Here is a 71,769-nt window from a genome sequence, read left to right as displayed (position 1 = left end):
AGAAGTCGTGTCATAGGAACTTCAGGTGAGGTCGGAGGTTGTTTTAATCACTAATATCCCCTGCTGATGGGGTCCGTGCAGCTCCTGACCCCTGAGAGACGGTGGTGGCCATGGCCCTCTCATTCAGGTAGGGCTCTACCACTGCAGCTCCTGCTTCAAGGTGAGGCTGTGAAGCGCTTTCCAGCCCAGGTGATGCCGTTTGGTTGTTTGTCCTCCCTTGTTCTGGCCTTGAATTCCGTTCTTGCTCATGGAAGATGATGCCGACGCTCCCGTTCGCTCGAGCGATGCAGGATGAGACCTGCAGTGCGAGGCTGACAGCTCGAGCGCGGCAGCTGCTCCTGCTCCTGTGGGTGTGGGGCTGTCATGTTGCCTGCTTTAGAAATCATTCTCATGATAGTCATGCTGTTCGGAGAGGTTTTTTTTTTTTAATCTTCAACCTGCTTTAAAAAAAGAAAAAAACAACCCGCATCTCCTCAGTAAGGCCTTAGTGAAAGGCAAATGTGGCTTCTCCTGGAATACAGAAGCTGGGTTTTGTGGCACTGCATGTGTATCATTAGCTGCCTTACCCGACATTCCCACAGCCAGCAGCGTGTTGCTAAAGTGTGGGTTTCTCACTYGTGCCACGCGTGTAAATCTGCTTTGCTGGTTACCTTCCAGCTTGCAGGACTGGTGTTTGCACAGCCTGCTGATTGGAAATAAGAATCYGTGCGGTCTTGAGGGCCACGGAAGAAACCTGCTAGATGCTCCCGTTAGCGCAGGGCTKGTGAGCTGGAAACCAGCCTGGGTGCCTGGAGGGCAGCGGGAGGTGTCGGCTGAGTCCTGGCATGGAGATTCCTGCTGCCTTCTGAGGTGGAGCGTGCCTGGGTGGGAAAGCGAAGGCGACGCTGGGATGAGCCGTGCGGCGGCGACACTTGGCAGTGTGCGATGTCAGGGCTTGGGGCGCCCAGGCTGAGCTGGGCACTCTGAAGGCCTGGGCTGGGATTTTTGGACATGTCCCTGCTTGCATCCAGCCACGGGATGCAGTTACGGCTCGTGAGGAAGGCGGGAACCTGTCGAGAGCCGCTGAGCTGGGCAGCACCAGCGCTTGGGCTGCCTGAGCAGGAGCACCGGTTGTCGCAGTGCCAGAAGCAGAAGGGGACGAGGCTGCCATCTGCTCCAGGCCCCTTGTCTGGGCTGGCGGCAGGAAGCCGTAACCCCTTCTGGCCCAAAGCTCCGTTTCGGGGCTGCCGCGAGCCCCTCCCCGAGCGCCTGCTGCCCCAGAAGCTGCGTGGGAAGCGGCTCCTCGGCCGGCCCCGGCGGATGCACTGGGGCGAGGAGGCCGCTGCCAGCGCCCTCGCTGCTTCGCTCCCGCACCTGAAGGACAGAGCTGCTCCAGCGTCTTTTCCACACGGTGTTAGATGAGAGGAYGTGTTCCTAAAGTTTCAAGCAGCCTGTTTAATAAGCTGGCTTTGGGCCACCGCAGCAGAACCCGGTGGGCTGTGTGCATATGCTCTGCCTGGGGGAGAGCGGGGAAGGGGCTTCAATCCCCACGCTGTGCCTCTGGGATGAGAAACGGCCTCCTTGGGCAGCTAATATTGCATCCTCCACTATGATTACRTTTATTCTCCAGGCTTTAATGCCACGGATTTCTCAGGGAAGCGTTGGTAAGGGCAGGAGGGGAAGAGGGAGCCGTTCCCYGCGGCGCTGTGGCACGCGGCTGCAGGTGGCACTCTGGCCCCTGGGGTGGCACTCTGTAGGTGGCACTCTGGCCCCCGGGGGCTCGGGCTGCAGCGGTGCCCAGCGGTGCCCAGCGCTGGTGCAGCCCGAGCCCCCGGGGTCCGGCCTGAGGGAGCCCCATCAGCCTGGGCCGCCTCCGGACCTGCCTCGGGGTCCCGCAGCGAGCGCCCTGGGCTGGACTCTGCGTAGGGGTGGGAAGGGCAGAGATGGAAGGGCAGGAATGGGATAAAGCTCCGTGGCAGAAGAGCATAAGCTGTAGGAAAGCTGTTTTCTGTGTAAGGGATCTTATGGGCRACGCTTCACGTTCAAAGATCTGGCGTTTTGGGTGCTGCTGTTTTAAGGAAACTGTTCACACATTCCTTACGGAGTTTGTTCATACTTGAAATGTGCTTTCCATGCACGGTCGGTATCAGGGATCCTTTTCTTTCCCCCTTTCCTTACACGCACATTTCAATATGCAGATAGAGAAACCCTGATTCAATTGAAATCTACAGTCTACTCCACAGAGATTGGTGACAGGTTCTGCAAAAAAACTGCTGCCTCTATGCCTGTGTTTTTAAAATGTCTTTTTTGCTTGGATCYTTAGACTTTGATTTCTGAAGCATGCAGAAGTCCATTGCTTTCCATTGCTACTCATACAATCTTGGACTATTTAGAGATATATTAAAAAAAAAAAACAACCCTCTTCTGGCAGCACTGGAGCTTGCAGTGTTTTATTCTTTCATATGAAGTTTTCTCCTGTTCAGAGATGAGTTAATTTTAATACTGTGAAATAGAGCATGACAAACACACTGCCATATGTACCAGAGTGAGCATTATGTGCTGCTTAATAAGATGACACTTTTGTCCCAGAACCTCATTTCAGAATGAAGGAGGGAAGGTGCAGTATACAGATCCTAACAGGTTGCACCTAATTCCACTGGCTGCAACTGGAGTTAAATTCTGTCTTTAAGCTGTGTCCAGAGGCCACGGCTTAAAATGCTGTTGATGTTGCAATGGTTGAGCTGCCTTCAGCATGCAGCATCTGGCTGATTTGCAGCCATCGCTCCGCTCGGGTGGAGCTGCTTTGCACTCCCAGGGAAGGGCTCAGGAAGAAAACGTTTCCCCAGAGTTTCTCAGAGGCTTCTTTGCACCCCAGGTCCCTACAAGTAAAGTTGTCTATTTAGAAAGTGGTTGGTGCTTATTTTTGCTTTTTTTTTTTCCTTCCAAATTTGCTGCTGCTTTACAAAACTGCCTTGATCAAGGCCTTTCCCCATTGTGACCTTGTGCTAAGGGAGATTGATTTTGCTTATCTTATAGCTGGCCTTAGAATCACTTAAAGCATCTGAAAACWCTTGAGTGAAATGCATCAAGGGTATGAGTTTCTATTCCCTAGGAAAAAAAGATGAGAGATCCTAGAACATGTGTGGCTGCAGAAATACACCATGTATAGGACTCTGCCACTAGCAAATCTGTTAGCAACSACCCCAGCTAAATATTCCTCATTTCAGTTTGAGCATAGGGTATAATTACTGTGTTTTGCTTCTTGTCTGTTGCTGAGTTTGTAGTTTCAGAGAAGGTGTAAGTATCTTTTGCTACCTTTCAGTGCTTGATTTGTAATTGTTCTTTTTACTTTCTTCTTGTACTTCTTAATCTTTTTCAATGGGCCCAAAGCATCTTGGCAAAATGACTTTTTCTGAGCTCAAGTAGGACAAGGCTGCTCACATGTCTTGGGAGCAAACGTTGGTTTGACGCTGATCTGATTCTGTTTTTCTGCCTGCAGCTTATCACTCAAGCTCTCCAATGAAGACCTTTATTTCCTCAGTCAAATCATTTCCATATGACTAGATAATAGCTACAGGCAGTGATTTTTCTGTCAGTGCTTTGCACTGTGGGCTTTTTGTTCACAAATCATATGGCCATCTGAGAAGTAGTCCTAAAGAACAAGTACCATATTTGTTCAGAGTGACAGGGTGAAGTGACGGGCTATTTTTATTTCCACAGAACTTAAAATTCATCTTTATTTTTGCTCCAGCAGAGCTTAAAGCCAAAGGAAGGTTCATTCACTGTCAGCAGCCACCTTCCCTGTCAAACTGGCAGTCATGTCCCAGTTCCTCCTCTTACACACTGTGGAACGTGTTGCTTCCCCTTGGCTATTGGGCACGTCCAGGTTTCATCCACCTCCCTGGAAGGTTTTGCCAGACACTAATGTCATGAGATCTGGCAGCTCTGCCCCAGGAGCAACTTCAGAGAGGCCGCTCTCTGGAGCAGACTCTGTTCTATTCAACTCTGTTCTGTCTGCAGGTTTTCCTATCGCTCAGTAAAAAAATAAAAATAAAAAAAAAATCACATTTTTAAGTGGTTTTGTGATTAGGGAATATTTTCTGCTAGAAACCTGACTGAGACACCAAACTTGTTATTCATTGGTCACCAGGCTGCTGTCTTCTGATCATGACTTGCTTTTATACTGGAAAAAAAAGGCCTAGCACAGTAATCTTTGTGCTGCTTCCTGCAAGCAGAGCACCACTGATTGCAGTTAAACCCGACTCACACAACAAGAGTAGGAACGAGGGATACAGAATTAATGTTAGATAAAACCATAAGTGTGAAATGCTCATTAAAAACTATCATGCCACAGAGTAAGAGAAACATAGGAGAGAAATAATACCTATGCCAAACAGCAGGAGGAATAGGAAGATAAGAGGAGAAAGTTGGGACCTGACAGTCCTTCAAAGAGGAGGAGGAAAAATTGGTTTAAAAACTGAGCTAGATAACAAGACGCTATCTAATGATTCTACAAGCAAAAGTGAGTCTTCCATGAAATATTATAATTTTATATCCTAACTCAGAGAAGCAAGGTAATAACAAAAGGAATTTATAGATTTCAAAGGGAATATTAATTAGAAACATTTTGAAAGTGCAAGCAAAGGTTTGTTTAAAGTGATGTATTTCTAATGGGAATCAGTCATGTGTTTTCTTGAAACAACTTGGAACTTGGTAAGATACCAAATCTGCTTGTATTCAAAGTAGACTTTGAATATTAAAAAGAAAAAGTAAATCAAAGTCCTTCCATCTAGGGTGGTCTGTACTGTGAGCTGCCGTGGGGCTCGTTGGTTAGTGCTGCTGTCAGGGCTAGAAAGCACACCGAGCATTTGCTAGGAGAGGTTGATGCCGGTTSTGTTGTCTTTCCAGGATGTTTTCAGCACCAAGATACTGGTTCTTTTATGGCTTGTTGAGATAGGAACTGTCACAGGCTGTTCACCAAGGAGAGAAGGGCCTTGTGTTGTTTTTGCACAGCTAGGAGCTGACTTGCAGTCCTTGCGACATGCAGACAAGGCTGCGGGGAAGAACACAAGAAAGTTGCTCTCAAAGAAGAGGGGAATGATGTCTGAGGCACCTGTGTGTGATCTGTGGTTGGGAAAGAGGGAGATTAGACACTAACTTTTTTTTTCTGGTTATATTTTTTTGTCTGTTGTTTTGTTTTCATGTTTCAGTGCTTTGTCAGCCTCTGTATTGTTCTGTTGAGGTCACCTGGAGCTGGTTTTGATTTACATCAGTCAAGAATCTAGTCCACAACAACCACTTTAACAGTGTCACAGCACGCTCACCTCCATGCACTTCCTTTTGGGATATATAGGGCATATGCATGGTTTGTTGTATGGTCTTTACAGACTGAAGTATAAACTATACAGTGTCCTGGTGTGAGTGAGAATCATACTCACCAGGTGACCTCTGGAAGAGCTAAAAGTACTAAGAAAATCAAATTTGACCTGAAAACCAAAGTAGAGTTGTTAATAAAGCAGGGAGCCTTGCAGAATTGCTTAGTGAAGTGACAGAGCATTTTAAGATATTAATTTTTTCCTTTCCTGGATGAAAAAGAAACCTCTCTGTACCAGTTCACCAGTAGGATTCTGCTCCTGTGTGCATGTGTTGAAGAGCAGGAGGTATGAACTGGTCCACCTGAGCTCAGTGCACCCATTCCCCTTTGCAATGCGGATGGAGGCATTGTCAGTGTCAATGCAGGTGTCTGCTCTTCTGCAAAGAGTCCGCAGCAAATGAGACCTGTAGCCCTAACGCCTTCAATAAATCATAGGAGGCTGAAAGTGGGACAATCTTTTCACAGTTCAGTTGGGAAAAGCAGGCAGGTATGGGGCATAAAGGAGATGCCACAGTCAAAGGACGTAAGGAATCGCTGAACTAGTGAATGTTGTTTGATCCCAACAGCTCTGTTCCCTTTTAGATGGCTGCATGAAACACGCAGACCCTTGGCACTGTCTGCACTGCTCAGCCCTTGTCATTGCTGTGAAATAGCCATGAGATGGAAGAGGTTTCTCAGCAGTAACGTTAAAGGAGGCCCCTGCGTGTCCCCCACTGTGACCTGCACCGTTACAGACACACCTGGCCCTACGGTCTGGGGCTGCAGAGCAGGACTGGGCTGGTTTAGAAAGAACCTGGGAGAGGGACTTGGAAATTAAGAGTTAAGCTGTGACCAGCTGAACCTGCAGGAAGCAGGCAGCATCCCGAGCACAGCGGACAAGTGGGATGTGAGAAGCCAGAACTTGCAGGCACCAGCAATTGTGGGTGGCGTTGAAGAGCCAGAAACGAGAGCAGAAGTGTATATATTGTAATACGTCTTTTAATTACAGCCACAAGCGCCAAGTGGGGAGGGAGGAGCACATCTTAAGTGCAACATATGTGTTATCTCATACCTCGAAGTATACAAGCATAAGATTAATGTCTGTTTAACATGAAGCTAAAAGTTGAGTGTACAGATGGTAGGTAGTTGGGTAACAGCATGTGCAGCTTGTAGCATACATCTGTCTTAAATGAGTAACGTCACCTAGTGTTGTTTTTCACACAACGTGATCCTTCAAATCCACCTATATCCCACTTCCAGAGATGCTGAGTTGCCCCATCAGTGGCTCTGTTCAGGAAATCATGGCCAGTGAGTCTGACTGCAGTAAAGCTAGGTAAGAGTCTGGTGCTGGCAATAAGAGATGAGATCACAAAACGATAGAAGGAAGAAGAGCTGATAAAAATCAGCCAGCATAGCTAAACCTTATCAGAGCTTTTCACCCCCGCTTTTGTAAGGTGATGCAGTGAGCAGAGACACACACAGGAAGCGGTGGACACAGACATAGGACATTAGACATAGTGAGGCAAAACAGACTGATATGTAAGATAAGCAGGTACAAAATGTACCTGGGAGATAGCGGGGTTAAAGATGTGACTGACATACTGAAAAAACTCATCACATGAACATTTCAGAGCCTTATACCRGCAGGTAATTAGTGAAATCTCATACATGCTGTGTACAAAATAAATATGATTAATGCCATTTGCAGATGGGGAAACAGAGGCCCAGTGAAGTGACAACTTACAAAAAGTGAGAAGAGCAAAATTGGAAATTTTTTTTTCAGATTCATTTCACTGAATTGGTGCATCCCAGCTCTAGCAAAATAGTTGTGTTATGTTGAGAGGGGATGAGGCTTTACAAAGAACCTCAGAAATCCTCAAATAGCTTCTTACTTGGGCAGTTTTGTTTCAGGATTTTCTTCTGAGCCTATTTATGATGATTTTTTTTGTCCTTATGAATCTGATCACACCTATATTGAAAGAGAAGTTAGCTTTTAACCTGCTGTTTCTGCAATCCAAAATAGTAGGGACAAGCTTTTAGGGAAATGTCTTTTGAYCCTGATGATTATCTTGCATCTCTGCTTTTCTAAGCTTAGAGCACTTATCTGCTTCATGGCACAATCAAAATCAATGCTGTTTCTTTCTGCTCTCTGTTTGCTCCCTGAAACGAAATGGCCTAGAGGCTGGAGAAGTCAGGAGTGGGAGTTTGCAGTGCCTGGGCTGTAGCTGGCTTGCTTAGAGACCCCCCAGCTGGGCTTTGCAAAGTTACCTGCTGCTGAGAGGGGATATTGGGCTCTGGAACAGCAGCTTCCAAACAGCAGCAGAGGTGGGAAGGGACCACGAAGGATCTACTCTATTTATGTCTTTTATGCCTCTCTGTAAAGGGACATAAAGCAGGCACTTAGGCACATCTCTGTGTCATGCCTTCAGGCCCACATTTTTTTAATGGATCAATTCTGTATTTTCCGTTGTATTTACTATTAATGCACTTGTAGATCCCTATTTTTAGTTGAAATAATCACCAGATTGTCATTCATGTGCTCTATTCTATGAATGACCCTTTTTAACCCACCACTGCTTATGTTTGTAGACCTTTCCTTGTAAGAAGCTTGATGGTTTTATAAGATAATGGTTTATCACTTAGTAAAGACTATAACTCTCTGTTGAGATGACTGATATGAATGCATTTTTCCTGGTAACCGCTAATATTCTTTTAAAATTTCCTATGGCAAACCTGACTAAAATGTCACTGTGCTGGTCGCGTTGGGTGCCACAGGGGTGGTAACAACTGGAATAAAGTGGGTAAGTGGCTCCTTAGATCTGAGTGTTTAGTTTCATGTGGTCTGTTTAGCCCGTACAAAACGTGACAAAGGAGCAAGTCCTGCYGAGAGCTACTGTTCCCTTCTACTCCCACCCAAAGCTTCACTCTGTTTGCTCAAGTGCTAGAGATTTGTGTTGAGGGCAGCTGCGCGGAGAGCAACAGTGCAGAGATCACCAACCATCCCTGTTTGGGAGAGCCCCAAAACAAAGGAGAAGAAAAAAAGCCTTAGCTAGTGTGCAAGACTTAGACTTAGCTGTTGTACCGTGCAGTGACGCACTGTAGAGGGGACTGAAAATGCAGGGAGGGCATCTCTTGTCTCTCTGCTCATCAAGGCCTTTCTATCCCCGCTGCAGCCACTGGGTCACATCTTTCTTGCTCAAAATAGCAGCATCTCTTGGAGAGCTCCTCTTCCTCCAGCTAACAGCACCGGTCTGCAAGGTGGAGATAGTGTTTGCATCTGCTACAGGGCCTTTTGCTGCTTGCAGATATCCTCGGTATCAGCCACAGCTGTTTGGACAGTTCTCTGAGTCATTAATCCTGGGGAGGGTGGAGATAGTTTCCTCCCAGTTGCCTCTGTGCTTTCTTGTCCCATGAATGGATCCACGGGCTAATTTTTCATTTGGCTGAAGGCTGAGACTCGTTTCAGCTCCCTATCACTGCAGGACGTGGTAGCATTTGCCTGGGAGAGCACAGCCCATCTGGCTGACTCGCACTCCTGACCGCCCATGTCCTGCATCCAAGACCCTTTCATGCTCTTTCTAGTTAGTCATGGATTCATGACTGTGTTCCCTTTTGCACAGGAGTCTGAATTTCCATCTCCTGGCCCCTCTGGACTGCCTGCTCCAGTGCCTGATCCCTCTGCCTCGTTCTGTCTCCCTGAGCCTCCTGCTCCGACAGTTAGTGATTCTATGGAAGAAACCTCTGGTTCCTCCTCATCCTATTCCCTGCTTGTTTACCCGCCTAGGAGAAGATGGGACTCATGTCTAAAACACCGTGAAGGGCCAGTTCCACCCCTTGAGCCTCCATCTTATTCGCCGACCAACACAAAATGATTGTTGAAGCCCATCTTTCAAGTGGATAGTCCTGAGATCAGGTTCTTTGAGCACAGTGTCCTCTGAGCTATTTTGCCACTTGAGCCCTGGATCCACACACCCTGTCATTTTCTTTTGCCTCTCTCAGCTTGATTATTGATGAGAGCAATTTGTAGCCTGTGCTGCTTTATTCAGTAGGAAAAAACTCAGTGTACAGCAGAGGAAGTATTCCCGTCCCCTTTTCCGAGGTGSAGCAATGTGCTTCCAAATCTCTGCACACATGTCGTGTCATTGATTCCTGTTTCTGCGGGCAGCTCTGTCGCTTGCATACAAACAACCTTGCTTCTTCCAGGCCTTGCCACCGCCTCAGGCTGCCGCTGGGCTTYGTGTTCCTGCTGTGGAGCTTGGTCCTCATCTGTATCTGTCACTCTTATTTAATGAAAAAAATTAACACCGCTTCTCTTGCAGGCTTCCCTCACGGTTCAATTCTAATTTGTGTGTTGCAGACTCATTTTCTAGCCATGCTCTATATCTGTGTGTATGCATCAATATATTCTATGGGAAGAAATCCTGATTTCCTAGACAAGAGAATAGTTCTTAGTGTTGTGATGACTGTGCCTCTACCTCGGGAACCACACAGCTTCTTTCCTGCACGCTATCTCATTTGGACGGATCAGATGGACCTAGCAGACTATTCCGTAAACAGTTTTGCACATAGGTTTAAGTACCAGCAGAGAGTAAAGTATTTGCCTACAGTTAACAAAACAATGATAAATCTAGTACAATAAATCTAGTATATAGATTGGAAACAGAGCTACAGCGTGATATTTGGGGAAGCCAGCAGAATTTCTGTTTTCCCTTCTCTCGCCAGCTGTGTGATGACAGCTCTACCAGGAAGGATATAAAGGTGATTGGTGCCAGGCAGTTGGTGCAGGTGCCAATGACTCTGCAGGTAACTCAGGCAGCCAGAGCCACTAGCCAGAACCCTCAGCACTCCCTTCAGGCACCAAGGAGACTAGTAGTGTYGAATCACATGCCCTTCCTAGTCACTAGTGAGTGATTAAAACTCCTCAGACATGGGGAAATCCATGGGTTCCAAAATAGTATCAGCCTAATGACTGGCTGCAACAAAATACCCTCCGTTCTTCCTCTTAATCAGTCAGTGCTTTTAACAGTGGCTAAAGTGCTCACAGAGGAGTACTGCACAATCTCATTTAATTTAAAAATAAAACATTTGTACTGCCAAAGCACCAAAATCCAATAAATTCACAAATTACCTCCCAGGCATAGTGCTATAAAAACCCTAAGTGGAAATCTGAACTCCATCACCCTTTTCCTTCTTAAAAATGAAATAGATGGGCACATGGAAAGGACCAATAACAGTTTGGGGAGGTAGGAGGTCTGTGTAATAAACCGGGCACTTGCTGCCTCAGAGATGGATCTGTAACACAGGGAAGGGTAACAGCATTTTTGTGCTGTGGAGCAGCTTGCAGGTTGTGGAGCACCTCCACAGAGCTCCCTGTCCAAAGGTAGGAGCCAAAACCTGCCTCGATCATTAGAGCAGCCGTCATGGACTGAAAGGGCTGTTTAATTCACTCTGGGAACAGCAGAGCCTCTGAAGGAACCTGTTTGGTCATGGTCTGCTCTAAAAGCTGCCACCTCCAGGCTGCCAACACAACCGTGTCATTAAGGAGCATGGATGGGGAGAAGGGCTCAGCCAACACAGGGCTCGTGCTCTCCAGTGGGATTGGTCCAGGACCATGCTGGCCTCTTGAGCCTGATCCAAACTTCACTTTGAGCTTTTCTCTAAAAATGTAGGGAAATGTTTTGGGGAGTGATTTAATTAGAGAATTGTCATCAGCCACACTGTGGTGGAGACCCAAAGGCCAATTCTTGGGGAAGTCAGCAGGTCAGGTCTGGCTGAAAGTGTCCACCCCTTTGGAGATATAACAATGTCTTTGAAGACGTAACAACGCAAGCAGGCACGTCCTGCAGAGAAACAAGGGCAATATTCTGAATGCCCTTAGTCAAAATGGGGAGCATGTGCCCCTCTTACTTCACGTGTTTAGAAGAGGAAGACATGAATGAGAAGATGAAAATTTCAGCATTAGCAGCAAGGTTAAAAGTTCAGGCCTTCTCCTTAGGGACCTTGTTTAGTTAGACCTGTCCACGGTCCTGGCAGGAGGTCTGGACTTCTGTGTCATTGAAGAAGCTAGGTGAGAATTGATAATTTAAAATTCTTGACCTGTTTGAACAGGTCATACTCTGTATGCCCAGTCAACAGCTATCTAGTTTGCATGGGAAATTTTTACTGTACAAGTTGGCTGCACAATTATATGGTCATTTAAAGGATGGCCATTTAAAGGATTTAAAGGATTTAAAGGAATGCCTTTACATTTACCGATTCTTGCAGACTTACAACTCAGGCACAAAACCACAAGTAAGTCCAAGAGCAGACAAACTAGTGGCTCCTGGAGTCCCGTCACCTTCTTATCTCCAACAGCACAAGTGCTGTGCTGCGAGCATTTTAATGTGGTCTTCCCAGGGAAGGATCCCGCACCTTGTGGTGAGCAGGGGGGTTTTACAAAGGGAAGGAGAGGAGTTTCAGGTTGCTTCCCACCATCTGGACTCCAGAAATGCTAAGCTGAGGCTGGGCAAGGACACAGGGCTGCAAAGCACCTCTGATGAGTAACAGCTGGGCTGCAGTGTCGCTTCTTCAYGTGGCGTGAAAGCGATACCTGCCTCCTCGCAGTGCCAGCCTGCCGTGCGAGCAGCAGCRCGCCGGGGAGGCAGCAACCTGGCCAAGGGGGGCTGCAAGTCTGAGCAAGCAGCGGTGAATATAAGGTCATTGGTGCATCTGCAAAGCAAGGAAACATTTGTAGCTTTAGTCACTGTATATAGAGCTGATTGAAAGCTTTAGGGGATGAACCACATTGGTCTTTAGCTATAACACGATTGTTTGGGGTCCTCTAGACAGGCAAATGTAATAGGTATGTGTGTTTGTACATATGCATCTCACAGTTGCACCACTTTTCTGGTGTCTTACCACCAGCTTCTCGTGGTTGGCAGAGAAGCTGCATTTTCATTTCAAAGAGCTGCAGCAGATTTGTGTGCATTTGTTGAAATGAAATTGTTCCATCTTCAAATTTGTTAGAAGAAAAAGGGCCCATAAGCACTATACGTTTCAAAGGCAAGAGCTGGAGTGCTTGCTGCTGGGTCCAGAGGGTGTCTCTTCTGAAGGGAAGTCATACAAGCACCTGTGATGTCCACCTGGCTCACTGCTACTCTAGACACGGAAGAGCCTTTGTCCTTCACTTTGCCATTCCTCTCAGTTTTGCAGTTCTGCTGCAAATTCTGCATTTCTTGCTCCAAACCACACCTGCCTAATTACATGAAAAGACTTGTTTGTCTTGATTAATAGAAACTTATTTCATGATAATTTATCTGTAGAAACTATCCACAAATGCATGGAGATATCTTCTACCAGAGGAGCTGTTAGATCTTAATAGAAGAATAGGAGTTACCAGGCCTATGAGGAGTTAAACTTTGGTCTCTTTTTGAGACATAGCCACAACCAACATCCTAGGTCAACAGGATCTGCTGCACAAGGCCTTTTTAGTTGGTGCAAATGGGCTGAAATGGGTTAGCAGCAAAACCAAGATCTAATAAAAAGGGAATATGAGAAAGAGAAATAAAATAAAATTCTGCTTAGCCTTCATCTGCAGCACATGGGGCAGAAAAGACAAAAACAAAATAGGATTGCAGTCCCAAGGCTGCCGTTTAAAGGGGAATAGGGGTCTTGGAATTGCTTTTCTTGTCGCAGGCTCTAACCTGCTCAACAAGTGTTTTCTGCTTTAAACTCTCCTGGCTGGCAACCAAAAATGTCAATTTGGGGACAAGCTGCATTGTGCAGATTTGCCAGCTCTGTGTTGTCTTCATAATGGTGGGAGCAGGCTGTGGTTATCCTCTGTCAGCTGGGCATTGCTCCTTTGGAGGCCTGGGTCCTCAAATAGTCTGTCTGTCTGTCTSTCTCTCTCTCTCTCTTTCTCCTTTCTTTCATTTCTTTCTTTCTTTCTGGACATCTTCTCCGGTGGCTCTCAGGCTCCTGGGATTAACTACYGACATGTGGAGAGGACTGTGCAACAGGGCCCCCAACTTGGCGGAGACCTTTGTGTTTCTGGAACACAAACAACCCTAACCCACCACTTGCAATCATCTCAGTGTGTATCTATTTACATAGCTGTTTAGTCCACAAATGTTTCTCATGAGGGCAGTTTCCAAAGTGTGTCGAGTACATCAGACAATTGCTATGCATTTCTCCAGCTTTRGGATTCCTTTCTGAAGCAAATTCAAACTCCCAAATATAAGCTAACCAGGAGTCCTGGCAGTATTTGGAGCTCTAAAAATAAGTATTAGGTTTTTGRAAATTACTCCCTTTTCCAGCCAGCAACCGAAGGAAAGCTAGAGATTGTAGAGAGAGCGAACAAGATGTATGGTTAAGTGGTGGTCATGACTTGTGCTTTGCCAAGCAGAGTCAGGTCAAATGATTTAGCTGAAAAGCAAAACCCAGCTCCGATTGGCAAAAGACTTTCCACAGCGATCCCCACCTCCTCATCTCCGCTGTCACTCCGAGTATGTCCTCAGAGCACCTCACAACGCAGGATGGGGTCGTGATGGGTGGCCAGTCCATTCTGCAGGAAGAGGTGAGTGAGCAGCCAGGCTGCAGCCCTCGGCAGGGCTGACCAGAGGGAAGGGGGTGCTGRGGATGGGGGGTCCCTGCCTCAGTTTCCCTTGCAACAAAAAACTAGCAGCTTCAGAACCAGCTGGTGCAGATGGATGATGTGGAGGGAAGAGGTGAATGGGCTGAGATGTGTCTGGGGTGGAGGATGCCCAGCAGCAGGGTGAGGCGGAGGAGACTGCAGGGATTGAGAGTGCAGGGGCAGGAGGGATGGAGTGAGTGCCCGGGCAGGAGCAATGCACGGAAATGAAGGTGCATGGGAAAGAGGGTGACTGTGCTGAGGGCGCACAAAGAGGAGCGTGTGCGGGGAGGAGAGTGCACGGAGCGGCGGGTGCCCCGAGGAGGGTGCTCGGAGCGGAGGTGTCCGGAGGAGGGTGCCCGGAGGAGGGTGCTCGGAGCGGAGGTGTCGGGAGGAGGGTGCCCGGAGGAGGGTGCTCGGAGCGGAGGTGTCCGGAGGAGGGTGTCCGGAGGAGGGTGCCAGGGGGACGTGTCCGGAGGAGGCTCCGCGCCCGGCCCCGCGGGACAGGGACGCAGCCCCGGCGGGAGCGGGTGCGCGGAGCGGAGCTGTCCGCGGCGGCCGGTGCTGAAGTCGCGGTCGCCGCCGCCGCCCCGCGGAGCTGCCATGGGAGCCCCGCGGAGCTGGTGGCCGTGGAGAGCGGAGCGGCCGGGCTGAGGGGCTGCGCTCCCACCGGGAAAGGTAAGGGGGACCCGGCTGGGGACACGCGCTGCCCCGAGGGGACACACACTGCTCCGAGGGGACACACGCTGCTCCGGCCACACTGTCCCCAGCATCTCCAGGCACGGGGGGATGCTGCCCCAAGCAGCCCTAGCCCTGGGAGGGATGTCCTGTCCCCCAGCCTCTCTGCACCCGGGAGTAAAGCGCAATTCCAGGTAGTCCCAGCCMCGGCTGTGGGGACACACAGCCCCACATGGGTGTGGGAGGGCACGGTCCCCATGAGCATCCCTGGCTCTGAGTGTGGGACATGAGCCAGGGAGCTTAGCCCCGCTAGCTCGCTCTGCCCCACAGGGGCAGCACGTGCCTTGGGGTGTGTTTGGGGAGTCAGCAGTCCCTGCCCTTTGTGTGTGTGCCTGTTCCCCATGCAGGCAACCATAGGTCCTAATGCAAATACTTAAGTGATTCATCTCACTGAGAGCTTTGGGGTGGGTGCACTTGTGAGGGGACAAGCRCCTTTGTAGCCCCTTTGAAAGGGGCTTGCAGGAGTCCTAGGCAGCTACACAGAGATAGAAAGAAGACTTGGTTTGTGCCTAACATATGGGGAGGGGCAGTCCCAACACTCTGAACTCTGCAAAGTGATTTAAAGGTGGGAGACTGAGGGCTACCTCTCCTCACATTCTACAATCTGTCCTCCGTGCTGAGCAGTCACTCAGCTCCACTCTTCTGCTCTTCTGTGACTTTGTGACTTTGCATGGTTTGCTTAATTTGTTAGGCAGGTGAACAGGCTCCTCGGCTTGTCAGTGTCTGAGCTTGTCCTGTGCTAGCAGTCACAGAAATCAATGCCTGATATTTTCTGTTGAAAGAGACTGGAGGTCATTCAAGTTTCCAGGCTTATCAGATTTCCTCCCCATCTCCAAGACAGGCTCTGGGCTCGTAGCACATTGGCTGGAGAAAAGGGACTGCCAGAGTCTTTAGAGGAAAAGGGCAAAACCAACAGCTGTATGCAGTAAAATGCAAGCTGGTTCAGGTAGACAATAGCCGGGCATCTGATCAGGCTGGTCCATCTGTGTCAGCCTCCTCCCACATGCACAGCTGCCAGACATGGAAAGCAGATGTGRCCCGCTCTGTTCCAAAAGTAGGTTTAGGTTTGATTCTTCCTGTGGACGCGAGGAAAGGCTCTGAGGTGCAGAACAGGAGAGCTTCCTGGTAATGTTCCTCTGGCAGCCGCTGCTTGGGAAACTTCATCTTATTTTGAAGCCTGATTAAATTGAGAGGAAAGGAGCTTTCACAGTCTGTCTCTTCTCAGAAYAGAGCCTGAGCAATGGAGCTTAAATCAAATTCAGCAGCAGCTGCGTATGCCCAAAGACTACGTGGCAAAGCAGTTTGATTCCAAAGGGCTGCCTTCCATCGGTGAGATGTTCYCCTCTGAACCCCCTCCCAGAGGAGGTAAAGAGCACTTAGTCTTGATTGAATATGGTCAAGTGCTCTGAATATTTCTGAGATGCAACAAAACTCTAGCAGCAATTTCTGTGAGAAACACCTGTAGAGGTGTTTAATGCCTGCACTGATGGCTCTGCAGCTTGTAGGTCTCTCTGCTGCCTTTCACAGTGCCGATGAAGGGAGGTGCAGACTCCCCTCTAAGCAGCATATTTACCCAAGGGAGCATCTCACAGAGAGAGAGGATCCTTTGCACTTGGGTCCAGCAGACAAGGGGGACAGGAATAGGTTTGTGTTCTTGTGAGGGCTTCTGTAAAGAAGTTGGTGATAGACTGTCATCTTTAACAGAGATCACACATCCCRGGGTCAAGGTCCACACACAACCTGGGGCCCTATGTGGAAAGGTCCAGCACTCTCCACCCAGGGGAGCTCAGATAAGTGCTCCACTGTGTAAGTAATCTGCAGAGGAAGGGCTTTATGAGCCCCCAAACAGCACAGGAAAGTCTTTGATATTTTTGCAATAGTTTTTGAACTGCTTCGAGTTTCACTTTCTCAKGCAGACTGTGTCCAGCTAAGCTGAGTTTACAAGATGTACTTTACGGTTTGCTTTCAGACACAAAAAAGGTAGTTCTCCATATTTCTGTAATCTGATTTATAGCCCGTGTGTCAGTGACATCACCGTATCTGTCAGTGTGAGAGATGCATTTTTATCATTTTCTCCATTACAGTGAGAGATAGGTGTTTTACAAATCAGCCAACCATAAAAGTAAGGCCGCCACCAAGAGATATATCAGAAATTCAAGTTCATCTCCTCCAGATTGCCGTTATTCTTTGCCAGCTCGATTTCACAGGACACTTGTAGCTGCCCTGATATACTGCAGGATGGAGACCTGCCAGGGATCTAAGGGAAATACAGTCCTGCAGGGCTTGCCAGTTCTCTCCTGCTTTGCTGTGTATGCATGCACACTGAGGAGTAGGAGCAGCTAATTCCAGACTGTTTACATTGGACCTTGTCTTGTCTGCTTGTCCCCAGCGCAGCTGTGTGACCAGATTCCCTCTCAGTTCTCTTTCTTTCTCATTAGGATCTGTATTATTAATCCTTCTATGTTTTGCATATTCCTCCAGAAACCTTGCAGAGAGTCACCTCAAAAAGGAAGAAATTAAGCTCAACCTCATTTTCCTTCCTTGTGATGGAGAAATACAATGAGAAAACTGTTCTGATAATSTTGGTATAAAAGGTCTTGGTTCTTAAGACTGAAAGTTCAGAAATAAACTGGCATTGCAAGAATGAGAAGGATGAAAGAATGAACGAAGAAAGGATGGAATGGTTATTGAGGAGAGATTTTTTGGGAGGCAGATTGCTAAGAGCATTGGTTTTTAGTGTATTTTTTTTAACACTTTGAGCAGTTTTCCATCAATTCACATCCACCTGTCTCCTTTAGTCAAAGCCCTATATCCTCTAGTTGTCCTTGCAGTTGGTTGTAGCTGGTTGAATTTTATGGTTAAATATCAGGACTACATATATATAAATACAAGTAATAATGTAYGTGATGTTGCATTACACTGGAGAATTATACTGATCAGCACCTTTTTTCATATGTGCTTCCATACTAAAACCTGAGGGCTAGCAGCATCTTCTGCACTGGCTGTAAATAGCTGGGGTTTCAGTTCTCTGTGAAGCACACACTGCTGCTAAACGGGTGCCTCATTTTGCATAACAAGACTGGAAAAATCCCTAAGATAATAGGCCATGCTGATCATTTTACTGATGTGAAAGTTTGTGGTCATGAAGCTCTTTTGTGCTGGAAAACCCCTACAAAAGTGGTTGCATCRTGGGGCTGTGCCTGTTTATCTTGGCAGTGTCTGTGCGGTCCTACAGACAGACTCCAGATCCTGGCAGGAGGATGAGCCAATTCAGGATAGTGGAGTATTTCTTTCACATCAAGAAAAGCCAATAAATCATTGGTGAAAGGAGGAAAATGTACATGTCCCTTAGAGCCTTTTTGAATTTAGCAGGATGTTGAAAATGGAGCTTAATTTAAGATCACATTTTCATCCAGCTGCATAACAAGTAACCTGGGCAAAATACATCTCAAGGATGTGGGAGTTTGCCAGTAGCCCAAAGGCTTTGGCTGTGTCTGCTGTACAGACAGCACCAAAATCTGACTTGCTGTTGGTCCCTCTGCCTTCAGCGTGTAACATCTCCATCTGCAGCACATGGTGCCTGGACAGCTTTGAGGACCAGCTCTTCATCTTCACTAGGGGATAAGGAACCAGAAAGGGAGGCCAGAAGTTCAGCACAGTGAAATGAGAATGTGAATGAGCATTACAGAACTCATTAACAAAATTAACCAGCATCTACCTACCTGGCCTACCAAGAACTCGGTCAAACTCACGGTGTCAGGCACCAGTCCAATGGGAACAATCTAATCATAAAAACACTTGATTGCTTAACACCAGATACTAGACATAGTCCCAATTGCATGTGCTCAGTGAACCTACATGAGCTGTAAATCTTCCATCTCCTGTGTGCCAAACTAACCCAAGAAAGCCATGAAGCCAACTGGAGAAACCCCTGTCCAACCATGTTTGGCTGCTTGGGCCAGCARCACAGAGAATGAAGAACTATTGGCAGGATCTCTTGGCAACTTAATACAAATTAGTGCCTTAAAATCCATCTACACTCAAAGATAATTTACTTGTCACTTGAAGTAATTAGTTCCATCTGTCTGAGTGCAACTTTGGATGTTAGGTGGGCATTTTTGCCTGGGTACAGATGACAGTTTGTCATTGCTCTGCTTGTGAAATCCAGTGTCAGTGACGCTCATGGAAAGAAATGCTCCTTCTCCCAGGGCTGTCAGCACATTAGGTAACTCCTGAGCACTGTCAGGGGCAGATGGAAACAGAGCAGTTAAAAATCAGCTAGTGAAGCAGTTGTGCCCTGTAGTAGAGGTGCAGCCCAAGCAAGGAGCTGTGGAATTCATGCTTGAAACCTCCGTAGGGCTAACGTATGYCTGGATCTCCTGCACTCCTTTTTTCCCCTGCAATACTACATATTGCCCCTTTCTTCCTCATTTACTGCCACTGTGATCCTGGCAGACTTTGAGGCAGTGACACTTTTTATTCCCAGCCCTTCTCCTCTGACCAAGGTGTCCCCGTACAAGCACTGGGCAGCAATCCCAAATGAAGGGATGAGTTTCTGAGCTGTGTCATCATCCCCCTCTGTTGAAGGGTGTATGGGGGTAGCTGTGCAGGGAGCATTATCTTTATTCACGGGCCATGCAGGTAGGGACCTCAGGGAAAGCAGCAGGAGTGATGCATGCACTCAAAGTCCTGGGAAGCAAGCTAGCAGCTCCTGAGAGATATAATTACACCATTATTTTCTCTCACTCCCTCTCCTTTTTTCTTCAACTGAACAAAATATTTTTCCATTTATTTGTTATCAGTGCAGGGAGTGAATATACTGGAAGGCACCTGCCGTTCTGCTCTACTACCCTCTATTAACTTCCTAAGCACTTGGGAACCTTGGGCTCGACTGCATGAAATAGCAGGGAAACTAATTAGGCTGATAAAACTCAGTGATTTAGTCAGGCACCCTAAGAAAAGGAAAGACTTTTTACTTTTTTTGTGTTATACTCATGGTTGCTCTCAAGTTCTTCACTGCCTGCCCTTCCAGCACATGGATCAGAATTAGTTACAGTCAAAGAAAAAAGGTGCCTGCCAGAAGCAGTGACGTTTCCTTTCTTTCCCCAGCTGTGGGGTCTCCTGGGTCATAGCTTGATTTAAGCCCTCTTGTCTGCACGGCTCTTCTCACCCATGCAGGTCATGTCTCACAGGAGAGGCAATTTACTCTGAGTCCTGAACAACCTCAGCCACAACACAGGGACAGTTTGGGGAAAAACTCTCTGCTAATGTGACTGTCACCACACTCCCTGTGTCCATACAGTCCAAGTCATACTAGCTCATCAAGCCCAGGTTTTCAGCATTTCTGTACTATCTGTGACAGATTAAATGTTTTGAGGATGTCTTGGTGTTCTTCAGCACTTGCCAGTGCAGGAGCGGGGCTGAGGTGTGTGAGGGAGGTGGGGACTGCTGAAAACGAAGCCTTTAGCCCCAAGCAGCTGCTCCCCACGGCCGAATATGCAGGGCCTGCTGCAGTCAGCATATGGCAAGACTTGCAAAGAAAATTTAGATCCAAAGGCTACTGCTAATCAGTATAATCTGTAATTAAAGAAGCAGTAATCGAGTGAGATTACCAGCCTGATCTTATTACCAGCCCCCTGCACTGCCAGTCATTCAGTGCTACACTCAGCATTAATTAAACACCATCGTGCGGTGGCAGGGCCGGGGGTTGCTCACTGCTGGCCCGCTCGCGCTGCCAGCCCTGGATCCCAGCGCAGGCCTTCCTGGGAAGTCCAGGGCTCCTCATTCAGCCCAAATTCATCCTTGCTTTTATTTATATCTTGCTTTGCAGATGGGAAATGCGTCCAAYGCCTCAGTGTTCACCTCCACCTTATCAGAGAGAGAAGACCTGATTTTTGGCACGCTCTATTTAGTCTTTGGTAAGAAAAGAGAGCCTACCTGTCAGAAGCCTTTCACGATCACTGATGCTTCCACACAAATGTGCAGTCTTTTCCAGGTTAACTACATTGGCCTTTCCCATGTTAGCCCTTCTCGCATTAGCAGAAAGTGTAATCTTGTCAAAGCTTGGTGACTACGCTCCCCCTCTCACAGGGACTACAAGTGCCATCCATAAATTTAAAATTTGGAATGGGGAAGAACAACGTTTGCTGACCTTGCTGCAACTCCRACCGCAGCCACCTGATGTGGGGCAGTCTGGGACTCTCTGTTAGCGTTGCCAGTCTCACGACTACTGAAGATGATTTGAAWGTCCTCCTGGCCCTTGCGTTTAGCAGAAGATGCTGGTGACTGTCCTGCKATTTGAAGCTTCTGGCATCTGAAAGAAAACAGACAAAGCAGAGGACTTAGGGCACGGTCTGAGAAGGCCTAACCCCTGTCCATGTGGGCCAGAAGTAAATGATGGGCAGGGAGAAGCCTTCTACACTCCAGGCAATTGTGCAAAATGCCAGGGGATTCTTTCAGTCCAGACTAGCAGGGAAAAGAAAGGATGCAAAGGACTCATTGTGTCTTGGGACCAGGGCCAGGAAGGGTCTCCTGTTGTAGTTGGATGGTTCTTTGCTCCACAATACACAGTGTGTAAAACCAGGGCAAATAATCCCCCCACCCAGCTGCAGTCCTGCAGACAAGCCCCCTGCCCTTGGGCATGCAAGGACAGGCAGGCGAGAGGCAGCGGAGCTGCTTTCTGGTGCACAGACCACTCCGTGTACGAGTCCACCGAGGTGGGCTGTGCACGTGAGGAGCCCAAATTGTGTGCTGCTCCGAGGGAGGGCTCCCATCTCCCTTGGGAGGGAATGACACTGTTCCTGGAGGTACCTAAAGCTTCTAGGGGATGATAAAGCTATTAAAACATATGTAATACAGATGTGAAAAAGGAAGCAGACTAGCTCTGTGGGAGAGTTTCTCATGAGGCTGGAAATGAGCACAAACAGATCTCTACCCTGCAGCAACTCCACAGTCATGCATTTGGCCAGGTCCTGTGTTTATGAAAGGAACTTTTGTGTTGCCCACTCAGCAGCTTTGGAATCTAATTGCTCCCACAATTTTTAATTTGTAACCTAATATATTAGGAAGAAACTCTAGTTCTGCCTAACCTGTTCCATCAACATCAAAGATTCCTCTTCTGAGGACACAGAAAGCTCTTTTCAATGAAAGTTCAATTGCATTAAAAAAAGAGAGCAAGCCCTTGTTATAAAATTTTAATAACTAGTGTTATTTTAAACACATTAATAGCAAACAAAGAGCCTTCCTATGTTTAGTGTGGATTTTTCTTGATCTTCATAATGCCTTTTTTCTTGTTTATTTTTTTTACTGTGATACTGGACAACATAGACTCACACTAGTGACATTGCCAGGAAGAAATTAAAAATGCGGATGGGCTCAGCTCCCTGGCCTCACATCAGAGGAACGATGACACAGAGCTCCTGTTATTTATCTAGCTGGAAGGAAGTGGCCCCCTTGCCCCTTCCAGCTGCAAGAGTCTGGCTGGATCTGCACCTGGAGGATTTTTCAGCTTCATCCCATTGCARCTCTTCTTCTAAGAGCCTCTGTAGGATCTCCTCAGGGAGAGAAGGGGATCACGTGCAATTCAGAGCAGCCCCAGATGCACTCACATGTCTGTGCAGGTCCCGTGGGTGCCTTTTGCCCACTCTGCAGTGCCAAGATCTGGAACCTCTTTCCACGCTCTGCAAACAGCTCTGGTATTTGCTCCCAGGACTGCTGGGCAGCCAGCAGAGCCCCACCTCACTGGGCAGCTCACTGGGCAGCCAGCAGAGCCCCAGGCCTATCTCTTTGATCGCTTTCTTGCCAGGTGTCCCCAGCCCATGGAAAAGGCATCACGTTATAGCAGAGGAGCTTTATCCATCATGCCTGACCCTAGTGTTTACAGATGTCCCAGGAGAAAAACCTGCTCACGCTTAAGGGTGCCCAGGAGCAGTCCTGGCTCTGCTTGTGTCCAGCTGCCCTGCGAGTCCCACCCTGCAGCCTGCCCTAGTGCYTAGCAGCTGGGGAGGGAGCACTCATTCCCGTGGGAATTGGGGTGCCCTCCCAGCACCCCTGCTTCTCCAGCGCGGGCTCAACATGCACCCAGGCCTGGCAGGGACGCAGCAGCCCGGGGAGCTGCACTCTTGYCTATGGGCACTGCTTCTCTCTGCCCTTTCCTCAGGCCTTGTGTCGCTCTCCGGCAACTCGCTGCTCCTGCTGGTGGCTTATCGGAAGAGGTCCATGCTGAAGCCTGCGGAATTCTTCATCGTGAACCTGGCCGTCAGTGACCTGAGCATGACAGTGACCCTGTTCCCCTTGGCCACATCGTCCTTCTTTGCACACAGGTATCCTGTGGAGAAGTTGTGCTGGATGATGGTCCTGGAGGTGGTCAGGAGATGGGGCATAAGCCTTTGCTGTTGTGTTCAGTGTCTTGGCACATCGTGTTGAGGAAGGCAGCATGAAACCAAAAAACTAAAAGTCCCACCTCCCCTTCAGAGTCTGGGAAAGTCATTTCCTCCATTTGTGCTCCATCTTTAAGGGAAGTTTAGTGGGGGCTACCATCCCTGCTAAAGCGTTTTGCAGAASGGCAGCAGGCCAGAAGTACCAACTGAAGCTGGGGCTTCCTTGCAGCTGGAAAACGAGTCTGCAAGTGCCACATAAATCAGCTGCTTTGGATGGGTTGCCCCGGTGGGCAGGGTGCRGGGTCACAGTGTGGGCACTGCATGGGTCAGCGCTGCTCCCATCTGTGTCCACGGCTGCGATGCTCGGGGAACCGCAGCCGGGTGCGGAGCTGCTCAGACGGGCAGGTGCAGAGCAGCCTTCCCAGCTCTGCGCCCTGCACGGGCACGTGTTGAATACAGCRTTTTCCCTAAGCAGAGACTGCTGGAAGATCCCTGTAGAGCTGAGCACTGGGGCTGTCAGCTCCCTCCGCGGGCAGAGGGAAGAGGCTGCTTCACCGGGGCCCTTGCTTTGCAGGTGGCTCTTCGACCGCGCAGTGTGCACCATCTACGCCTTCTGCGGKGTGCTCTTCGGCCTCTGCAGCCTCAGCAGCCTGGCGGTGCTCAGCACCGTTTGCTGCCTGAAGGTCTGTTACCCAGCGTACGGTAGGTGCTGGGCCCTGCTCTGCGCTGAGGCCCCTCTCTGTTCACTTAACCCTTCCTCCTCTTACAGACCAGAGCAGCCTCTCCTGGCAGAGCTTTGCCCCTCGGTGCCTATTCCTGAGTGGGCAGCAGACTTGGAGCCTCCTGTCTCTTACACCATCCTCCCCGTCCCCATGGGTGACATGACGGGGATGCCACCCTCACCATCCTCCCTGCTAGAGCTTATGGAGACCCAGCTCAGTTTGAGGAGCCGGGGATACGGGCAGGACTCTATAGCAGTCGCTGCTTGCTTTGCTCTGGGGTTCAGAAACACCATCCAGAAGAGTGTCAAAGGGCTGTCTTCCTCTGCAGAGAAGTGCCAGCTGCTGCATCAGAGGATGATTCCAGCAGAGCAAGGCAGATCGCAGGGCTTTGAAGGTCCCTCTGCAGGTGGATGTGTGCTCAGGGCGCAGCAGACTCTGCTACCCCTGCTTTGTCCTCAAGGAACAGAGGCCTCTCAGGCACCTGCACACAGCCCCCAGCAGAGCGCCAAAGAGAGGGAAGGAACGATAAAAATCGTCACTGACCTTTCAAAAGCAGCCCRAGGTACCAAGGGCTTTTCATGGGGTGGTTTTTGCTCTCTGGTAACTGCTTTGCTTGAAAGAAAAACTTTACTCCCTCAGATGCTGGAAGTTTTAGCTCTTTACAGGGAGCCCTTACAGGGCTGGAGGATTTTGCATTTGATGGTGCACGGGTCAAAGAGCAAAAAAAGCCTCTTTGCAGCTTGGCTTTCTGGGGAGAGGCTGCAAGGAGGCAGTGACCGGAGCGGGGAGGCTGCCCTCATTCCCACCATCCCTCTGCTGCAGGGAACAGGTTCTCTCCGTCGCACGCCGGCGTCCTGCTGCTCTGCGTCTGGGCCTACGCGCTGCTCTTTGCCACGGCGCCGCTGGCCGAGTGGGGCAGCTACGGGCCCGAGCCCTACGGCACCGCGTGCTGCATCACGTGGAACGCCGCCAGCCGCCAGGCCGTGCTCTACATCCTGGCCCTCTTCGTCTTCTGCTACCTCCTGCCCTGCCTCCTCATCCTCGTGTCCTACGCGCTCATCCTGTGGCGGGTGAAGGGCTCRCGCAGGGCCGTGCGGCAGCACGTGTCTCCGCGGGGCCGCGCGCCCGGCGTGCACGGCCTCGTCGTGAAGGTGGGGACGGCCGCGCGCGGGGCCCGCGCGGGAGGGTGCCCGGGGATGGCGCCCACGGGACGGGGCCTCTCGCACTGTCGCCACTCCAGCACTGACTCCACGTGCCCCTCGGTGCCGCACGCGGCGCTGCCGCGGCCCTGCTCGGACCCGAGCGCCGCTGAGCTGCGGCTCCCGGGCACGCAGGCTGCTCTGCGCCCTGGAGGAGCTCTCCAGGTGCTTGCGTTGGTCCCCATAAGAACATATTTCTCCTCATTTAAAGCCATCGGTGGAGGAGTTTTCATTTTAAATTACACTGCGAAAGATCATAAAAAGAGCTTTCGTGACTCACTGTTCTCCAGACTATGAGCTAATGCTATAATTTACCAAGGATGTGTCAAAAAAGTTGGTACCCTTTCAAAAAAAAAAAAAAAAAAAAGAAAAGAAAAGAAAACAGCTTGCAAGGCTCACTCACTCAAAGGAGATGCTTGTTTCTGATCGGGAGATGGGTTCAGCCTGCACTCTGGGGCACAGATAACAGGGCAGGTTTTGGGGGATACCGAAGGCTGCGGGCTGCTCCTCCAGAGCACTTTGCAGCGAGGCCTTGGGAGCATCGTCTGAGAGGATCCCRGAGGCTCCTGACCCCAGCACTGGCTCCGCTGGCTCCTGGTGTCCTGGGCAGCTGCCGCAGGGCTGGGTGACRGGGTAGCTCCGGGTGCTGCGGGAGCCCACAGCGCCGCTGTCTCCTTCTCTTCCAGCTGAGCGTGGCCGTGTGCCTGGGGTTCCTGGCTGCCTGGACTCCTTACGCCATCGTCGCCCTCTGGGCCGCACTGGGGGACGCCAGCCGGGTGCCGGCCCTGGCCTTCGTGCTCTCAGCCGTCTCCGCCAAGTCCTCCACGCTCTACAACCCGCTCGTGTACCTGCTCTTCAAGCCCAACTTCCAGAGGTTCCTCCCCAAGGCCGTCCTGCTGCCGGGAGCCGTGCGCGCCGCGCTGTGCTGCGGGTGCCCGCACGCCCCGCTGCAGCCCGGCGCCGACGGGCCGCGCTTCTCCCCGCGCCCCGGCGGCCGCCGCGGCGCCTGCCAGGGCTGCCACGACCCCTTCGAAGGCTTCGGCAGCTACCCCAGGTGCTACAAACTCTCGGAGCGCCCCGAGGCGGCGCCCGGGCCCGCTCCGCTGGCCATCCTCAGCGCTGGCGCCTGCCAGCCCGGCCTGCGGCGCTCGGTGCAGCTCATGGTGCTCGTCTCAAGGCCGAGGTCGGGYCTGGCTGCCACCAGCGCCGCGCACAAAGGGCTGCCCTCCGACATCGCCAGRGACCTTCTCTGAGCGGCCACTGGGGCCTCGGGCACCGGCTCTGCCCTAGCGCTATATTGTGGAAAAAATCCAAATGCAACATTCCTGTCATCTATGTATCCCATGGGTCCCAAGCACCTTCTGCAGATTGATATGAGAATTTAAGACCAACTCTGCCTCCTCTTCCAGTCTGGCTCTTGCTATTTGGAGCCGATTATTTGTACTTGCAAGAAAACAGACCCCAGTGCCTGAAATCCGGCCAGGGTGCAATTCCCGGCTGCAGTTCCTGCTGTCGTTGGCTCTCAGGGCCCTTGGCCTTTGCTCTTCCATCCTGGTGCTCTGATGGGCAAGCACGAGCTTGGTGCTTTACAGGAAAGGTGTCTAGCAAGGAAGTGGGACTTCACAAGGCAATCCCAGCTCCAACTCCTATGGCCTCAGCCGATCACCTCCTTTCACATCCGGGAGTGGGATAACACTATTCAGCTACCTCACTTGGGATTAGGAAGTAATTTTATATACCTCGCAAGAGATTACTCTCTGTGCGGGCTGCAATTCCCCACTCCCTTGACTGCAGTGCAGCCCCAGTACAATCATGTTCATTTAAATGGGAGCTYCTCTTTAGAGTAAGGATTCGAGGTCAAAATCACCCCAGTGCAAGCAATGCCAGCCCCCTTGCATGGCTCTGCAGGCAGGGAATGGCAGAACTGCGGCTGAGCAGTGTCCCAGAGAGAGGCCACGGTGCTGGGGTGGCTCCCGCGAGCCCGGGGGCATCTCRCCGCACCCACACTAGCACCCAGGGACCGGCGGCCAGGACAACAGCAAGCAGGTCACGCGCAGGTGCCATTTCCAGACCGGTTCCGAGCGAGGAGATCCAGGGCAGGAGATCCAGTGCCCGGTTGGACAGCGTGGAACATGTGGAGAGCGTGAAGCAAAGCAGGAAGGTGAGCTGAGGCKGCCGAGCCTCCTGCGGCAGGGCTGGCACTGGCAGCAACGCTGCAGGCCCTGCAAAATCCTGGGGAACCTGTAGGACTTATCTGCAGAGCAACTGAGCAGACGGGAGCAAGAGAGATTGTATGTGGGGGACAAGGAATGCTTTATGGATAGACAGAAAAAGTGCATTTTTTGGAATGAAATCCTGCCCCAGTCGAGGAGAAGGAAGGTGCCCCAAAGGTGGCACGAGGAAACCGCCAGCCTCTGTGTCTCTCTGGAGCRTTCATCATCCCTCAGAAATGGTACATTTTAAAAATAAATTCACTCATGTAAACTCAATCCGATTCCGTGCTAGCCTGGCAGCTGCGCTCAGGATGTGAGGAGCTACAGCGAGCACTCCTGTCCCTGGGGACCTTGGGGATGAACGGGCAGTGACATCGGGTCAGCCTGGTGGAAGGTCCTGCTCAGTGGCTGGACCATGGGGCAGTCGGGGCCCTGCAAACCTCTCCTGACAACCGCGGCCCTTTCCCGCCAGCTGCTCCGGCGCGGAGCAGCGCAGCCGCCCATCCTGTGGCTCTGAGGAAAGAGCCCAGGGAGCGTTTCCTTCCCTCTGGAGCGGGCCCAGGGAGCGTTTCCTTCCCTCTGGAGCGGGCCCTGGGAGCGTTTCCTTCCCTCTGGAGAGGGCCCAGGGAGCGTTTCCTTCCCTCTGGAGCAGGCCCTGGGAACGTTTCCTTCCCTCTGGAGCGGGCCCAGGGAGCGTTTCCTTCCCCCTGGAGCGGGCCCAGGGAGCGTTTCCTTCCCTCTGGAGCAGGCACCGGGCAGGCAGGGTTGCCCCAGGCTCAAGGGGCGGGAGGATGAAGGGCTGTCGCCTCCTGGGGGCTCTGTGTCCGCAAGGCCCTCACAGCTCACCAGAGCCAGGGGTGCGCAAGGAACCGGGGTTTGGGAATCAGAAATCCCAGCCAGAGGGGCCAGGGGGCTGATGGAGGCTGGAGAGGCCCCTGCCCTTCACCAGGCAGCCCTGGCAGGGCCGGTGCCGCGGGCAGGGGCTGCCCCTGTCCCCACGGAGCCCAAGCTAGGCCGCAGTCAGGCCTCACGGGGCTGACGATCAAACAAATGATTAAACTGCATGTTTCACACCAAACTGGCTCGCCTATTACAAAAATACCATGTAAAATGAAAGCTCTAACAGAGCACCAGAGCATTTCAGAGCAACTTACTGTGGAGCGCAGGCAGGAGGGCGCCGAGGGTGAGGAAACTGCCCAGCCTTGTTTCCCTCATAGAGCTGCTTCTTAACAAAGTAGCTGCTTCTTAACAAAACAACCCCAGCTTCCCTTCAGCTTAACTGCCTCTGAGTGTTTAATCAACTCTAGCTGCATCAATTAATTGCATTGATTTAACATACCAAACAGCCCCGGGCCCGCGGCCACAGAGCGGCCACCGGGTCGTGGTAGAGAGGTGCCGGGGCCTGGTCGGGCCATGGGCACCCACCAGCAGCCTCCTGTCCCTGGGGCACTGCTCTCCTCGGTGAAGGGGTAAAATAAGTGTGTGTCTCCTGTAGGGTTGTGACTTAAAAAAAAAAAAAAATATATATATATATATATATATGTATGTATTTTTGTGATTAAACCGAAGGCGAGCAATCTGGAGGCCTTGGCTGTCAGCTGGTGAGTCACCAAAGCTGAGGACAGCCCTTAGGGTCACTGCCTCCAGCTGGGACACTTAGGAGCACTGACCTGACACCAAAGTCTTTTTAAGAAAGCAGAAAAGTGAAGTTTATGTTGCACTTGCACTGATTTGCATGTGCTACCAAGCTAGGACAGAGCTGCTAGTGCCTGCGAGGGAGGATTAGAGTTTAAACTTATTTTGATAAGGTAGAAAATGATTTAAGGTAACTTCAAGGCAATTCAATAAGGGTAAAAATGATGTAGTATGCTTAGAAAAGTAAAATTAAGTGAAGAAATCCAAAATGGGAAATGACTGTCATAGAAAAGTCGAGGGCATTTATAAGTGAATGTAAAAATCAGTCATTATGGTATAGATTTCTTCTGTGGATTTCAAAATATCCAAATACCTGCAAAATTTATTGAGGGAAAACAAATAAAACTTAAGTCCAAGTTTTGATAATGTATTACACACTTTCTTAAGCTTTAGTATAGTTACTTTTTAAATAAAACAAGCCAGACTTAAATATAATTGCATCRAAGTGATTTCACTAATTCTAGCTGTTAATCAGTTAATTGCTTCACTTTTCATATTAATACTCAGGAAACAACTCTCAAAATAGATGCTAATGTATTTTCTCAGATGGCCAGGAGATGGCAGGAAACCATCAATTTATCTTGAAAGAAGTTACCCTATGGCTGTTCTCCAGTAAGACTTTTCATCCTGTTCACAAATGACCTCTTTTGCCAGAATAACAATATAAATTAGTGGCTATTTTGTATCTCAGCATGTGGGTCAAATATCCCTAAGACCACCAGAATCATATCTGGGGCACTCGAGCAATGTACACAGAGCCTGTGGTGCCAAAGAAGCTCCTAGAAACCTTCCCCACCTTCCACCAGCTCCTGGACTAGACAAGAAAAAGTGGTTCAAGGGGTCAATCCAACACAGTCATCCCCATTCCAGCCAGCACATGTGACTCTTATCTAGTGCAAGACAAGGACGGAAGAGTTGGACAATGCCTGCTTGTCTCCTGCAGATAAACAGCACAAACATTAGAGAAAATGCTAAGTGAGCGGCCGTGGCGTCTATCGGCCTTGACAGTACAGACAGATCCTCACTGGGTGAGGATTATTTAATCCATAATTAAATCTAGAGTTGTCAAGAAAGAAAGTCTGTAAGATTCTTACATATATTTTCTTTCCTAAGGAGGAAACAAGCAGTGATTTTTCTTCTGGTCAACACCAGAAATCTGAGTTCATGCCTCATCCAGACTCCCTCCAGCCCCTTTCAGCTCTGCGAGGTTCCACACTATAGGCACACACAAGGAAGGAAATGTTTCGTGCTTGATTAGCAGAGACATTCCTTGAGTACCACAAAAGGAACAGGGAGAGCAGAAACCTGTGAAGAGAGACACTGTTTTGAAAACCTGCTCAGACAACACAGACTTYGGATTCACAAACATATTCTTGACCTTTTATTAAACCCTTGTAGCAAAACCAAACCAAAAATATTATTTTCAGAAACAAATATGTACACTTACATGCTTTACACCTGAAATTTCGATACCAAATTTCAACAATGAATATGCTATCAAGAAAACTAGGATTGGCAGTGAGAAAACACCTGCATATGTAACCTCAACAAATGTATAAGAAATAAATACGTGTGCTTAGGTTTATGCAGTTTTGAGAGAACTCACTGTGCCACAGAGAAAAAGTGAAATGATGCTAATGATCTGGAAACTGAAGGACAGAAAAAACAAACGAGCAGGACAACTTAATGGAAAATGGCACTTCCCAACCGAAAATGCTTCAGCAATGTGCTTGTGACTTCAAGAAATTCTTCAGAATTCACTTCATGAATTTACACATAACAGAAGAAGTGCTTCCAAACATTTGAAGCCAAAGTGCTAGACAGGGAGCAACCACCAATTATAGAAACCTAAATACAACTGGTTGAAAGCGGAGAAAAAAATGTGCTTAAAAAAGAATTACAGAAGCAGTTCTGCACTTTGCTATACCATATCCTCCCCCCAAGTCATGCCACAGTCAGTACTGTGGATTACACTATTTCAGAATAAAACCCAAAAACCACAGAACAGAAACCCAGAAGTTTTTGAATTTCCAAACCACTAGTTTTAAGAGGTGCTTCCTTATACGTGCAGCATCYGCATTTTGTCAAGGTACTTATTACCAGTTTTGGATTTGTAACGTGCAAAATCCATAAACTACAAATTAATTTCTGACATTCTCTTACTAGTGCTGAAACAAATTCACAGTACATTAGGACTCTTCATGCTATGAATGAGTATTATAAAAGGTAAAGTGCAATTCATCCTGTTTTGAAGAGTCACTCAGTGAACTCAGCATACATTTACAGCATACTTCACACCAGGAAGATCCCACATTCAACAATGTCTTTAGTTCAAGTAGGTGATTCTGCTTTTTAATAGGTGGCATAAAATCTACTCTGCTGTAAAATCTGAAAAATTTTGGCTTCGGTTCAGCTTCTGACAGTGTTAAGAAGGTCTCAGTCACTCACTAATAATATAAAGAACAGCAGATCTTTTTAATATCTGAAGTCTGAAATCAGAAGGTTCATTCTGAATGTTCCACTTTTGTGCAGTCCAACTCTTTTTACTTAAATCCAGTCATTGATGCCCTAATGATAAACTCTGTGTACTCCTTCCCCTGTTTGCTATAGCAGCTCTTGCTCATCATCTTCAGATCCTGAGGGTCCTTGTCGTACTTCTTCATACCATTTGTTTGTGAGGGTTTTCATTTGTATGCGCCCATGATGCAAGTCCTAGGGCAAAATAAAACCAGAACACTTGTTATTTAGCTACAAAACTATTAGTGTATCAGACAGAGCAAGACAGAAAGACTAGTTTAGTACATGTCTCAAGAAATAATCTGATCCCGAGTGTGCAAAATATTTTGCTTCTTACCAGGAAATATCTATCAAATACTCAATCCATCAGTACTTTATCCAGAGGTGATATTTTAGATGACAGGTATTCACTTGTGTTTTTCTAGACAGGGATGCTCTGAGAATTTCAACAATCACAATTTTGTCTGGATGGCCTGTCTTTGAACCTCGCTCCCCTCTACATGTCTCTGGAGACAGTGGGAAGGTTGTGGCCTATTCTGTGAGTCACATACTTATTTTTCCGGCCTTTAGTTGCTATCTGGATAGGAACCTGTGCTTTTGACTAGCCAATTATGAATCCAGTACTTGCTCTGGTTTCTTACTTCTTTTTGGTTTTGCAAAAAAAATCCTTTTGGCTTTTGTGTGAAAATGCTGTGTCAGCATGGCCTGTAATTCTTTTGGAAAGAAGTAYGTCTGAGCAGGCAAGGAAGCTGGCATGAGCATACGTTACACAAAATGATCAATTCCACAGCTGAAATGCTGGAATTTATGGTGAATTGGGAAAACATTGAAGTCTGTGGCTAAGTAATCTCAGATTTCTAGTGGCCTGGCTTGAACGCAGAGTTTTCACCTCTCAGAACCCCTGAGCATTAAGTTATCTCCATATTCCGCCAGCTGTCACTTTGCATTCACAGCTTTTAAGTCTATCTCCCTGCGAGAAAGTCTAGGAAGCAAAATTTGCGATCCTAGTGCAAAACTGCAAGATAAAATGTGCACACTGCAGAAARCTAACAGCTAAAAAAATCACAGGACTTTGAACAGCAAGTGGCAGCAACAATTTGTGTGACAGCACTTTGAAAGTGCATGGCAGCAGATATTTCTAGCAAGTTTGGCTTTAGAAGCTCTATGAGGTACAATTTTAGACTAAGTTGCCAAATTCCTGATAAGGCAACACGGTTTGTAGTAGTCTGTAAGATTAAAGCTGAATCAGTAGACTCATAAATGCTTTAAAATTTAATTGTGGTAGCTCTGAATGGTGCTCAATTAATTCAATTGCAATTTTACAACACAACTTTTCATTACAGATGCTTTACATATGCATGGTATTATATGCCTCACTTTCTAAAGCAAAAGTTGCAYGGCTGCTTTACAAGCCTGGAATGGGACGCAGTGAAACAACCACCACACTGTGCCTTCTCTTCAAGAAAAGAAGCACTACTTACTTCTTGTGTGAGCCTTCTTGTGAAGAAAGGATTCAAATACTTGGCATCAAACCACATAAACCCTTTGAGGTCCTGGCGTTTTATGTACTGGGCTTCGTACTCCTCCTCTGTAAGTTCTGACAAATGTTCTGATTCTATGGTATTCCCCTAGAATAAAAACACAAAAGTGCTGGAATGACTACTAGATATAGAGCAGCTGTTCCCTTCAGTTTGCTTCAGCCCACTCTGCTCTCTCCCTTCTCAGAAACAATTCCCACGCTGCAACAAAATGGAAATTATCACCTCAGCCTACCAGGGCTTCTGGCCGTATGAATATTTTCAGTTGCGGATTCCCAGATCCACTTCTCTTTTCAAACTGAAAGCCAAAAAGGCTTAAAATGTTCCTTATTTGTATTTGTTAACACTGCAGAAAGCAGAAATTTCTGGTGTGTAGGTTTTCTTTCTCTTGTGAGCTGAACAATGAGTTCACCCAGCAAGCAACAACACTTCCATGGCATTGTCCAGGTGACTGCTGACTCGCACGCTGAAAACAAGCCCTGCATCCAAACAGGCCACATCACAGCGTCCTTCCCATGCACGTTTCCCTAACTCGGGCAGTAGGCCTAAGTTAATTTCAAAACCTGGAAAAGTCTTTCATGCCAAAAGGAGCTGTTCTTCATACCCTATGGAACAGTGCCCTGCATGTACTGCTTGATGGTTTGGAGAAAAAGAGATAAAGGAGTTGGGATTCTGAGTGCTCTCTTGCCTTTAGCACATGAGATTTCAGACTGGCTGTTTTCTGCAGTACTTCTGCTTAGCCAAGAACCACTTTAAACTAAAGTTTCAGTCAAAGAGATGCTGTTACAACCTCCTTGTGGCTTTTGACTTTTTCAAAATTTCTCCCTGCCCTTTACGAAAAAAGCATGACTCATAATGTATTAGCTATCTTCCCTCTATGTGTGACTCAACCTGTCCTGTATCATTTGCTCTATGTTTTTGCAGAGGTTGCATTAATTTCTACTGATCGATTTATAAATATATTGATTTAGAGTCATTACTTGCTCTTACAGCGATTTTTGTAAATACTGAGCTCTGTCTTGGTAGATCTTTAAAATGACAGCCCTTAATTTTCTCTTATTGTGCTCCCATTGCTTTCACTTTGTTTTTCAGTAGGAAACAACCGTAACTTTTAACTATGAACTGGTCTTTTCTTTGAAAAGGTAAAGAAATAACACCAATAATCCCCTAAATAAAAGAGAAACAAACCATCTTCTCTGTCTTGCTGAGGTTAATGTCCTTCTTGTTCCTCCTGCGTGCTTTGGAGTCCTCAATGTCAATCAGTCTGATGAGGGGCATRGTTCCTCCTCCCAGCACCAAAATTGTGAACAACACGATGATGATTGTTGTAGTGCCAATGAGCTGCCTCTTCTCTATTGGTTCCAAGCCCAAATGGAGGCTGAGGGCATAGGGAATTGCACCACGTAAACCTTACCAGAGAGGATAATAAACCAGTGAAGAGCCAGTCAACTCCAACATTGGTCCTCAGCACTCAGTTACCTCAATAGGAATCCTCTAACTTTAAGGATATTTATGACCATGTACCATACCCATTTCAGAGTAGTTTGGTCACCACTCTGAAATGAATCACAGCTCTTCAGATATTATGCTTTCCAAACCACAATGCTTTTAGCTCTACAGAGAAATTAGCTTCTTTTCAGAAAAGCTGCAATTAGAATCTATGTGATATGGCCCTCTAGYACAAGGGGGAAAGAATATCTACCTACTGCATTTGGGTATGAGAATGGTGCAAATGGTCAACTGAGTTTCGTTCCACAGATGGAAAATTACACTCTCTCAGAGTAGCTCAYAGAATGAAAAAGATGAAACATTTTAACAAATCTTTTGAGCTTTAACTCACCACTAAACCACATAATAAACATCATCTTGGGGGTGATTTTATGATCACGGAAAAAGTTAAGTAGGTAGGAAAGTGGGAAAATGTTGACTGCTCTACCAAACAGAACAAGAACCTGAAAAACAAAAATCAAAGGAAAAGGTTATTTGATGCATTACACTCATTCAGGCCCCAGCTGCATCTGGCTTGTGCAAAGTGGATACACCCTTATCACACACAAGCCTMATGCACAGACATGCTGCTAAGTCACATAAATAAATCCCCCAGTATAGGTCAGTGTGGAATTGAATGTTAGAAACATTTAGTCTGCTTAACTGAAATGAAACCAGACTTGTCACTGACAGAGACCAGACACTGTTTTACTTATAACCAATAAACAAAACCCAAAAGGCATTCTAAGGAGACAAAGGATTACTTTGGGTAAAGTTTTACTCAGTTCAGCTCTTTCAATCATTCCCTTGGCATTGTGGCCAACGGAATTTGTATTGCCTCCCTATGGGCCAGTTCCTCAGAGAAGACAGCCAGATGCCAAACAAAGAATGTGGAATTCAGTCCCCCATAAGTACCTAGGTATAGTTATAAAATACAGCAAAATATCCAAGTAACTTTGGCTGGGGTTGAACATTATTGATGGAAGTTGATGGAAGCAAATCAACAAGCACAGCAAAAGCTAACTCAGGCAGGCAAATTCTTCACAGCAACGTTGCTTTGTAAACTCCACCACAAACAGACCCTGAAAAGGTAAATACCCTAGAACTAGTTAGCAGGATCCTTGTAGGGCTGTGTCATTTCATCTATGAATCACTCCCAAATTATTCTATTTGCATTATGGCTGCAAGGGCAATGCTGCATAGAAGGACGTGTCACACCTTAACTATATATAGATAAGGAAGTTGGGTACATATGTGCAATGCAATGAGAGGAGTTCCCCACGCGGATACCACCGATCTGTGAATAGTAGGGAACAATTCTTCTCTTGACTCATGGACAGAAATGTGCTACATGTATGTTCCTGTAGACACCTGGAACTGGATTCACATTTTACTCTTTTCACTTTACAAAGAGGAACACATTTTCCTCTTTAATGTAATTCCAATAGAAAWAGGTAATTCGCATGTGAAACAACTCAGTGTCATTACAAACAGGTGCACTGAAACACGTCACACAGAAGGAAAGAAGTAAGAGCAAGGCCTATCTCTGAAAAAGGTGAGCTAATAGCAAAGAAGTCACATATGGCCTAAATTTATTTGTATTATTTATATGATAAATTGCAATACCCAAATACTTATGAAATAGAAAGACTCAAAGCTGCAGTGCTGAAAATGATGAAATGAAGCAGAGTTTGACATGAGTCTGCACTGTGGTTTTCACAAAATACCCATTTATGCAAATCCTTTACAGGATGCTAAAGATATGTAAAAAATCAGAATTGTTTTCCAATAAAATAACTTCTGGAATTAAGAGATATTTACAATAATCTTAACATCCTCTGAGATTTCTCATATTTTAGTAGATCTAATAAGCTCAAAATAAAGAGGGTTTTTTCATATTTTTAATAATCTTACACACACAGGCTTTAAAATAACAGCACACTAATTTCTCAAAGAATGCCGCTATGTATTACATCAAAGTGCTGAGAATAAGAAGAAAACAGTAATTGCCTGCTATTAGTGAGAATGACCTAAGATCAGTTCAGTATTCAGTGAGAAAGATTCAGTATTTTTTCATAGCAATATAAAGGTATTTTCATACAACTATATAAAACATTCTGAAATATTTTAAGTGAGAGGATTTTTTACCCCGTGAATACSAAAAAAAAGTATCTAAACAAGTTTGGAAGGAAGTAAATACTTACTATGCACCAGATGACAAAGGACATTTCAAACTTGTGAGGAAAACTAAAAATTGACAAGCCAAGAAAAGCAAAAACACATGTTTCTGAAAAAGAGAGAGCATTCCAAATAAGCAATTTTATGAAACCATTTCTACTCCTATAATAAATTACTAAATATGCTGCATAAAATATGTATTTCCTCAGTTTTGGATGCACAAAATAAGCACAAGTGGCATTTTGCAACACACCAGATTCTCCCACTCTCACTGTCAGTGGACATCACCTTATACATAGGCGTTCCCCCCTCCCAGTTGTAAATTCCTAATGAGTAAGAGCAAAGAGAGGAAAACCTTTCTTCTGGATTGTTGTGGATATAGAGGATTTTTTTTTTTTTTTTTTTTTTTTCTTTAAGTTTTTTTTTTTTTTTTTTTTTTTTTTGGATATTTTTTTTTTTTTTTTTTTTTTTTTGCTTGAAGAATATAGGCCAAGCTGCAGAATACACTTGAGCTGAAGGACTGAGTGCTCATCACTTCAGTAGTTTTGAATGAGATTCTATATAAAACTGAAATATCTGCAAATACGCAGTAATTCCACCAATGAGCAATTGCTCCTGTAACCCAAACATTTCTTTACCTACATACCTACTATTACCATTATAGAATCTCACAGTGACAATGTTTCCTAAAACCATTGCACTGGTTTGGGTCCTTGTTACTTACATGTGCATGCTCGAAGTCTGCTGTAGATACAAAAAAAATACAAAACAATACACAGTAACTCTTTTACGGTGACTTGAATGAACACATCTTTTTAGTATTTGTAACATACAAGAGTAAAAACTGGATGAGCTACTAGTGCTCAGACTAATGGTTAAATTTGGTTTGCAGCAGTGCCAGTTCCTTTCCACACTTCAAAGGCAAGCAACTTTTTACAAAAAAAAAAAAAAAAAAAAAAAGTGGAATACTTTTTATGCCACTTGCTAAGAAAATATGGATATATTTTTAATAAAAACTCATATCATTTCTTTTAAAAGTTTGGCTCATAAAAGGAAATGGGAAAGCTATGAGCTGTTTCTATCACTACCTCCAAAAAATTCTTCTCATTTTCTGAAGCTATTATTTTTGCAAGTAGCTTGTTAATATCCCAACTCAGTTAAACCTATGGCTATATCCTATCTCCTACAACTAAAAATAGGCCAGAGGGAGAATGGAGTCAGAGAGATTTATCTGGTTATCAATCTTGTGGCAAAACTTAGTAGGAGCCTGCAGGATGGAAGAGGGAGAAGATTTACTGTATGTTTTATCTTGTATGGCAGGAAAGGTGACTTCTGACTGCCTCCCAGCCTCCATTATCAGGGAGTCTTTTGCTCCTGAACCACTGAGAAGTTACTAGAGGAAAACTCCCTTCTCTTGCTCCCACCAGAATCAACACTTCATGCAAATTTATTTTTAAACCATTAGACAAAGGCTAAACAGAGCACTTACCACACATAAAAGCAACAGTTCTCAGTGTTTGCTGCATTAAAATCTGTGTAACTGGGGACAGATTATGATGTGTGTAGTGAGACATCACGATGCCAGAGAACAGGATTGCCATGATACCTGGAGAAACAATATGGCAATCAGCAAAAGAATACAATATATAACCTGCAAACACTACTGGAGTTTATAATCCCTACCAACACCAAAGCATATGAAGAGATGAGTGAGGCTTCTTACCACATACCGGTCTCATCTGGTCATGTAAATACTACGAAACCAAACACAGATCATGTGCATACTAGAATAAATYCCTATTATGCTATCTTTTCCCCAAAAAGTGGGCAAAATTATCTAAATTCTTGAATTTTTTTTTCCTGCCTTTCATTCTTCTTACAGGATAGGAAGGAAAGATCAAAAGAGGAGTAAAACCAACCTAAGAATAATGAGGCTAGAAGGATTAGAATAAATGAGACGCACTCAAAAAATTCTTTTTTTTCTGAAATGAAGTGATGATTTGGTAAAAGTTATTTAAAGCTTGTATTCCTTAAGAACTCATTCTTGAGGGCATTTGAGCAAATTAGGGAGCTTGTCTTTACAAATTAAGAGTCAGAGGACTCCTAACTACACAGCAGTAACCAGGTAGGGAACTTACCACAAATTCTTGTTGGTTATATATCAAAATGCAAGTATGTTTCTTGTAAAGTGTAATGACTGTAATTCTATAACATTATTATTTTAGATAAGAAATACAAATTAAAAATAAAAAGGCCATGTTGTGAGGCATTCATGTATTATGCTGACAATTCTAGAATAATCTTCTTAAAGGCAAAATTCATTTTTGTAACAATAAATAGACATAAAAACTCATCAAGCTACTTGCTCCAATTTCAGATATTGCCATTTCCAATATATGTTGGCCCATACACATAAACAGAATAGTTTGGGATGCAGGTGGGCAGAAAGGAATGCCTGCCTTAGCACTGACAACCCAATTGTGTAATGACCATAATTATAAGACACATYTTTAAACGTACAAAAAAATACAAGTCTACTGGCTTCAGTGGAGGAATGCTGATACCTCCTACTCTTCAAACCACAAATATTTCCAACTACAGAATCCATTTCAAAATATCGATGTTAGTGCACATGCACATTTTAGAAAGTTGATTTCATAGCTGCAGAYCATTTACAAGAAATCTAATTCTGCTATTATTTCTCAGAAACCAGTAAGATTATACAAACTTGCAAATATCTCTTAAGGTGCTTAAAAAAAAAAAAAAAAACCTTGCTCCCCCTACACTGGATCCAAACACATGCCCGAGGTGTTTAAATTATGCTAACTGTTGCATTGTTTCCCATTTCCCTTCCCRAACAGCTGTGGAAGGAGACAGGAAGCAGATTGCATCCAGAAACTAATTAAGTCAAGAGAGGTCAAGATGAGCATCCAGCAGAACAGGATCCTGGTTTTGGACTTGATTTTACAAAATGCCAGGTAAAAATCACTTCTAAGCCTCTTCTCCTGCCTTTGTAGCAAAACCTCTACCTGGTGTAGAGAAATAATTACAAAGTCTCAATGTCTCAGTGAAATTTTTCCAGTGACACTAAAAGATGGTCAAATAATTGTCTGCTGGAAAGTAGGCCAGTTTTTATCTACCCTAGCCAAGGTGTGGGCAAGCCCTGCAGTGTGCAACTGCAATTCTTCTTCTATGTGAGGCAGAGGTAACCGGGGAGAATACCATTATTTACCTTGGCTATCTAATGTTTATTAAACCTGCAATTGACTTTTGCATATTTTTATCTTCACAAACATTAAACAGAGAATAAGTGTTTGCCTAAGGTAAAGCAAGGTCAGAAGTAAAAGCACAGGCTAAATAAGGAAACATGTAAAATAAAAACAAACAAGAAAATCTAAAGGGAAACAAATAAAAAAACCCTGGAGCTTTCTATTCATTTTGCTACTCACCTGACAGTGAGATACCTTCTGCAAGTCCATAAGGGAGGTAAGCAAAGATAATCATCATGCCAAACTCCAGAGAGGGGGTCTTCCTTAAATCAATGTGCTTTAGCACGTACATATGAAAGCGTTATGGAAAATAAGTGAAAAACATCAGAAAAAAAAAAACCCTATACAATTCCATTATGAACCAGTCATTAGGCTTAATGTACTTAAGCACTGAATAGCTGAAAAAGTTTATAAATTCACCCACGAATCAACTGTGGAAACATTAATATTTTATTAATACTATTTTTTTTTTTTGTGGTAGAAGTCCATCAGCATGGGCAGACCTAGAGACAGAAGAGTTCTGTTACCACCATACCTTTACGATGCTGATATCAGCACGCCAAGGTTTGTTTGCATCTAGAAGGGCCACTTCCCTACACTTTCAGTCTTTGAAATGACCAGATAAGGATCTGTGTCCATGAAGAAGTGAACTGATTGCACCAAAAATATTGCAGAGAAACCACTGAGAGTCGTTAAATGGCAAAGTCTTTTTTAAAAATAGGGAAGAACTATGAAACAGCAAGTTGAAAGTGAAATAACTCTCACCTCTCTTTCAACAGAACTTCCTTTGGATACTAACCATGAGCTGAGGTAAATCCACTGGGTTTATGTTTGTACTCACAGGTGCAAACACTTGTCAAAGTTTGCAAATTCTACTGCTTTGAATCTTATGCAGGGCATAGCTGCCAAACAGGAGAAGACAACTTTGCCTCAGACAAATATTTGCCACACTAACCATGCAAATTATCTCCTCTCTTCGGTCACTGCATCCTGGGTACTTTCAGATGGATAAGACATATCCACAATAATATTAACAGTAAGGAAGCACATTCACATATTCCTTAAATCACATCCTTATCTCAACTCTTAAAACACTTAATATCTTTGTAAGGATTAGATGCCAGTGACACTGAAGTTCACTGTGGGTCAATGAGCCAGCAAACTTCAATCCTATTTATCTCTCTGCAACTATTAAAGWTTTCTTCTGCTTCACAGAAATTCTGCATAGTTGTGGTAAGTCTAATTATATATGTCTATAAGGTACAAATAGCAATCATATATAATCAAGGCAAATAAACCGTCTTTCTGTTTGATTTTATATCACTCAGATATCAGTGACTCACTCTCCGGTTGAGAAATATGGAACAATATAAAAGTTCTAAAGTTCATTCCAAATAACCAAGAGGGTGAACATGTCTGCACTTAACTAAATAAACTGTTGTTCTTATTTACAAAAACAGAGTGTTTGTAAATGCTTAACAGTATGTTCCAGATCACCTAAATATCTGTTACATAAGCCTAGCATAAAAATTACCTGGAATCAATTCTGTGCTAACATTAAAGCAACCTTTCAAAAATAACAAAGGTATCTGACTTAAACAACCATCCTTCCTTATCTCATTAGAGAAGCTTTTTGGGTTGTTAAGCAACCAATTTATGCAAATGGCAAAGCAAAAAGATATAACTCACTTAAAATCCAAAACAGTGGTATCTGTATTCAGCTGGCTGAATATGATATATATGGACAAATATACAGGTCTGATTCTGTGTGGCAGTCTTTTTTTTTTTCTTTTCTTATTTATATATATATATATAAATAGAGCCACACACTTAGGATCAATATATTGAAATTAACATGTTTAGAAAATAACTGCCCTACTTTGTAACATAGAATAGGAACTGATATACAGCATTTCAGACTTGAATTATGATCCTACACCCATGTGCACTAGCATAAAAACAAAGTGGGCATGACAAAATACTCAGTCAAGCCCTAAGAAACACTGGAGAATGTGGGGAAAAAATACCATTAAGATATTAGGGTTCACTAACTTGTGTACTATATTAACAAAATTTTTAAAAAAGGATATTAATGCAGAAATAAGGCCTGTAAGTGTGCCAAGTGCTGCAGAGCCAAAGAACATCTTAAGAAAGTATCCCAGTGCCTGTAGAAAGGTTTGCCATCCGCTTACATCTGACATATTTTCTCTTGTCAAACCTTCTGCTGTGCTGGAAATGTTTAAAAAATAAAAAGAAACGGTTATGAATTCTAAGTCTGGATATGAGCCAAATACCCTTTGAGAGAGAAACAGAATGACTTCCATTTCTGTGTTACTGACACTCCTAAAAGGGTTTTACTGTGAAACATATAACGAGAGGAATGTCAGATGATGTTAATCAAGTCTCGGTGTGATCCCCAAAGGGAAACCCAATTCTACTCAAAATATTGCTCTTTTGAAGAAACCTTACCATGATGGTAAAGATAGGTTATGATAATGCTCAACATTACAAAACAATTTGAAGTGTTCRAAAAGGAAAAGAAAGCATGTTTTGCAGTGATGAAAAGTCAGCCCAAGAAAATGCAGAGAGATCCTTACAGGASAAACATATAGGAGGACCCTCTTCAAATATTTAAGTACGGGTAAGTGAGTGGAAGGTCGCTGGATAAAACTAAAGATATCTGAAGGGAAAAGGGGAAACTGTCCATAGTCTTCCATAAAAGGACCTAAAATTGTATTACTTAAGAAACAAATGGCTCCTTGAAAAATGCCTCTAACCTTCTTACTCAGTAGCTGTGCTCCTTGTAAACATTCATAATGACATGTCTAGACTTCACTAAGAACATGAAGATATATCTGCATTCTTTGCCACTCTTTCAGCCTCCAAGAATTACAATGGATAAAGGATGAGGATATGGGATGCTCTTCTTCCTTGCAGTAGCCTCAACACAAATATTTAAGAAAGTTCCTATTGCATACATCTCAATGTATTCCCCCAAATGAAGTGTGATTCTAGGTATAAGGCAATGATGAAGGAACTACACCTGCTTATTTGGTTACGAAAATATTTTTCTGCAAGCTTGAAATGATCATCTTGGTTTTCACTCATTCAGATTGAAGGAGAGTTAATAAGCTTATAAACTTGCAAAGCAACCAATTCCAAACTGGGATCAATAAAGAGAAGGCACTGAAAAAGCTTCAAAAAATGCTTGTTTACTGTATTCTGCCTATTCTGTTTATGTTAGAAAAGAATAGATTGCTTTTAACTAAGAAAGATCAGTATTAAAATATGCAGTATTTTTTTCTATGTAATTAACAGAAAAGAGTGTCTCTGCAGACAAAGTTTGAACTACGTATTTATTTAATTTATTCATTTCCTTTATTCAAGAAATGAACTTACTTGGTCAAGACGATAGAAACCGCATCATTGAGAATGCTCTCTCCAAAAACCAACATGTTAAGTACTGGATCCACATTAAGGGCATTGAAAATGGCAATAGTAGCCACTGGATCAACTGCAGATATTAAAGAGCCGAATGCAAAACTGGGAGAACACAAAACCAGAGGACAAAAAAAATACGCACCTAATAAATTTACATTAATACATTAAAAACTACTAACACAGAGTATCTATTACAGAATTCATAGGTATTAGTTACAAGTTCTGTTCTCTTCCCACTCATAAGAACTTGAAATGACAAATGAGATTTTTTTTTTAATTTGCAGATATGTAAGAAAATTGTTGCCCATGTGGGAGAGTAGTTTGAGAAATATTTATTTGCTAACTCTCAACAGCAGTACCCATGTATTGTTACAATACATGAGTAAGAAAAAACAAACAACTTTATAGACAAAGCCTAAACCATGTATCATACATGCATAGTGTCACCTCTTGAGGGCTACTAAAGTGTCTCAGCTACATGAAACGGTTAACCTTTCGTTACTCTCAAATTCAAAGATAGACAATAAAGAAGCAATAGGACCTCTCTGCTGCATAAAGTCAAATGCTGGAGCCAAGCTATGAAGACTTTCGCTGTTCATGCATGCTTTACTTATTCTGTTCCTTGCTTGTTACCCAAATTATTCATGAATTTTAACAGAAAAACACTGTACTTGGCTGTACAGTAAACAAACAAAACAATTCCCTATAGGTTGATGTACTTCTAGAAATTTGATTAGATACTTTGCAGAGTTCTTGAAACATTTACACTATTTTAAAAAAAAGAAAAGTCCAACTTTTAAGAGAAGATCTGGATACACAAATCATTCTTTTATGATATATTTTAATAATTCCAATAAACTAAAGCTAACATTTAAACTTTGAGGCTAATTAAAAACAAGTATGTTTATGTTCTGGAAAAATCACTTAGCATAGAACAGTACTTGGTAGTAAGACTGTCATGTCACTAACCAGAACAACTSGCCAACTGCATTGCATATCCCACCTATGGTGTTTTCTGATGTGTGYTTCATTTGATAGATACCACACCATTGCACCAGAAGCTTACCTGTCTGTCATGTTAAGTTTATAAATTACATCAGCCTGAAAGAATAGGCAAAAAATAAATTACAATCAGCTATGTGTTTCTCCTATTTTTTTTTTAATATTCACCAAATCTAGGTCTATTGTGAGGGGAAAAAAATTTAACAGTGGCTTTAATATATCCTATGTAACATTGACCCCTAGCAGTGACCTGCTACAATTCTGGTCACCAGATTCAGGAAAGTCCAGGTGTAATTAGAACAGATGCAGATGAATACAGTAACTGAAGCTTTCACAGGAATGGGAATCTGGAAAAACAGGGAAATACAAAAGCACGGATTGTTTGGCCTACGTGATATCTACTACAAGACATGATTATCTGCATCTATAACTAATTAAATGGGAAATACCAAAGAGGTCGCTGTGCTACAGCAAACTGTTGGCATAATAACAAATAAGCTTAAGACTAGGAATCTGATTATGGCTTTTAACCCTTAGAGAAGTCAACTTCTGGAAAAGCCTGATTGAAAGATCAGGGAATTAAAAATGTCAAATTCAATCCAAGCTTTACTTGCTTTTAACATGGAATACGATATATCCATGGAAGGGTTTATATGATAGTGTCTCTATGATAGCAGAGAATTGGGCTTGGGGACTCAGGGACTCATTTTSACTGGTTTTACCTGTTTGGTCTTTAAAACAACAATGGACTCACAAGGACAAGCCGGATACATGTATCTTACAGTTTTTCTTACCTGGCCAAGAAAATAAATTCCTCCACCTACAATGAAAGCCGATATTGCTGTGCCAAACACAGAAAATAGAGTGATGGAACCTATGTTCTGAAAAAAATTACCCTGGAATACAAAAACAAATTAGTAAAAACAAGTGGGGGGAGGAATTGTGTTTTGTTTCTGCATCTGTGCAAATCTATCTAAATTAGATTCTGATTCGCAGCTGGGTTTCACAGATAATTAAGCCTTAGTTTGGTTCCAGGTATTCCAGGATGCACCACCTGCCTAGAGAAATTGCTCTTTTGGGGACAGCATGCAGAGCTCAAATGAAAAGGCCTCGCTCAGAGAGGACCAAAACCACTTCAGCCAGGACCACCACTGCAAGAGAAGTCCATGTAACCACAGCCTCCCAGGCAAAGGGTGAAAATCCTTGGAAATATTGTCACCTTGCCCCTTCTTTAGACACAGAATGACCCCTCCTTTCCCRCATGTGTGCCAGTTGCTTCCCATTTTGCCTCTTTCACATCAGTCCCCGTGCAGCTCTGCTGAGGGGACAAACTGCTTGACCAAGGACAATARTCTCTGCCGCAGCACTTGAGCTAGTTGCAGTATTGCTAACTGAAAACAGATTCTGCTTCAAACAAAACCTCAACAYGTGAAATGAGTGTATAGCAAGGGCTAACCTTGTGCAATGAATATCCRGATTCAAATATAATAGGTGGAAGCAAAAGCAGAAAAAACATATTTGGGCGAAACATTTCTTCTTCCTGCAAAACAAAAATGAAGTATAATTTGAAGGATATTATGATAGCATCAAACCTTCCCAAGGAGAAATTATTTTTAAAAATACAAAGTACATGTAAAATGAAAATCATATTAGTCTTTCTCTTYTTACCATAAAAATTGCAGAATAGCAAGCCATTTCAAGACTATTTTTATTCAATGATAGAAAATGAAATGTTACTTATTTTAAATTGCTCTTCACAAATAATCTGCACAGAAATGTTTTTATTTCCCTACACAAGGAATTCCCATTTTACTGCATACTCTCAAACTTACAAGGATCATCAAGGAATGGTGACCTCTTGGCAAGTGATCTGAATATAATCTAGCTTAACTGTGATCAAATACAGTTTCACTAAGATTAGTTCCAGCTAATCAGTGGACCACAAGAAATCAGATCACCRTCTTAGTACCCTTGCAAGTGAACAGGCTCAACATATATAATACTATAAGACTCAGAGGCTTGATTCTTCTTGGCAAATGTAATTTATGACTGTAATTTAATGTGATTCTTCTGATGGTTCCTTTTTGCCAGCAGAGAGATATAAATGAAGCCTAACACAAAGTAAGATTGCATTTCTAGGGGGAAGAATCTTACTCTCCACTGTTATCTATCACTGGGCCAGCAGTGCTTTAAAAAAGTCCTACCACCAAACTGGTCCCCTTGTTACTGCTGCTGCCCAGAAGGCAAATTCAGCACGGCCTGACGTGCCTCCCTTTACCAGCCACACTCCCTCCTGGAGCACTGTGCTGGCCACGGCAGGACTCGTGCCCTCAATTAGCAGCAGCGAATTTGTTGAAACTGAGGTTCAGCAGCTGATGGACTGTTCTGTTAAAACATCACTCAAAAAAACAAATGCTCATCTTTAAAGTCTTGCTCATATCTGCAACAGTGATAATGAACTACAAGGATTCAGGAGGCTTCAGAAAAATCAAACTCATCCTTCACACTGAGGTGCTCTCCCCAGCAGTGCCATCTAGGCCCTTATTCAGTGCACGAAATGTTCCTATCATTCCAGTAACTGCATTAGAAAAAAAAAAATCTCAATTGATTAAAACTAAAAAGCAGAGTTTTGGACAAGCAGAAGGGAAATAAGGAGAAGGAATGAGTGAATTTATGCTATGTTGAAGAAAAGACTGGGAAAGCAAAACATGAAGCCTGCAATTATCTGTCATCAAGAATCACCAGCAAGTACAAAGTCCAGTGATCACCTATTAAAGCACAACAGCAAGAAATTATGTTACAAAGTTCTTAGGGCAGGAATGTGAAYTAAGAATTGCTTTTCACATAGATAAAATCTGCAGTTAAATACTCTATTTTTCCTACACGAGATATATACCAACTCTTGCAAATTTAAAAACATTTAAAATGATTTAAGTTTCAATTTAGAAAGTACATAATTGTCACTGTTAATTAGAATATTTCACCTAAAATTGAAGCAGTCTAAACTTTTAATACAGGAACTTAAAAGTAATCAAATAAGAATGTCTTATCTGGGACCCTTTATCTAAGCTGATAATATGAGCAACTCTAGGCATCATATCCAGTGCCTTTCAAGGTTTGACTAGCACTGGGCAGAAATAATTAGGCAATTCAGTGTCTCAGTATTTCCTGTGCTTACAGAATCACTGCTCGATACAAAGCATATTATAAAGTTTTTCTTTCTACAAACCCGATCCACTTTAGATTATTYTATTTAACCAGTAAGAAGCTCTTTCAAAATGCTTTTATGGATTTTTAACTGACTTCCAACTCTAAGCCAAATCCAGCTCACAAAAATCAGGAATGCCAAAACATCATCTAACAGTAACTCAGGCCCCACCCTCTCCTGGTTAATAGTGTGTATGTACAAACTAAATATCACAATCTGTCTCTTGAAATAGGCAACTGCTTGAACACTGAAAGAGTTGAAAAAAATTGGCCACATTTAATTTAAAAGCTACGTTCTTGTTTAAAAAGGGTGATCCAAATCATTGTGATTGGTCAGTTCACTGATCTAATTGTAAATACTGCTTGATTCTATGAAATAAAACAATTTAAATAATGCATGATTTTTAATTAAAGAAATAGCAAAGAGTTCATTGCTTTTCTGATATATATATAAAACCACAGGAAGCAAAACTCTTGTTTCGTTGCATGGTTCACCTCCTGGAGATGTTTCTGCCGGAACTCTCCCTTCCCAGGGAAGCTTCCAAAGACCTCACAGCATCACAGAGCAATTCTGGTTGCAGGGGGAGTCTGTAGGTCCCTGATCCAAGCCCCTGTTCACAACTGGGACAATGTGGAGCCTCCTAGTTTGCCCAAGACCTTGTCCAGCCAATTTTTGAATATCTTCATGGATGGAGGTTCCACAGCCTCCTAGGATCCCTGTTGCCATGTTTGTTTTCACCCCTGTTCTGAACATTCTCCTCCAAGTCTAAGTCTATAAAGCTCTGGGCACCTAGGCAAGAACAACCTTCTGCACAGGTACTTTGCACCTACCTTCTGAGGGATGTAAAGCTCTTGTCTTGCTGTGAGACATGAGCCAGAGTGGAAAAAAAAGCACACAGTTACTGTTATTGGAGATGACATCAAAATAATATTACAAACAGTCTGGATTTAAACAACTAGGGATTGCTCTACAACTAAAAAGGAATTGCTTCAATTATACCTTCCAGTTGGCCAGCTTTTGAGCTTCTATGATTTTTATAAAAGCTCCCATGAGGATACCTAGGAGAAAATGAGATAGCATTTTTAAAGTATTATCCACAAAACACATCACTTTTTCCATAAATTGTTACAGGCGATCAGTCAGCATGGTCTCAAAAATTAAAAAGGTGAAACACGAAGCTGTAAGTCTTCTATTCCTAAATCACAATAAAACAGAAGTGGTTTTGTGTTGAAGACGGTTTCCAGTATGTTTCAAAATTTAAAAACTTCTCTAAAAAAAAAAAAAAAATAAAACAGAAGTGGTTTTGTGTTGAAGACGGTTTCCAGTATGTTTCAAAATTTAAAAACTTCTCTAAAAAAAAAAAAAAAAAAAAAAAAAAAAAAAAAAAAAAAAAAGTAATTTGGGATATCTAAATACTGAACACATGTATTGAGAGAGCTCTGCTCACTGTTCAGAAAGGCTCTTCACCCAGGCAGCATTCAACTTAACTTCTGCCTTTCCTTCTGAAAAACCATGAGCTGGATACAGCCGTGACAGCGCAAAATCCTTGCGTCACATTGGGGCTATTTGCAACATTAATGCAGCTTAAGTGACCTCCAGGCTTCCTGCACAGCAGTGGATTTTGTCTCAATGAAATCACAATACCAGCAATGAACCAGAGGATAAATTCTAATCAGGGTGGAGACAATGACATAACTATTTCCCAAATGGATTACATACATTTTAGGTCATTTAGAAATAATAAGTATAAAGTGTATTTATCAAAGGTGTTGCAAATTCAATGGCTTGAAGTCCTTGTGCTCTTTCCTTCCAACCATCTTCAAAGAGATAAGACAGAAAACTCCAAACCAATGAGATTTCTTCTTCAAGTCAGAAATATAATTCATAGCTTGTCACTAACTGCTTTCAAGGAGTCATGAGGATTTAGCATTCACCAGATTCCAAATCTTGTGTTTCTCTATGGTTGTTCTTTATTTTTTACAGAATGAAGACTAGTCAAATGCTGGAATGCAGAAGTGAAAATATAATGATATATAACTGAATGAAATATAACTAAATGATTGATAAGAACTGACTGAGAAGCTTAGAGCATGCTTTTCAACTCATGTATTTTTCACTCTGTCATACTGTGGCTATCAAAAGAGTCTTACAAATAGCATCACATGGATTACTCCTGATGCATGTGTCATGCACACAGTGTTCTATGTGGCTTAAGCCCTCTTTYACATAGAACTATGCGAAGGCATCGGTAGCAGAGGATAGAAATAACTGCCCCGTGAAATGGTTAATATGGAAAAGAAGAACAAAACGTTAAAGAAGGAACATCAAAGGTCTGCTGCTCTTTGATGTAGGAGGGAACCCAGAGACAGCTGCTCRCATGCCAGATAAATACAGCTTCTCAGGATGAGCACAGAGCCTTTCCATTCTGTGATGGAAGCAACGTCCGAAGCCAAGGACCAGAACAGCACTAATTTCTGAAGAGYAGTAACACCATCTTCCACTGTTACAAACGCTACTTGTGTCACTAACAAGTTTACATGGGAAAAAAGTACAGCCAACACATCTGAAGGCACAAGCTTCCAATACTGTCCTTTCCAAATACACTTCCAGTAGCTGATGAATAGGCATTGAGAACCCTCACAGGAAACCACGTTTAGGGAGGATCTCAAAGAAAAGAGCACCCCTAAACTCTCTTTAACAGAAGTGTCCAAGTACCTAAATAACACTAAAACACACACGTTACCCACTTTAGGAACTGGGTATCTGAGTCACCTTGTGGTCTCCTTGATTGTGATCAATTACTGGAAGAGAAGTCAAAAGGGGAAGAGCTCAGAAACCCTCATGCTTTCAGTCTAAGAATTCTGTCTCAAACCCTTTTTAGCTGTTCTGTAACTACAAATGCTTTAATTTTGCATAAGTGCTACATAATTTTGTCCTTAACATTATTAATACAGGAAGGCTTGTAACCTGTGCAGGAAAGATGTTATATAATTTGGCATATGTACAAGAAAACAGCACATATAGGCTGCTGCAGGCAAGAGGGACTTGTGTAAACTATGCACAGAGCTCACGTGAATCTGTCACAGACAGATGTGGGTGACAATCTATGTCAAGGCAATCTTCTCTTCAGGGCATAAAAGTAACGGAGTGTAGGAGAACTATATAGAGAGGAAACGTACTTAATCCTTTAAGATGCTTGCATTTTCACTGATGACAGCAGTGAGTTTACAAACACACTGCTTGTCAGAAAACGAGGATCCCTGAAAGCCCTACACACTTCTAGGTCAGCAGCATGCAGTATTCCTGGTTGCTTGAGCTAGTACGTTGCTATAGTGTCAGGGTCTAAAGACCTCACTTCCTGACAGCCTCCTCTTAAGGGCTGTTTCTTTAGGACTTTTCATAGTAAGATAAGGAAAGAAAATGAACTCGGAAAGAAGGAGCACTGGCCCCTTCCCTGCTCAGGTTTCTGCCACAACCAGACTGAGACTATCATCTTTGTGAGTTGCTCCAGAGGGGCTTTGAAACCAGACCCTGCAGAGGGCCAGCCATGGCTTGGAGTGACAGCCTGGACYTCCCTATCCTGCAAGTTCATGATAATTAAGCAAGTGGCTTGTCTCAAAGAATCTCTCTTTTTTTTTTTTTCCCCCTCTGGAGAAAGAGTTAATCACGAGGTGACTCAGACAAGAGAGCCACAGAAACAAGAGGTCCTTTCAGCAGAACCAGAGTTGCAACCGACACACTTACTTGTTCTGATCAAGCATTTTTATCTCATCTAGCCAGAAAAACAGCGTTATCAGTTGTCTTGGTACCTGTAATTYGTTCGCAGAATTCTGATCATTAGTTTTGTCTGATTGGGAAACCCAAATGATAGAGCTTACTACCTGGAACCACGGTAGTCAACACATCTTCTTCAACTCTTCTTAATTATTGTTTTCATTCCTTGTTCACTTAAGCTTGAAACCTTTGTGGGTTATTTATCAAAGAAAGCAATCTCTCATATTCTATTTTAAAACCTGAACTATTTGAAGATATTGTTATTTACCTTTAGGAGCAAGATACTAAGATGATTATGTTGATTCTTTGCTGGCTTACCCTCCAAAATAATAAACCTGTGTATGTGTTTAATTTTTTTTTTTTTTTTTAATTTTCAGATGATGATCTTTCACCTTGTGCAAACTATTTTTACAAATCTTTGTCAAGTTTTTGTTTTGATGAAAATCTGGCATCTTTAAGACAATTTTGTTAGACAGTTATGAATATGTATAGATCTATGCAAAAAAAAAMCCTTTATTTTTGTCAAGCAAATTAAAGCATTAGGGGGTTATCATACTAAAGTAAGGTGTGGCTACAAATCTACACATTTAATTTTTGTAAACAACTGTAGCACTTAAAAAAAAAAAAAGTCACTGTTTGAAATACATTAATTTCACAGTAAACGAACAGAATGACCTGCTCCACCTCCAACTGCAGTTTAGCCTAATCTGCTCCATATCACACTGAAGTAAATTATGCTAAAACAATCAGCAATCAGCTGTATTTCAGCTAAAAGGGTAATAACAAGCCATTGGGAAAACAACTTATCTATTGGTTATCTACTTCAGAAGTTTACATGCAACTTTGACTTTACCTTCTCAGTTAATAAAAATCATGGAAAGCTAATCAAAATCTGATACTAAAATCTGCAACACAGCACTGAATAGCAACAAGCATACAGTTTTTGATAACATCGACCAGAGAGAAGATCTTTAGTTATTGTGTGATAACTAATTTATTTGTTATTTAGTAATTTATTCCTGCACTRGAGTTAGGTTCCAAGAATGTATGTGAAATTCAGCCCAGGCACAAGGACAGAACAGGGACTCACTACCAGTGCAATGACGGAAGACAGAACAATGTGATGGAACGTATCTGTTAATGATGCTACCTCTGACTGATAGATGGAATTTATCAATATTAAAAGTCAAATGAACAATGATATAAACATTTGTAAAGCAACAGCAGAGGGTGACTCGCACCTTCCAACAGCCCAAGTTACTCCTGGCTGCACACTGTGCTCAACAGCATCACTAAACCATGATAAGGGATCGTCACAAAGGAGAGCTSCACAACAGAACATAGCACTGACAGGGCTTCAGGGGAGCAGGGTGAAACTTGGATGTCTATTTGTACAACCTCTCCTGTGCAGCTTTGCAAACTACTCTCCTTTAATTACTACATTAATGAAAGCAATTTCCTTTCAGCTGGTTCCATCTGTTAAATCAGGAAGATCTATTTAGCCTTTTTTTATCAAGGGACTATTTGGAAAATTAAGTTGGGAACAGTTAATCTAAACATCTCTCCTTTGAAAACTTTATAGCAAGTTTACTAACACCWGTAATCTTTATTTTCCTTTTTTTTTGGGTGGAGCGGGGAGAGGGGACTATTTTATAACAGTCAAATTCCAGGCACCTKAAGGACTAAGATCAAAATACAGCCTTATAGAATGCACTTTCCATCAGTAAAGTGACATACCATAGAAATTATAAAACATGAGCTTACATATAGCTTAGAAAATGGGAGGATACTGTCATAATATCATACTTWTCTGCTCTGTTGTTATATTTATAAGTCCTCAATAACTGCCTAAGAACATGTACTTAAATTGACAAGTCAAAATAGAACACACCTCATCTGGCGTTGCTGGCCAAACTGGATACTTGAAACTCAAGCTGTGCTCTTGCAGCTGTGCATCATTACCAGTAACAGAGGTTCACTGACCAGCAATTAGCTGGCAATTCCAGTGATTTTACAGATGCCACCTCCTGTCAACAGAGTTGACAGAGTTGACAGGAGTTTAAATATGACTCAGTCAATAAGCTAAATAAATAAGGCTTAAGTGACACAGGACATCTGCTAGTCCTGTTGTTAGTAAGTGTAACACTCTCTTGACTTTATGTGAATTGCCTTTGCTGATATCACTGAGTCTGGGTTAGGAGACAAACTACACCCATGTCATGGTTCATGCTGAAAAATTGAACTGACCAAGCTTGTTACAGGCCCTCTATGCAAAAATCCCAGACATGCATTGCTGCTTATTGCAAACTTTCACAGCAGGGACAGCCTCAACAAGAAAACTTAGCAATTTCGTGAATAGGCTTTTGTTGGGAGAGCAGCACTGACCTCAGTGGCACAGCTAAATCCTTGCCCTGCTGCTGAGATGCCAAGAACAAGAAACAGAGAGACAAGAGTGTCTGTGCCTGAGCTGCACTCTGCAACCCTCAGCAGGAGCAGTGACGCAAGCAGCCCCAGCCTCTCTGCTCAGCACTGCCTAGTAGGTGGCTTGTGGCAGAATCAAGAAAATAAAGAGCACGAAGAAATCAAAAATTATGCCAGCAGGACTAAACAATACACTGCTGTAGCTTAAATGACAGATTATATACACTTATATCTTGATTATTTTATGCTAATTTAATTCAATGTTACTTAGTTAGTTTCTTCTCTTTAAACTGTACTTAGTTTGTAATATCTTTCTAGTGCTGTCTAACACACGACAGAGCATTAATTCAAGCAAAACACAGACTACTGAGAGCCCCCTGATTAACATAAGTTCAGCATAAATATGTCATGGTTACTCACCTAAGGAAACAACTGCCACACTCTCTGGTAGAAAATGAAGCCTGTATTTTATCAGTAAATGCACCAATATGATGCAGATAGCTGTGAGGGAAAATAAGACAACAGTAGAAGATGAGTGTGAGAAGAGTGTAAGAAGTTTCTAAGCAGTATTTCCAAAATAYATACATTAAAACTTTTCCTAATGGTTTACTACTCATGATAAAGTTTTTCTTCCTTTATATAAACTGCATTTTCCTTGTTGCAACCCAACTGCTGCTGCTTGTTCCTTTTGTGCACCTCTGAGAAAAGTTTTGCTCCATAGTCTCTGTAACTCCTATATAGTGCACCAAGGGGTTGAAGAATGGGCAAAGTTTTAAATGTCCTGAGTTTTGGAACAAGGATCAGCCAAACTACTATCCAAATCAGTGGGAACTTTTATTGCTCTGCATCACTGAAAATTAAACCAGCAAGGGCAAAGGAGCAGTATTGCTCTAGAAAAATGCAAAACAGGTTTAAACGAAGTTTAGAAAATTGGATTTAAATCCCATTTTGATSTAGCTCAACAAAGACTTAAACAAGGAAAGTGAAGGATGGAGCAACACTGGCCTGGATGTCTGCAACACATGGATGTGACTCAGAGTGCTAGGAAATCATCTGACAGTGGCCTGGAATAGTAATAGTATTACTGCTCACATTTATTCCAAAAGCAACTGAAGCCCAGGGAGAATAAACAGCATTTTATAGAGCAGAATCAAATTACAGCCTCTTAAACTCAGCAGACTGTTTTAAACCATGCATTTGACAGACCTAGTCATAATCACAAAAGGAATCTTCATTCTCTTTAGATCGTGAGTAAAGTAAATGCCTGCAGCTTTCGTCCAATTTACATTGTGGGCATTACAATGCCAGACCTAAACTGCAACAGCACACACTGTGAACTTCAGAAYGAACAAGCTTATCTGACTGCTCTTAAATGATTTGCTTTAACAGTTCTTTCTCATTACTAATTTCTAATTACACAAGTAATTAGAACATTCTGAACATTAACAAGTTTTTTTTTTTTTTGGTTCACTACTACAACATGATCTGCATTAACAGAAACAAAGCACAAGCCTCATAATACAAATATGACTTTTTGCTACCCTACTCTCCCATGAAGTGCTAAGGAATGGGTATCACAACAATGCCTACACTCACCCATGTGGTTCTCTCATACACATGTAGCTCATACACTTAGCATTTATGTGCACATGAATGGCAAGATAAGACTTATCAGCAGAGCAAAAACTCATAAAATACACAGCAGTAKCTGCTCAATTACACATATGTCGTTTGTTCAGGGTCAAAACTGTGCAGTCCTAGAGATGAGCAAGGAGAGGTCAGTTCAGGGAGGCTGCTGGGGCTCCTTCCCCACCTCACTCAGTCCATTTCCACTCCCTTGCTCTTTATGATATTGAGCATTCAGTTCTTAAACCCCCAATGTTTACAGCATAACATTTTAATGCAGACTTCAATTGGTGATTACTTTTAAATGCTGTATTAGAGCCTGCAGTAGCTCACAAGCTTCTAACAAGCAACTTGGACTTTAGGCTGTCAACACCAGACAGACTATCAGAGCAACAGCCTCCTCACGTTATCGCTAGCAAACTTTTTATTTGCTTGCCAAGCAGTACCACTAAGTTCTGTATCAATTTCCTGTCTGCAAAATTCAAATAACACTCATCCAGTAGGGAATCTGGGATGACTGTGGTAACAGCATTTGTTCGTGTGCTTTGAGATACTACAGACCYGGACACTACAGATATCCAACGAAAGAACTCCACAGGCAACCACAAGCAGGATTTTTGTCCAGCACTTCTGAACACCAGTTCCTGTCTACTAGTTTTTCTAGCGCAAGTACCAACTCCCACCAACAGAAACATTAGGAGAATTCATGATGCTCTTTAGCCGATTTGCAGCATATTCCCGGTGTCAGAGTGGTCAGTTTGTATCTGGCAACATATCATCCATGTCAGCTCGGGGAGCCATGTGCCAGAAGCACAGCAATCAGTTACAAAAGCAAACAAACCAAAAAACCCACAGTGCTTCAAAAGACTAAAAGATTAAAAGCATGCAACATGTGGGGAAATTGTGGATCACATGAATTTAACAGAATACAGGAATGCCCTTTTGGCCCAATGGTGCATATATGCAAGCACTGCTTGAATAGTTTAACAGGCTGCGGAACACATGATATTTAAGGCATTTTAAAATAGAGGCCTGACTTGGACACACCCAGCTCAGGACAGATCGGCTTTTAGGCTCATTCTAGGGCAGTCCTTTACAGCTCAAAACATTCAAATTAAAAAGCGTTATAGGGAATTGCTTGTCATCCCTCCTACAGCCTTAAAACAGAGATTATGAATGTGAATAATTCTAACAATTTTATGGTAGTTTTACTTTATTCAAAACCTCCATTTCCCCAAGTGATCCTTTCAAGCTTCATCAAGCTATTAGACAGACATACACACTAGTCAAAACTAGAGTCTGGAACACAGCCTGAAATCATAGTCCTGCTCGCAAGCCCTACAAATACAATTTTACCATGAAGTGCCCTTTTAAAATCATGAGACATATTCAACATTTTTATTTTAATCTCTGTCTTCTGATCTACTGCATTTTGCGCTCTCTCAGCGCAGCTTGCTTTAGAGGAACCAAGCACACATATATACATCAGGAAAAAAAAAAAAGGCAAACCTTAACCCTCCACAAATTCTTTTGTTATAGTTACAGTTTTAACTATGAAATCGTTCAAAATAAATAGTAAGAGATAACTACATTCTGTTAATGAAAGATGACAGTTACAGAAAAATTGGGTGTACAACTGCTATTTAAACATCTACTTAYGTTCAATATATACTATTATGGCAATCTGCATGTTATTATTGCCCTCATGTAAATAGAACAGTTAGAACAAATGCTAAACTTCTGTATTGTGCAAGTAAATCTCTTCTCCTGTTTCTTTTAACAAAATATTTGGAAGCTAGAGTGCAGAATTGCTGCAAGGAGTTAAAYTGACCTTTCTCTAGCACTCTCCTCAAAGACAGCTACAAGTACCACGGAGTTTTGTAACAGTGTCTTTTTCATAAGTGAACACATTACATCCAGCAGTTCTGTCCAGTACATGAGGTATGAAAAGCCAATTTAATGTGTGGTTTGTGGATCTTACCAAGGTAAGATCTCCAACAGTCCTTTCCACGGGTTTTGGAGCATTTAGGTAGTTACATACCCAACTCTTCTCCCTGCACCTGTACAACACTCTGTTCCACAATGACAGAAAAASTGAGGAGAAATATAATACTATGCTTAAAGAAAATAACCCATACGTAAGTTACAGAGTAAGTTAACAGCRTTCAAAAGACATTTCAGTTTATCGTTCACCTAGAACAAGAAGACTAAAGAAAATAGTCATGCCACTAGACTGCTCCTCTTGCTGCGCCTGGACGCCGGTCTGCACCGGGAGGATGGGCTTGGCCGGCGTGGGCAGCACCAGCTTGGTGGTGGCAGCGAGCGTAGTGCGCAGGGTGGCATTGACGGCCTCCATGGTGGCGTTCGCAGACCTGTCAGGACGAGGCAAGGCAGGGTGTCGGGCGAGAGGAGCCGCGGGGCACGGCACGGGGCTACCGGAGGGCAACCGGGCCAGGCCTGGGCTCCAAGGAGGCCTGGCCCTTGCCCAGGGCTCCGCGGGCACTGGCTGGGGGAGCCGCTCCCGGCTGCGCCGCAGACCTGGGCACGGCCCCCGGGGGGAGGCCCGGCCCGGCCCGGGTCGCTCCCCGGCCCCGCGCGGCCCGGGCCCGCCCGCCGCCTCCCCGCTCCGCTCCGCTCCGCGCGCCCGCCGCACTCACTCTGCCATCTTGCCGCCAAGCCGGCAGCGCCGCCGCGCTCGCACGGGGCACTTCCGGGGCTCCCCGCGGCGCTACGCACCCCGCCCGGCAACGCTATGATAGGGGCGGGGGGAAATAAATAAAAATAAAATAAAATAAAAAAAAAAAATAATAATAAAGAGCAGCGGGAGGGCGGAGTGCGCATGCGCGCCGGCTGCGCGCTGCACCGCGTGATCCGGGCGGGAGGGTTGACACGTGACAGCGTGGGCGAGTGCCCGCGTGCTGGGCSGCGAGCTGCCCCGCGGTTGCCTAGCGACGGCTCTGACGTCACGGCCGCGCAGTGCGGCGCCATGTCTGCTCTSTCGCCGCCGCGCGGTCGCCATGTCCCGCGGTGCCCTGTGCCCGCATGGGCACCGCAGCGCGGTCCGTGTCCCCACACACCATCAGCTCCTCTCTCCTCAGCCACCATCACCCATGCCCTGCCATCATCACCTGGTGGCTTCTCTCCCTTCAGCCACCACTGCCCAACGGCTTCATGGCCCCTGTTGCTGCCGCTCAGTGGYGCCTTGTCTCTCACCTGCCATCACTACGGCTTGTATGGAGCACCCTGTTCTGTGGTATCCTCGGGGTTGTCATTTCAGAAGGAATGTGGAAAATCTGGCTATGGTGGCCACACATGTTTGGGGGAGACATCATGACAACAAATTGGCAGTGCCTGAAATCAGTAGATGGATTCAGATTTTTGAAATAAGGCATTTTCAGCCTTTTTAAAGTTTCACAGAATGATAGATCCTTAAGGTTGGCTGGGACCTCTGGAGATGATCTYGTCCAACCCCCTGCACATGCAGGATCACCTGGAGCATGGGGCACAGGGCTGCGTCCAAGAGGGTTTTGAAGCTCTCCAGAGAMGGAGACTCCACAACCTCTCTGGGCAGCCTGTTCCAGGGCTCTGTCACCCTCACTATTGAGAAAATTTTCCTTAAGTTCCTGCRGAACTTTTGGTGCTTCAGTTTGTGGCCATTTTCTTCAGTCCTGTCAGTGGCCACCACTGCAAAGAGGCCGCCCCCTCCTCCTCACTGCCTCCCTTGAGGTGTYTATAGGCACTGATCAGGTCCCCCCTCAGCCTTCYCTTCTCCAGGCTGGACAGCCCCAGCTCTCCCAGCCTTTCCTCACAGGGCAGATGTTCCAGATCCCTGATCATCCTCGTAGCCCTGCGCTGGACTCTCTCCAGCAGATCCACATCCCTCTTGTGCTGGAGAGCCCAGAACTGGACACAGTCTTCAATTGCAGCCTCACCAGAGCTGGGTAGAGGGGGACGATTCCAGAGGGCTGCCCTTGGTAAACACTGAAGCCAAGAAGACATTCAGCAACTCTGCCTTTCCTATGTTTTTCGTAACCAGGGCACCCACCCCCTTCACCAGCAGACCCACATTCTCCCTACTCTTCCTTTTGCCATTGATATATTTGAAGACACTCTTCTTATTCTTTTTAACATCTCTTGCCAGATCTTGTTCCAAGCATGCCTTAGCTTTCGCTGTTGCATCCCTGCATTTTCTGACAATGTTCCTGTGTTTTTCCCAGAGAGGCTGTTCTTTCTTCCACATTCTGCTTGTTGCTCCCATAAATGTTTCCCCCTGTAGCTGCAGACCTGCAGCAAGTGCCCAGTAGCAGATGCACAGCTTATTCACAGGCAACTTATTTGTGTGAGAATGAGCTGGAAGCTTGCCAGCCACTTCAAAGGTATTTCTGCTGATAAGAGCAGCCRCACGCTGCCAAAAGATTTTTTCTATAGCTGGCTTTGTTTCCTCAACTTAAAAATTTCTTACTATCTGAATTTGCTGAACAAGAGCTATTTTAGATGAGCCTGTTTGGTCTAAAGATTGGGGGTAAATGGAGACTACTACTGAGGGTAAACAGGGGAAGTAGGACTAAGGGTAAACATTGGGAGTAATACTGAGGGTAACCATTGGGAGTAGCACTGAGGGTAAATTTGGGGAGTACAACTGAGGGTTGTCCCTTGGAGTAGGACTGAGGGTAAATGGGGTGATGTAGGACTGGTTTAACACATGTGAATACCCACTGGGTACCACCCAGTACCCAACCCAGAGTTGAGGTTACCCACTCCAGGGAACTGCTGTTTGATTTTTCCTATTTATTTATCTATCTAATTATGTTTGAAGTGTTTTCATAACATTTCTCTTTAGCAGTATTTCGATATGTAGAAGACACGCAAAGTTAAATTGTAAGTGACCTTGCCATGTATTCCCCTGAATATCTATTTAGTGGGAGCTGGGTGAGAGTAGAATAGTTTGGAGATGTTGCACACCTGCCTGGGTGCCAGCMTGTGCCACATGCTCTGAGTGTCCCTGCTTGAGCAGGGAGGGGTTGGACTAGAGGATTTCTAGAGGTCCCTTCCAACCTCAACCATTCTGTGATTCTGTGAACTTTTAATACTCAGTTGGTGACTGARAACTGTGACTTTACAGCAAAAAGCAGCAGTGTGAAATCAACATTTACCAGCCTACCATCAAGCTGAATCAGAAAGCCATTTTGAAGGCCTTTTAGGATATCAGGCCCTACCCTAATCCAAATACAATGGTAKATTCAATTACCAGAGACACTGATGTGTATGTTGTCCTTTTACAAGTTCTGTTGTAAATTAGGAGTTGTGTCTCCAGCACATTAGAAGCTCAGGAGTATTATCATCTGAGTTTTCAGGATGTTCCAGGGTGGAGACTCTAAAACACTTGATCCAAAAATAATGAAGCTTGGTCCAGAATGTATCATAGTTAAGTTGATAAAACACATGCAATTTTTTCCTTTTTTTTTCACATGAACAAAAAATAATTTTCAAAATTTGCCAGTCCTTGGCTGAGCCCAGTATTTGTGAAGTGCTCCTAATTTGTTCAAAGGGTGTTCAAGATGCCAAGTGTTGCATCAGTAGTAGCAGAGACCGGTGCAAGTCACTCTGTGTAGGTGGCTGAAACTAGTCGTTCACTGAAAGGCAAGCTCTCAGTATTTCCTTCAAAAACATCTCTTAAAAAATTGATCTTCYGCAGATTCTCATGTTTTCCAGCTCACCATATATTTGAGGGTTTTTCTTTTAGCTTTTCTGGGAAGTTCAGTGAAAATGTAAGAAAGAAAATTGTAAGATATTGAGGGGTAACAGATGGGAATGTAGCAGAGAAGGAGCCATGTGCATCTCTCCTTCACAAAGTGTGGCTCCTGCTCTGGGTCCAGTGCTATGCAGCCCAGTCCTCCCCTCTCAGCCCTTAACCTATCCACATAGCAAACAGAGAAAAATTCTGTCTGGAAGAAACCTCTGTAGAACCGAGTCCAACATCCTGCTATGAGAAGGGCCAACTTCAAGGTTAGAGCCGCTTGCTTAGAGCCTTATCCAGGCTTGTTGTTTTTTGATAATTGTCAAGGATGAAAAGAGACTGCAGTGGCCTTGGGAGACCTGTCCCTGTGCTGCACCACTTTCAGGGTGTTTTTGTTGCCCAGTGGAAGCTCCCTTGTTGCGCTTCATAACTTGCCTCTCATCCTTTAACTGGGCAGCTTAGAGACTTCCCGCTCTGGAGCCCCCTTCTTCTGTAGCTTACTGAGGCCTGGGCTACTCTGGGTTAAAATGAGTAGCTGCATCAGGCCCCAAGGGCAAAGTTTCTTCAAAGCAAAATCAAAAAATGGTGGAAGAGTCATCACAGATCAGAGAAAAGGGCAGGGCTGGAGTCTCATGTGAACTGACAGCAGTTGTCACAAAACAAAGCTGGGTTCAACTCTATATAAGAATAGTAGAGAATAAAGAAATCTTAAAACTATTTTTCCTAGTCATCTACTTGAGTTTTGTTTGGCATGAAGAGTAGGTGATCTGGCTTAACAATAAAGGCCAAAAACTTTAGCTCTGTTTTGCTTTCTCTTTGCTTTTATTTAGGTGTGGGATTTGGTTTTGGCCTTGGGTTTTTTGGTTTTGGCCTTGTTTTTTTTTTTTTTTTTTTTTTTTCTCCTTTTTTTTTTTTTTTTTTTGTTATTCCTTAAATCTTTCAGCTGGTCTGATCTGGGAGCTCCACACAGTTGTTTTTGTTTCACTGGCCTTGTAGCTGTCATGTGCTTTTAATAATGAGAGATTAATGTAGAAAGAGGATGGCTGCAAATGTAATTCTCTGGGATGTAAACTGCCCTTCCTCTCACTTTGCTTGCTGGCCTAAGTCGAACACAAATGAGGGCTGGTGGCTACGTGAAGGATTCAGGATGGGAAGTGGAAGGGAGAAGTATCAARTCAGAGCAATGGGAACCTAGAGAAACATCAACCTGGGGCTGAGCCTCAAGAAAAAACAGAATCTGAAGGAAACACAGGGAAAGCTGGAAGGAGGACAAGGGACCCAGGCACCACCGTTGCAGGAGGATGCATCAAAGCAGACAGATTGGGCACTGTCAAGAGGCACATGGAGATGCAGTTGCTCTGCTGGTGTCATGTGTCCATTGAAATCAAGTGTCATCTTTAAAAGCTGCACACAGTGAGTGGAATAATCACAGGTGATCTCAGGAATTTCTTTTTCCAGTTATCAAACCAACCTCATCAAATTATAATGTATAAAATGTTCGGTATTAGAAGAGGGTGATTTTCATTTCTCCTCTCTGACTCATCAGCAGGAAATGCCTCTGGTTGCTTGACCTGTTGTTTCCAATAGAAAGGGGTAGGTCAAATTCACAGACATTGAGCCGACTCTTGAGCCAAACCCCAATCTGGTATCATTGTACTGCTAATTTTTCATGGAGTGAGATCTTGGTCTCACCAGAAAATAATAATTTTGGCAGGAGGCCTTGCAGCCTACTTCTCATTTGTGGTTTTCTGATGCATGGCTTGTGAGCATCTGTTGATTAATGTGCACGCTCTATGTTTCTTTTAATAGATCTCAGGAATTTCACAGTTGCTTAAGCTCATCTAAGACTATGTGGCTGTAGGTAATGAAGTGTTTAGTTTCAATTCTTAAATGAGAGTAGCCTGACTAGATCAGTACGTGGAACAGAGGGCAGCCACAGATGAGTAAGTGGCCATCTGTAACCTGGAAAGTTCTGGGTAAAGGTGCTAATTTGAGACATAGGAGTTGGCTCTCCCTTACCYGCTTGTATACGTGCAGGCTGTTGATATGAAGAGTGTGTTGGATTGCTTTAGGAAAGCTGGTTTAATAGTTAAGGCAGTCTTTGGCCTTGGAAAGGGCTAAGTTTGCCTCTTAGATTATCCATAAACTCTGCTTGTAGAAGGTCAAGTAGTCACACTTGCTTTCCTTCCTATTCTTCATTGCTTTATAGTATAAATAAAATATTTTGCAAGGTGTGGAGGGCATTAAGTTCTGATTCTGGCATGGACTATGGCCCAGGCCAAACAAGAAGAGGAGTCTGGACTTYCAAAGACACTGGTAAAATCACCAATAACCAGCAATACCCAAACCTTAAAGAATCAGCATCCCTATATGCCTATATAGGAAATGCCTATGGCCACGGCAGCCAAGTGCCACCAGGGCATGTGCTGGTTACAAGAGAGCTGCCCATGACGGGGCTTTGGCATGGCCAGGGTGCAGCTCCCCAGCCTCGTGCCAGCAGATGTGGCCCCTGGCGAGCTGCACTGCCCTGAGCACATCCCCTGTGCAGAAACATCCTCTCCTCCCACTGCCTTCGCGCTTTATTCCTGCACTCCAGCCCGAGATTGAGGAAGAGAAAGCTGATTGTAGTTTAAGAGGAGCAGTGAGCAATCTTCGCTATCAAAGCGAGGACATTTATTTATACAGGCAAAGGCTAAGCACGCCGCTAAGAAGGTAGGGAAAGAGACAGCCGTGCAATTTACTTGCTTTATTGCTTTTGGGCAGATGGGAGGGATTCTCTTGGGCTGACTGATGAAATGCTGAAAACAGTTTTAAACCCTTCACTATATAGATTTGGTTTTATATCTTCTTAATGTGTCTTAATCCACGTATGTAGTGTCTTACTCTCTTGGTCTCTAGATATTTGTAGCAGTCATACATATGCCTGTGGTCTGTGCATATATGTGTATATATAGGTACTTATATCTGTAAGTATAAATAAATATATGTGCAGGTAAATTCCAGGCACTATTTCTCAGCAGATAATGTCTSTCCTGTTGCTGTGGCATTTGTTATTTAAAATTATTTTATGCTGGAACCAAAAGTGTAGTTTGCTTTTCATTTCACGTTTTGTCTGTTTTTGAAATGTGGAATTGGAGTTTACGCCGGGGGAAGCAGTAATGCAGGGAAGTACATCGTGTGTCCGGAACTGGCATCCGTGATGTGCTGCAGTCGCCAGAGGTTGTGAGCAGCCTGAAACGTGAACAAACGGGACCCCCGCCTTGGAAAGAGAGAGCCAGAGGGAGGGAATATGCTCAAGGACACGGCCATATCGCCTGCTGGCAATGTCAGTCAGGGGGCTGAGGGCAGAGCCGTGGAGACTGAACTCGTCTGCCCTTGGATGTGGAGACAGGCTGGGGAACGGCTTGTCGGGAAGCGCCTGGAGCGCTCTCCAGCTCTGCTCTCCCTCAGGACGCTGCAGCCTCATCCCCTCCTGGTGCAGGACCCGCTGCTTGTTCATGCCAACCTGTCCCCTGCCACCCATCAAGGACCTTGTGCCAGATAAAGCGACACCAAGGGCACTGAGCTCGCCCACCGTCCTTGCAGGAGGTGGGCTGTGCTGGGTGAGTGCTTCAAACCATGCCAGGTAGGGCTGGGAGCTGCTGCTTCAGATACAGGACATAATGGAATTGTCCTCACTCAGTTTTGCTTTTAAACAGATTTTTTCCCCCCCCCCTGAGAATTCAGGCATTTCGTACATTCCAGAGCTGGGGCTGTGCTGTGACTCACTCGAGTCCATTTTAGCAGCAGTATTTGATGGGCTTTCTTTCTCAAGATGTGGCCTTCCTGACGTGCAGGAGTTATGCTCAGTGACAGGCTTTGGCAGGAGGCTGTTGCTGTTCTGCAGAAGGCTAAACTGAGGCACAGAGCAGCTGGAGAAGCTGCCCTGAAGCCCACAGCAAGTCGTCAGGAGAGGCAGGAATCCAATGTCACAGCGTCTCCTATCAGCTACCTCTGAACTACTCTATATCTTGAGACCTGCAGCTCCTGCCAAAGACTGGGGAGATCGGCTTCAACTTTCCCACCCTTAATTCCTGTTAGATTTTTGTTCGCCCGTGCAGACAGCTCTCACTAACACCACTTCCTGATCTGACCCTGTGGGCCACTGCAGACAACCACAGCCTGGGCACCAGCATGAGGCAGTTCCACAGCTGTGTTTTCCAACAGGTCCAAGGACCGACAAGTCATGGCTGAGCAGCACTGGCCCAATCCTGCTTCCAAACTGGACTCCAAAGGCTGTGCATGCCCAGAAAATGGCGTGGCAGAAGAGAGTGATGAAGTACTTCGCTTTTCCACTTCTTCTTGAACGTCTTCCCCAGCTCAATCTAACATCTACTTTAAAGGATTGTTCTCTGTTTAATATAATTAAGCACAGCATATTGAAACCATGGAAGCTTTAGTATCTGCAGCTCCTCGGGCAGTGAGTTCAACRTTTTGCTATAGGCAGCACCAAGAGCCACCTCCTTTCCTCTGGTCTGCRCTTGGCTGATAGCAGCTTTGCGCTGCACCCTGCCATGCGGAGGGAGGGATCTGCACCGAGCTCCGGGACATTTGCCCTCGGTGGCCACACGGCAGCTGTGCCTCATGTAGAAGTCACTCATCATCCGGGAGGTGAAACCCAAATAGCAGCTGTAGGAAGTTGTGCCTTGCCTGTGCCCTCCTCTCTTCTCTTCTACACTAATCCTTTCCTGCATGCCCTGTTGGTGATAGCATTTTTACTGCTCAATATTGTTTTGTTAAGGATGGGGTCAAGGTGTTCTGTGGGTTACATTCTTCCTGGCGTACAAGTTAAAAGCTTTTCCTCGTTCCCTATAAAAAAGCCCTCTTGTCAATGGGAATTAGCAAATTCTTGTGACAACTTTAATCGGAGTATCTTGCCAGCTGCATTATAGTTACTGGTACCAGCCCAAATGAGTCCGGGAATTTGTTGTACTAGTTAAAATCACTCGCTGTGACATGTCTACAACAAAACAGTAATGAGAAAAGAGTCCAGCTATACAAACAAGGGCTTTTCCTGCTCCTGGATGTAGCCCGGAGCATGTGGGCGCTCCCAGGACTTGCTGCCTCATTTGCAGCCTTCTCTTGAGGTGCCTCCACAGCCGTTGCCTGGGCCTGGACCCTTCCYTTCTGTGTGTCCCCTGCTAACGTGGACACGTGGCAAAGGGGACTGGGACCCCAGAGGCTGCCGGGGAAGGCTCCTCTGCATGTGGTTTAATGGCAACAAGCTCCCAGGTGTCCCACCAGCTGATTTGTCCCAAACTGGCCCTGGGGGCTCTCTGGAGGTGACCACGGATTGGCCTCCAGCCACTGCTGCTGAGTTACACGGATGTGGCCAGGAAGAGGAAGACTTTGCTCAATGCCTCTTAGCAGATCAGAGGGAAACCAAGCAGTAGGAGCTGGAGTTGGGGGGCTCTGCCCATTGTGCCCCGGTGCCTCTGCTGAGGGAGAGAGGTCTCACAGCTGAAATAATGCAGCATTTCTCTGCTGTATAGCAGAGGAAAAAAAAAAGTTATGCCAAATACGCTGACATCTGCTCTGAGCACTAAACATGCTTTCTTTCAGGCCTCCCTTGCGCTAGAGGAAGTTGGGGGCTGTTTTTACAGGGCTMCCTCTGAGGCACCTCCTTCCTGTCCCTGTAATCCATCATCGGGACAGCAGTTGCTGTGCTGATAAAACACAGCTCTGTTCACACCTACTCCAGAAATCACTTTGGACACACGACACCCTGTCCCTGTTTGATACAGAGGGGCATCCCCTCCCATAGTCAGATGTCCATTCCGGACCTAGATAGGGGAGCACTGTGCGTGCAGCAGAGATAAGCAGAGAAGGAGCAGAGTTAGGGGAGTTAGAGTGAAAAAGCAACAATAATGAAGATTCAACACCAGCCAGTAACTATGTCATAGGAAAGACAGGATATATAATGAGAGAAACACATAGGATGAGTGCAAGAAAACTGATGCAGAAGAGCACTCCATAGCTGACCATGCATGAGGAGCAGGATTTGGTGAAAAAAAAAAGGAGAAAGCCAAGGGAAAGGGAATTATTTCCTTCTTTGGCAAGGCCAAAGTCCTTGGATCCGTCCCTTTCCAAGAAGATTTTGGCTCCAGTTGCCCCTTTAATTCTCTGCCATGACTCTTCTAGCAGATCCAGCCACTCCTTTTTTCTGTCCCAGCCAGGATGCTGAGCTGAGGTGCAAAACTGGAAGACCTGAGGGTCAGGCCTATGTCTCCAATTAATTTCAGGGACATTGCCAGAAAAACACTTGCAYGGTCTCTGGGTTTGGACTGCTCTGTGTAATATTCCTTCCCTCTGTCCCAGGCAAGCAGTGCTGGCTCAGAGTGATCGGAGCTGTTTTAGGCTTAGAAATCTGCAGTGCCAGTGTTAAATGTTAACAGAAAGCTGTTTGTTTAGTTTAAAATATCCTTATAAACTAAACAGCTTAAATCCAGGTTATATACAATGGGCTGCAAGCTATAAAACTTTATTCTTAGTTTATCTGAGAAGAATATGCCCATGGCAAAGCAAAGCCCCGTTGGTTGCTATAATTGGGCACTGCTCTTAGCAAACTCACTTCTTAGCCGCATTCAGCTGTTGCAAAGTAGAAATGGAGGTTGCATAAGAACAGCAACCCTGTGAACCGGGATGAAACAGGCAGTCATGCTTGTAATGCAGGGGATACTTCTCTTCCCTCTGAATCTTTAAGTGTGGTTTTATCATCTCTAAAACCTCGCATTAAATTGTATTGCTTGTGTTTGAGAAATGTAACCTGTGTGGCTAAGAAATAACTTCCAGAGAATTATCCCGTTTTAGCTGGGTGACATCAAGAAACAGAGAAACTATCAAGTTCTTTGGTTCTCTCTTCTACTTTGAGTATCACAACATTCTGTCTAATTTCTAACCAGAATATTTCTGAGTGCAGTTTCCACACCCTGACTGGGGTTACATCTTGTAGTTGCTCAGGTTATTCATAAAAGAAAACATTAGACCTGCTGTCTTGGCTAAATTCCAGTTTAGGTGATCTTATTCTGCTCTGCTAAGTTTTTAATGGTTCTTGGTGGTGCTCAGCCTTTCTTGCAGCGCTGGGATGTTTCTGTGCCACTAGCTACAGCCTCATGGGCTTGGTTTGAGTGCTCCAGGGGAAATATCTGAGCACACGTAGTCTGAGCATAGACTGCAACCCTTGTGCACGTTGTTAATGTGAACGCCGTGCACTGAAACCAAATGTAGCAACGTCCACCTGCAGCTGCCCTCGCCAGGCCCAGCTGGCAGCAAAACCAGGCACCTTTCTGGGTGGGTTTCCTTGGCAGGTGGCTTGTACGTGCCCAGCAAAGCCATCGAGCTTGGGAGGGGCCGATCACACACATTGCACGCGACTGCACAGCACCACCACAGCAGCTCTGACGCTTCCGCAAGGTGTTGGTCTTGCAGAGCCTTCACTGCATGATGGACAGGAAAAAAAAATGCCATGCTTGTTCTTCATCGCTTTTATTGTGTTCGACAGCCCTGCAGGGACTGCTGTGCAGTGCCACCAACCAGACTGTCGTGCGCCTGGAAGTCCCCGACCGCTGTAAATAACTCTCCTGTTCTCCCCAGGCAAAACTTCTAGGCAGAAAAAGAGCAGCTATCTGGGGAAATGCAGATGTGCAGTAAACTCTCCTAGAGAGATAGCTGCAGTTCAGAAATAAGTCATTTCCAGGGAGGGATCCCTTGCCCTCAAAGACACTGACTCAGTACATGCCTTACTCTCAGGGAGGCTCCTGCTTGTGTCACCATCTGACACGTCAAAACCTATTGCAGTTACAAAACGGAACTGCCCTGCAGAGTGGCACCTGTGATGGAGCCGAGAAACCACTCCACTTCCAAGCCAATGCCTTGGGAATGGGCATTTCCTGGTCCTTTCCTGGTCTTTGCCAGGGAGTTTGGCAAAGCTGCATGCGATGTCAGYCATTGAGCCTTAAATGCTGTGGGGCCTGGGGTGGTCATATGTTTATACTTTGCACCCACGTATTCAGAATCTTGATGTTTTATCTGTTGCAAACAATCCTACATTCAAAGCAACTGGCCCTGAGTTTTGGTTTCTGTTCCATGCTGGGGAATTTCTCGTTGTTAATTTTTCAGAGGCACCCGGCAAAGCTGAGCGATGAACCGAAGCAGTCGCAGGCTGCCTGAGCTCGGAGGAAGTTGCACATTTCTAGGTGCTCTAGAAATTGCATCCAAATAGCTTTTGCAAGGCGTCCTCATCACCATCCACGTTGAAAGCAATTAAACCTCCCTCAGAGTGACACTTCCATGCCAGAAAAGCATCATACGGCACGTCACCAAACTCAAGCACACCCGAATAAATCATCAGAGGCAGCAACTCTGGGCTCTGAACTGTTATGCTCCAGATGAGATATAAATCATTCGCAGCAGCAAGAGCAGCAGCTGTTTTTAGAGCTGCAGAGGTCTCTTCAGCTTGGCTTCACCTTGCCTGCTCTGCGGCAGCCTTGCTCCTGCAGACGCTTCAGAACTGGTATTTATAGAATGACAGCAGGGATCCCACTACAAACAGGAACAAAATCAAGCATCAAAGGAAATCATTAGGATTTCCTTAGAATAAAATAAATATAGTAATGGTGCAAATGATCCCTTGGGGAAAAATAAAAGCACAAGACACAAACGGCGTTGGTGCCAAAAGCGAGCAGTAATTAAGCCTAGGAGGACGAGGGCCCAGAGGGCCGGCGCTGATGACTCTAGCAGAGCCCGCTCCCCRGGCGAGCTGCTTCCGAAGCCTCCATTGAGCGCGTGCCGAAGCCCTGCTGATGTCCGTGGCTTTGCAGCACGTGTTTGAGCGCAGAGTCCGGGGGGAGAAGCGGGAGCCGCTGCTGGAAGGGAGCACGAGCGGCTGACTTGCCCCGGCGCCGCCTCCAGCCGCCAYGTGCAGCCCGACTGTCCGTGTCCCCCAGCTCCTGTAGGCACCAGCTCAGTGCTCAGCACATGGGGAACATCAAGAGGTCCTGTCCCTGCTGCAGCCACGGGCAAGCTGCGGTTGGCAGCACCACGTTGCYCCTCTGCACTCACCGCCTGAGTGTGCTCGGCCCAGCTTGGGGACATCTGCTGCGGCCTCGGATGTCCCCCTTGCCCCTTCCCTGCTGAGGGCTGGCAGTGCCGGCAGGGCCAGCTCCAAGGTTCAGACCTCCATGCACCCTCCAGCCTTGCAGCCCTCGTCTTGGTGATGCCTTCAGGATAACCCCATACCACATACGTGAGGACGTGGGCTACTCACTTCTGCCGGCCCTTTGCTCTTCCCTGAGCTCTTGGTGCTGCTCACTCTATCCCCATCTCCATCYCCGTCCCCATCCCTGCCCACATTCCTGCTCCCCCRCGCATTCCCAGAGCAGACCCCGGCCTTGCTGCTGCTTGTTCCCAGGAGCCCCCAGCCAAAATACYTGAATATGCTATGGGAATTAAGGGTTTGCAGGATTTAAAGCAGGACTTGTCTGCTTGGCTGGAGGTGAAGGGAGGCTCCCAGAGTCCAGGCACTTCTGTATGATCACCCGTCTTGTTCAGTTTGTCACTAGCGAGTGCTTGAGAGGAAATGGGTAAAATCCTCTCGGTTATAGCTATGGAAGCTAATGTTTAATCTGTGGCACTCAGCAGAAGAATTTATAGTCTGTAGTTGAAACACCTCATTTAATGTAGMTATGGAAGTTTCTTATTTACCAACCAAATGACTTCCCCTTTTGGGAACCCAGTAAAGGTGTCGGCCTTCATAAGTTAATTCTGCATTATGTAATTAAAGGAGTTAATGGAAAGTAATTTCCTCTGAAATTTGTTCCTGGTTGTCCTTGTCCTCAGTTTTCTGGAGGGCAGTGACATTTCCATGCAGTGCCAAATCCTGAAGTCAAGAGCACGTTTACAGGGAAGCACAATTTCATCCCATAATTTTCTCTCTGTGTGTAGGAACAATCCAAACGTTTCTTTTCCACCTGTGTCACCTTCCTGCAGCTGAACTCGGGTTCACCTGCGGCAAGGCCTTTCATCCAGTGCTGCCAGCCTTCCTTGTAATCACGTCCCAATGGAGACGTGCCGCTCCCGCGCTCCAAGTCAGACAGGACTGGCTCCACGATAGAGCTGCTGGGGATCCCCAGCTTAACAGTGTGGTCTGCTGCAAACAACCTCTTTGTTTTCTGATCTCCAACAGTTTGGGTTTTTTGGCAGTGCTTTAGCCTGGCTGTCGTCATAGGTTTTTGAGGAATATTTTGTCAAGCGATGTTTTAAAATCTGGATAAATTGCAGTGGCGCCAAATTACACAATACTTTTATCTGTTGCCTGCTGAAGTTTCCTTCCTTGGGAAATTTTGGAAAGTRCCATCTGATGTGTTCCCCAGCCAAAATATTTACATCTCCAAGGCATTCTATGTGTCTTCAGGTAAGCCYGCTTTGATGTAGATAGATCACCAGCATTCAGAGACGAGCTGACTCAGAGGCAGAGAAATCAGTTTAACCTTTGAGAAGTGCAATGTTTCATAGTTTAGCCAATTATTCTGATGCCAAGGACCTTCCAAGTGAAAAGGTCTCTCTGCAGAGGTATTTCCTTCGATACTGTCCCCTCCTGGGCGGGATGACACATCTGTTGACTCTGGCAGTGAGACATCCCTATGCTT

At 45.0% G+C, this 71,769-nt stretch overlaps 2 protein-coding genes across 2 annotated transcripts; one reads left to right on the top strand and one right to left on the bottom strand.

Moving 5' to 3' along the window:
* The first annotated feature begins 20,508 nt into the window (after window positions 1–20,508).
* Window positions 20,509–26,230, top strand: LOC112949586 (opsin-5-like). The gene is made up of 5 exons (XM_026042021.1): window positions 20,509–20,596; window positions 22,837–22,999; window positions 23,631–23,758; window positions 24,601–24,929; window positions 25,664–26,230. Exons 1-5 carry the CDS (start codon window positions 20,509–20,511, stop codon window positions 26,228–26,230), a joined length of 1,275 nt encoding a protein of 424 aa, XP_025897806.1.
* A 4,853-nt stretch (window positions 26,231–31,083) lies between these two features.
* Window positions 31,084–58,012, bottom strand: SLC9A8 (solute carrier family 9 member A8). The gene is made up of 16 exons (XM_026042050.1): window positions 58,005–58,012; window positions 57,541–57,719; window positions 54,142–54,222; window positions 48,526–48,584; window positions 45,775–45,858; window positions 45,113–45,214; window positions 44,383–44,417; window positions 43,275–43,418; window positions 41,966–42,104; window positions 40,056–40,161; window positions 38,096–38,212; window positions 36,633–36,715; window positions 34,781–34,892; window positions 34,129–34,349; window positions 32,884–33,030; window positions 31,084–31,597 (listed from the first exon to the last, which is right to left on the bottom strand). The coding sequence occupies exons 1-16, from the start codon at window positions 58,010–58,012 to the stop codon at window positions 31,490–31,492; spliced, it is 1,725 nt and encodes a 574-aa protein (XP_025897835.1). The 3' UTR covers window positions 31,084–31,489.
* Between the last annotated feature and the right edge of the window lie 13,757 nt (window positions 58,013–71,769).

This window comes from Nothoprocta perdicaria, unplaced genomic scaffold (genome assembly GCF_003342845.1).
Source record: "Nothoprocta perdicaria isolate Ctin4 unplaced genomic scaffold, notPer1 scaffold_3, whole genome shotgun sequence".
Lineage (NCBI taxonomy): Eukaryota > Metazoa > Chordata > Aves > Tinamiformes > Tinamidae > Nothoprocta > Nothoprocta perdicaria.
This window is presented reverse-complemented; position numbering and strand designations above follow the sequence as displayed.